This window comes from Pinus tabuliformis, chromosome 1_1 (genome assembly GCF_031772625.1).
Source record: "Pinus tabuliformis cultivar Carrire ecotype Pingquan chromosome 1_1, CPIR1, whole genome shotgun sequence".
NCBI classification, from domain to species: Eukaryota; Viridiplantae; Streptophyta; class Pinopsida; order Pinales; family Pinaceae; genus Pinus; species Pinus tabuliformis.
In genome coordinates this window covers 977,932,037-978,004,125 of record NC_142297.1, presented here as the reverse complement: position 1 = coordinate 978,004,125, position 72,089 = coordinate 977,932,037, and the positions used below count along the sequence as shown (strand labels likewise).

The 72,089-nt window shown below is 36.3% G+C and overlaps 1 protein-coding gene across 1 annotated transcript; it reads right to left on the bottom strand.

Moving 5' to 3' along the window:
* Positions 1–40,642: 40,642 nt before the first annotated feature.
* On the bottom strand, positions 40,643–68,925 carry LOC149217789 (uncharacterized). The gene is made up of 8 exons (XM_089390353.1): positions 68,785–68,925; positions 42,983–43,273; positions 42,787–42,880; positions 42,545–42,686; positions 42,039–42,158; positions 41,850–41,939; positions 41,286–41,749; positions 40,643–40,863 (listed from the first exon to the last, which is right to left on the bottom strand). The coding sequence occupies exons 1-8, from the start codon at positions 68,923–68,925 to the stop codon at positions 40,643–40,645; spliced, it is 1,563 nt and encodes a 520-aa protein (XP_089246479.1).
* Between the last annotated feature and the right edge of the window lie 3,164 nt (positions 68,926–72,089).

The window sequence follows — 72,089 nt, the reverse complement described above, 5'->3', positions numbered from 1 at the left end:
AAAACTGAAATGGTGCTAGGATAAGCTAATATACATGTAAAGGACAACAAGGATTCAAAGAAATCAAGCAAACAATGCTCATACAAGCAAAAACATGAAAAGTGATGGAAACGAAACACAAGGCATGGAAAGCGGGCTTATGCCAAAAAAACTGAGCTGAATGTGCCAATTGCTCCTAGATGTGATATGGGATGCCATAGTTGTAAGGTTGATGTGACGAATGAGCTCTGCACCATTCGGTTGATGAGTTTTGATAACATCGAGGTTGTGACACACATGCCACAAATCTAGGGAAAGTGACACATGGTGGGAGGTTTCTGAAATGATCCTTGCATGTAACCTCCAAATACTAAACATTGGTCCCTGAAACAAGGGATACCTTTGCATGCTTCCTTGGGAGAAGTAACCCATGCATGCAAGTTATTTTTGCTCGGTCCTGGAGGGAACTGATCAAATCAGCTGCACATGAAAGAGACTGCTCGACTGTTGGAGAAAAAATGCAAATTTTTGGCTAGGAGTTGGGTTGGTTGCCTAAGAGATTTGTGCAATTTCTGGCAAAGACAATTGACTGCTACCCATATTTGCATAAATTCTAGGCTGAGCAGCCCTATTGGGAAAAATTATGCAATTTTTGCTAGGAGTGTTGATCAGTAGAATTGCGCAATCTTGGAGCCCAGTAGGCTACCCAACAAGATAGCAGAATTTCTGGAGGGAAGGTTGGTTTCCCTCCAGAAATGTGCAATTTTCTTGGGGAAGCTACTCAGGCTCCAGTTGGACTAAGTCTGGGTGATCATCCTGTGAGGGGAGTGCATTAGGTTGTGATTGACACACCGCCTTTGTGGAAGAAAAACAGTAAATCTTGTGAACTTTACAAAGCAAGGCAAGCTACTATGAAGGTTGGAAGAGAGGCTCCAAAATGAAGCTAAGGAAAATTTTTGGAGGGTGGTTGTAGCTACTATAATAAGTCTTCAGTAATATAGAAAAAAAACATGTTCATACCTCAAATGCTAATTGAATACATCCAAAAGTAATGGAGGTATCTCAACAATAGAATCTGCATTAGGAATCAACGATTTTTTTTTTTTTTCAATCACATCATCAAATTCCTCAACTGGTTGTAGATAGAATCATGAGGCTTGAAGCATAGAAAATCCATCAAAACTTGTTGTTTTGTGCAACCCACTTAGTAAATCATACAACCTTAAATGCACATTAGACCAAACAAGGATAAGGAATTTTTCTCCAGATTTACTATTTATATCCAAAGTTATAGATTCAAGAGACAATCATCTGTGTCCCCAATCATCTTCAAAATATTCCAAAATTTTCTCTTTGGACAGTCGACCAAATTGAAAATTTTGTATCTATTCAAGTGACTAAACAGACGTGAGACCATTATTAACAACATAAACAAGCTAATTCTTGTATAACCCTAATGACATACATTTTATTTCAACAATATGAACAAACGAATGACCCCAATTGTTTTTGTTCAATTCCAACGAGTATATAGTGTAACCATAAGTAGGGTGATCTTCTTATTCTCTATCTAGATATACCCAACAAAAAATTTCTTTAAATATGATAGCCTCATTTGGTGAAGTTACACCATTGTATGGAATATTCGTCTCTTGCAAATGTTGTCAACACTATTGTAAATGAGAAAATGTGAGTTCATGTTTTTACAAACATGTTTTCCTCTTAAAAAAAATAATTATAAAACAATTTCATAGATATGGAGTGATTCTATATTGCTAAAAAGTTAGTTCCTGATTTGGTGTAGAGTGGTTATACACACACATATACAATAATAATAATAATAATAATAAGTTCATTCACATTAACGAACAAAAGCCAATAGTGATTGTCTTTATTATTCATTATTAACTAAATTATGATATCATTTTTCACCTTCCAAATATATGATAATTACACTCATTGTTAATTCAATTATTATGATAGGCTCCTCCTAAAAAGAACTATTATATAAAACCGTTTCATAGATATGGAGTGATTCTATATTGCTAAAAATTTAGCTTCTCATTTGGTGTAGAGTGGTTAACCTACTCTAATAGCGGATGATTATCCTACTCTATCAACCAAAAATTTTAACTTTACAAAAAAATTACTAGACAAAGGTACGAACATGGTTTTTCATTATAGGTATGTATCCTTAGGTCAACATAGAGCATAATGGATCTATTACAGATCCATTTGGGCACATCAATCCCATCATCCAAATTAGCGTTTTAGGGCCCATCAAACCCTAATTCCAGTTGCTACATGCCCTAAACAAGTAACCCCTTTGATTGGATCCTTCCCTAGACAGTTTCATGACTTGAAGACATCCAGAAAAGGCCTCTAGAGGGACCACCGCAAGTAGGCCCATGTCAGGGTGCGCTGCAAAGCAGTTGAGTCTATGCCAAGGTGCTTTGTAGAGCACCTAGGCTTCCTTTCACCTGCACTAGGCAAGTTTGAGCGAAATTCACATAGGGTTTGTGGAGTATTCCTATCTTTTGTAGTCATCTAGAAGGTTCCTCACTTATAAACTCCTATAATATTGGAAATGGATGAGGAATGAGTTAAGATGCACCCTATCCTCTCATCCCTTCCTCCATGGAACTAATTATAAGTATGGAAGGCCATTCAATACCATCATTTTTGACAAAAACTCCTTCATCTCCCTACAAATTGACCACTCATCTAAGTTATCAAGGGATGGAATATGTTGAATTGTAAGGAGATAACGTTGCTGTGAGAATTGGGTTTGAAGCAAGTATTGTAATGCTACAAGTTTGTCATGCTTTTGATGTGATGTGGATGGGATCCAAGCTGGAGGAATGAATTTGCATCAGACACAATGGTTGTAATTCCTTCTTCTGTTCAATAAAGTATTTTAACCTTTCTCCCATATGTTTGTATTTTCATATGATGCTTATATGTGTGAAATGTATCTGATTCCATTTACTTATATTTAATATATCTTTTTCTTCGATCGGTTCTTTGTCTTATGTTTTTGTTTACAGGTACTTATCAAGTGTGTTAAGTATGAGAAGGAGTGTCAGGATCGTCACAAAGGAGACAAGAGGAAAGTGGAACTACAAGTAGGTCTTCTCATCTTCTTTGTCTCATCTATTACTAATATGAAAAGGCTAAAGTGCTTTAAACTATTGTTATAGATATGACTACTTATCTAGGGAATTAGTATTTATTCGTAGATACCAAATTACCCAAAACAAATTGGCAACCATACTGGGGATAATCATCCTTCCTAGTAGCTTATCCACCTCCTAGGACATCATTGCAGACACTACTTGTGTTCATTGATTGTATTTCAATTCTTTTGCATTGAAATTTTGGTCAAAACTGTGTCAAATTGCCTTTTGAAATGGCTCACTGTCACCAGTGTAGGCCTGTGAGGGACACAGTGCACTATAGAGAACCCCTGGCTCAGGGATAGTGCTCTAAAACATACTGCCTCCCATTTAGGGCTGCGCTGATCCTCCTAGGGTTAAGTTCCCACCTCTGGAATGAGTTTTTGCCAAATTTTCTCTTTTTTTTTGTTTGCTGATTGATTAATGAATGTCATGTCTTAGAGAACAAGTTTCTATCTCCTGTTCTAGCCCTACTTTGAATTGATTTATTAATGTTTCTTAAATGTTTTCTTTTCATTATCGATCTATAGTCAAAGTTAGAATATAGTTGATTAATCTTTGTTCGAAAGAAAGTGTCGTAAAAGTCTTCTTTTCCTTCGAAATAGAATTGTCGTCAAGTCTTTGTTCTTGTTAAAGATTGATTGACTGTATGTGCATACTTTCCTTTTTGTTCACATTCACATTAAGGAAATCGAAAAGAAATACATGCATGTTGCATTCAAAAGGTTTGTGTTTGCTCATAGGAATAGTGTAGGGAAATTTCATTAGATTGTGCTCTTTGCTCTTTCATCGAAAGAAATCTGATTGATCTATCCCTAGTATCTAGGATTTTCATCGTTAAATTGAATGGAAAGAATGCTTGTCATGATATTTTCATTCCTAGGAATTTCAGAATAAATCACATGGTGAACTTGAAAGGAAAATTCCTAAGCAAGATCAACTTACAATTAACATCAATTTACCTAATGTAGCATTATCATTAACGAAAAATATTTAGTGGTTCTAGGCTAGAGACGTTTTCTTGCATCGTAAAACAAAGTAGTGGTCGCTAACTTGTCTGCAATACATCCCAAGTGTGATACCCCACTCCACATATGTGAGTATATCATAGTTTGTCCACGTACCTTCGGGTATATAGGGCGGTGTTACAGTACATAAAGTATATGGGAATGCTCTCATTGTGCAGTTTTGCATTAGACAACACTTATATGGATTGGTCCTCCACGTACCTTCGAGTATATATGGGAGGAAAAAATTAGGTTTCTATCCACCCTTAGGTAATCGAGTCAACTACCTTGTACATTGTGATACACCAAACACAACATTCAGGGAGATTCCCTACCCGTACTGCTTGGTTCACCAAGAGGTATTTTGCAGTTGACAATTTCTTGCTAAAACATTTTCCTAGCTTACCCGTTTTTGTTTATTTATTTTTGATAATAAAATTAATTAGAAATCATGGAGGAACATCAGCCCTTACCCCATTGTTCACAGAGAGCTGCGAGTAAACCAACTTTGCCATCTGAAGCTACATCTATTGAGTTAAAGTGGTCTTGCTTAACCGAGTCAAGTACATCAATAACTCCTAGTTCTTCATCTAAATTACCTAAATCATCTATTCTAGTATGTACTGAGACTAGTTACTCCAACTATTTCTGGTACATCTGTGTCTGAAGTACAAGTTTCAAAATTACCAAAGGAAATTATCACTGATCCTAGTGAAATAGTAATTGAAGTTGTTCAACAACAAGTTGATCCTCAACTTAAAGTTGCTCAATAAGAAATTACTTCTGAACTTGAATCAGTTCAAGAAGAAGTTAATCCAGAACCTATCATAGTTCAAACAGAAGTTACATCTGAACCTGAAGTTGTTAAGGAACCTCTCTCTGAAACTGTTGTTCTTTTACCCGAACATCAGGACTTCAAATTTGAACATTGAGAAGTTGTTAATTTACTGGAAGATGATCAACTGGTCACCCCTCAAACATTAGTAACTACTGAAACTTCCACTTTTTCAACAACAGAAGTCTTTTACACACTAGACGGTGAAGTTATTCCACATGGTTTAGTTGTTGTCGAGGAATAATTGGAAGAAGATTCCACACCTGAAACCCCATTCCACTTTGGAACTGGGCTTTATCTTTACCCTCATACTCCTCATTTTACTACTCCTTTTGATCCTACTTCTTTTCAAGTAACCATTGATTCGTTAGGACAACCTTTGGGTCACTGAACTATGGTTGAACAACCCTCGACATCCTAGATTGTATCATCTGATGCAGCTGCGGAAGAATCTTTTGTCACAACCTCTTTGATGTTTTCTACTACACCTGAGTCACACCTATATGGTGAACCATCCATCCTGGTTGGTTACCAATATTTATCTGGAACCCACTCAAGGGATGCTTCTACAACATGGTTGTCACCCATGTCCTCAACTAGAGTTCTACCCGGTTCTTCTTTAATGGGAACTCAATAGTTTCATCTGCATATAATATCAAACTAGGTAATCTAGTCAAAAAAGACCTATGTATCCATTACATATTGAATTTCCACCATATGGAGAGCAATATGCTTATTCACCTTACCCTTCTTATCATGGAGGACCATAAAATGCTAGTATCCCACAGTATTTAGGTCAGCCTGGAATCTGAGTTTGTCAATGGAAACCAATAGTGCCAGTTCAACCAAGGCTTGTGTATCTAACATAACTAATGAAAACTGTGTCATCTATTCCTACTACACCTATTGTTACCACAATACTTTAGTCACAAGTTCAAACTGTTGTATCTCAACCAGTACAAACTGGTCCTTTTACCTTACAACCACAAGTTTCGGGTCAAGAAGCTGAAGTTTCTCAAGATGTTATACAACAACCACCTGTGTCTGGGGTCCAACAACCATAGGTCAGTATACCTTTGTCTGGAGTGACTCAGGCTTACACCGGTATAGTGTATTCACAACTTGGCCAACCTTTCATTTCTGGGAAACAACAACTGTTAAATCAACAATAGTTGTACCGACAACAACAATCGTTGATTCAAAAACCATGGTAGCTGCAATATAAATAGCCTCAATTCCAGCAATTCTAACCCCAATTTGGGCCTGCCCAACATGCTCAACCTGACTTTGGACAATATCAAGATTACCAAGGTCCTGGTCAACAACGCTTTGCAAGTTATGGACAACCACAAATTTAACATGGTTACCAACAACCACCTTATGCTAGATTTATTCAACAACAACCTTATCGAGGTTACCAAATGCAGATGCCCTATGTTGGTATGAAAAGACCTATAGCTCAGGGAATTCCATCATATCTTGGGTATGCTCAACTTGACTTGAATCGAACGTTTTGATTTGTAGCAACTCTAGAATTACCATATTTAAATCGACTCACTAATGATCTAATCATATATGCACCTTCGTGGTTGGTGATTCTGCATAAGTTACCTTTTGGCATTCCAAAATTCAATGGAAATCCTGGAGAAGACCCATAAAATCATGTCATGACCTTTCATTTGTGGTGTTGATCAAACTCCTTAAATGATGACTCGATTAGACTCTGTGTTCTCCAAATAATGCTTATTGGTCTGGCTGCGAAGTGGTAAATTGAGTTACCATGATATTCTTTTGAAAACTTTACGACTTTAGCCACCAAATTTTTGACCCACTTCCAGTTACCTATCAGATATGATACTGGAATGAAACTCCTAACCAACTTTAAACAGACTACTACTACTCATATATTAGATCATATTCCTGAGTGGCAACATCGTCATCGAATGGTTAAGACATATGTTGTTGATCAAGTTTTGGCTGAGTGGTTCATCAAGTCCTTATTTCCATCAATCACCAAGGATGTAGCAAAAGGTGGAGTTTTCAAGAAGAGAAAGCAATTTCTCATGCCTAATATTTGGATTTTATTTACACAAAATCTGGCACGCTCTGCGACAAAATTCCCAATGCACCCCGACCAAATTTCATTGTTCCTCCTCCTCCATAATCGAGTAAGGACTCTCATGATAGTGACAATGTGATTGGTTCTTCGAGCGCACAAATAGAAGGAAGACCATCTGGTCAATTTTCATTACCAATCAAACTACTAATGCATCTGATCAGGAGGTCAGGACCAAGTGTCGTAAAATGGTCAAAAATGAAAGTGTTCAAAATTGGCTTGAATCTAAATGACCGGATAGAGCTCATATTCCTGATTCTGGCACCATGAACGGTTCGAAAAATGGTCGTCGTATGAGAAAGTTATGCCAAAAACAAAATCGCCCAATAACCCTCAATTTTTGAATATTTAAAAAAAAAATATATTAAAAAAGGAATATTCCATAGAATATTCTTTGGAATATTCCATCTCGGCAGCCAATCATAGGCCTCCATGTGGCAAGCCCAGAGGCTGCCACGTGGCCGAGGGTGACATCAGCAAGGGTATGTGCGTTGTTTAAAATTTTGGTGGCGGTGAGGTTCGATCCAATGACCTCCAGTCTAACACTCCCACATCTTACCGTTGGGCCAAACAAGTGGTTCGTGTTTGCATAGCAGACCAAACACTATTTAAATGTTAAAATGGTTTTGGGTGGGAAATGAAGGGGTCCAGCCCCTAAGCGCCAGCCCCCCATACCATGTGACCAACACCATTGAACCGTGGGTTCCTCCGTTAACCGCCGACACGAACTCCAATGCAAACCACCAGGTGAGATTCCCGGTCACATGCGCGTTGAATGCAGAGTTAACTAACAGTCAAGTTTGCAGATTTTTGGCAGAGCACCAAATTTTGGTGGTCCCACCATAATTGGTGGAGCTAACTGAACTTCCACTATAGTTAGCTAGAGTGATTCTAGGCCAAATTGGAGGAAATCTTCAATTAGCCATAACTTTGGCTAGGAAAGTCCTTTTTGGATGAATTTTTCTTTGATTTTGGGTATCTTTGACCTTCTGAATCCATTGGCATAGGTTTCATGGCCATATGAGGTCATTTGCATGTGTTTTAGCTTCATGGAAGTTCCAAGAGCCACTAGGGCCAAATCAATTTGGGAGCTGCATTGGGAATTGTGCAGCCAGTGAATGTGGAATGAAGGTCATTCCTAAAGTTTTTCAGCATTCTAAATCCATTTCTACAGCTCGTTTTTCCTGTTGAGGCATTCTTCTCACTATTTAGCTTCAGGTAAGCTTTCAGGGCCACTAGGGCCATTTCAGTGCTTGAGCTGTTTGGGGCTTTGTTCATCCATTTTTGGTGATTCAAAATCCTATGTCTACTATTTTTGACCTTCTGAGTCTAATGGCAGAGGTTTTAGAACCAATTGAGGTCATCTTCACCTCGAAATTCTCCATGCAAGTCTAAAGGGCCACTAGGGCCAATTGGGGAAAGTACTGTCTAAGGTACAATTTCGTTGTTTAGTGTTTGGGAAAGAGCATGTTTAGCTAATTCCTATCTTCTGATTTTGTATTTACAGCTAGATCTGTCTTTTGAGACACTCATATTCTTGTATTAGCCTTTGTATCATTTTTAATACGAGAGGATCAGCCTAGTTTGAGAGGCTTGGTCCAGCAGATGTAGCCCGGGAGAGGTGAACTGCTTCATCATTTTGATGTCTTTATTTGCTGAAGATGGTATGCTAAAAAAAAGTGATATAAAGTGTTAAACAACAAATATACATAACTTGCATACACACATAATCACCTATTCAGCTGCAGAAAGTTATTTGTCTTATTCCGCAAGACATCAAACTTCAAGCATGTGTATGTCAAATACTTCTAAGTGTTTACTTCATTATTTCTTTAGGAAGAGCCTGTAGAGGGAAAGATAGCATCTGGAACTCATCCTCTCTTTAGAGGTGACATGCCCGGTGAATGCCCCTACAGTCTATCTCTGTATAAGAAATAACAAGTTTTCACATTTTTAGAGGTCACTTGGAGAGTATAGCTCACATTTGAAATTATGGGAAACGGATACCTTGCACCCTTAAACAAGTACATTCTATTTTCAGATCAGATGGTATAAGAGAACTAGGTTTGCTTGACTAACAACACTAGCTTGATTGTGTAGCTTGAAAGGTGTCTGAAGCAGTGTTGAAGATTGACTGCTTTATTATTCTACAAACTACTTGTTGTTTGAGTTTGCTGAAGCTCTTTTGTTCATTTTTATAATGACAACTTCCATCAGTGAGTTCTCAAAATCGTCCTCCTTCACAAGATTCTTTGATGAAGGCTTGAGGCAAGAATTTTTCATCATGATGAATACGGTGAGAGAAATGTATGAGGATGAAAGAAAGAGCTCTAGACTTCAAGAGCAGTTGAATTCCATGAGGAAAGAGAAGTAGTTGCTTTCTGACCAATTGCAGGAAATGGAAGGCCAACTTCATATTGCAAACATGAATTTGGAAACGATGCATGAGTTGGAGACACAACTCCTTATTGCCAAAGAAGCCTTAGCCAAGTATCATCTTGAAGAAGAGGTAAACAATTCTAGTTTGTCTTCAAATTCTTATAAGAATGTTTATGTTGGTTCTTTTGAGAAACATACCAGAGGCATAGGGTCCAAGTTGACGTCCAAAATGGGATATGAAGGAAAAGGATTGGTCAGACATGCACAGGGTATAGTTGAGCTAATAATGGTTGAGGTAAGGCCTAAGAATTTGGGTCTTGGCTATGGACAATCTTATGGAGAATGTTCCAAAGCAGCCATGAAGGCAATTGAAACAGTTCCTAGAAAGAGTTTCATTTCAAGTTCTCTATCTCAAGGTTGTATCCTTGAGGAATGCAATAGTTTGAAACATGCTTTGCAAGAAGAAGGTGTGCATATGCATGCACTTGAGCAATAAAGTTGTGAAAGCTCTAAAACCATTGAAGGGATTGATGGTGTTCCAAAGGGAGCTTCTTCTTCATTTGATTCACCTCCTCATGAAGGTAGTGAAGGTGAAAGAGAAAGGTATAAATCTGATTTCAATCGTATTTCCTTTGATCATGTAAAGCATGGTAAATTTCCACATAAGCATTGGAAAAGAATTGCATGTTCTTTTTGTGGTTTGGTTAACCATAGTGTTTCTAGATGTTGGAAAAGAATGGCAACATACAAGAAACTTTTGAAGGAAAGGAGGCAAGAAGCCAAAGTTCCATTGAACAATGCAAATCATGCTGTCAAGAAGATGAACATGTGTTGCACTTATTGCCATAAGCAAGGACATACTGTTGAAAGGTGTTGGGCTCTGAATCCAACAATGCTTCCATGAAAATTAAAGAAATTGGAGAAAGAGTATGGCAAGAATGGGAAGGAAGTTTCCATCATTGATATGTGTTAGGATGATACACATGTTTATATCGATTTGTAGTTAAAGGAAGTGCCTTTGAAATGGATTGGTAAGAAATGGTTAGAATTCTTATCCAATTCAAGTTGCATGTCTTTTGATTGAATGCATTTCTTCGTAAAGGGAATGCAAGTTGCAGGATGGAAAAGCTGAGTATGAGACTCACTCTATCGCAATGAAAGTTATATTCATTTCAGATTTGGAAGTACATGTACATGTGATTGAGGATATTGTACTTATGATTGTACTTAAGAGAAAGTTGAAGGATAAACTGCATGCATGAGAATGATATGCATGAGCACAGGGATCATGATGATTTCCTTGTATTTTAAACATGTATCTGTGATTAACTTGAATGGTTGATTACTTTGTTTTTAGCCGTGCATGTAATGTAATATTGACTTGGAAAAAGTTAATTTGATCTCCAAGATTGTAAAGAGGAGAAATGATGAAGTGTTTCATCTTTGTAAAAGCCTTCTCATTTGGGAGGCAGCTCTTCTTCTGGAGCGGAGGTGCCATGGATGGGCATCATGACAGTTGGAAAGCCCACATGTTCAGAGAAAGATTTCAGCTCATATATCAGCAAGTTTCATTGCTGGTTCCTGCAATTTCAAATTTGTCTGGCGAAAGAACTTGGTCGGGATTTGACAAGCACTTGGCTTATGCAACAAAAAGTCGCCATGATGATAGTTGGCAAGGCAGGACATTTTGGCATCAGTATGCTCTTTTGGCTGAACGGAAGAGGATATTTTTGTTCCTCAAGTGCTGTACATTTCAGTTCATAGATTCAGTCAGCTTTTGGGGACCAAAAGCCCTCTCATTTGGGAGGTGTGATCAGGAGCTCAGGACCAAGTGTCGTAAAATGGTAAAAATGAAAGTGCTCAGAACTAGCTTGAATCTAAACAATCGGATAGAGCTCGTCTTCTTGATTCCGGCACCATGAACGGTTCGAAAAACGGTCACCGTATGAGAAAGTTATGCCAAAAACAAAATTGCCCAATAACCCTCAATTTTTGAATATTTTTCAAAAAAAAATATTAAAAAAGAAATATTCCACCTAAAATTCTTTGGAATATTCCATCTGGGCAGCCAATCACATGCCACCATGTGGTAGGCTTGGAGGCAGCCATGTGGCCCAGGGTGACATCAGCAAGGGTATGTGCGTTGTTTAAAATTTTGGTGGCGGTGAGGTTCGATCCAATGACCTCTAGTCTAACACTGCCACATCTTACCGTTGGGCCAAACAAGTGGTTCATGCTTGCATAGCAGACCAAACACTATTTAAATGTTAAAATGGTTTTGGGCAGGAAATGAAGGGGTCCAGCCCCTAAGCGCCAGCCCCCCATACCACATGACCAATGCCATTGAACCGTGGGTTCCTCCCTTAACCGCCAGCACGAACTCCAACGCAAACCACCAGCCGAGATTCCCGGTGACATGCGCGCTGAATGCAGAGTTAACTAATGGTAAAGTTGGCAGATTTTTGGCAAAGTGCCAAATTTGGGCGGTCCCGCAATAATTGGCAGAGCTAACTGAACTTCCACTACAGTTAGCTGGAGTGATTCTAGGCCAAATTGGGGGAAATCTTCAATGAGCCATAACTTTGGCTAGGAAAGTCCTTTTTGGAGGAATTTTTTATTTATTTTTATTTTGGGTATCTTCAACCTTCTAAATCCATTTTCATAGGTTTCACAGCCATCTGAGGTCGTTTTCAGTTGTTTTAGCTTCGTGGAAGTTCCAGGAGCCACTAGGGCCAAATCAATTTGGGAGCTGCATTGGGAATTGTGCAGCCAATGAATGTGGAACGAAGGTCATTCATGAAGTTTTTCATCATTCTAAATCCATTTCTATAGCTCATTTTTCTTGTTGAGGCATCCTTCTCACTGTTTTGCTTCAGGGAAGCTTTCAGGGCCACTGGGGCCATTTCAGTGCTTGAGATGTTTGGGGCTGTGTTCATCCATTTTTGGTGATTCAAAAGCCTATGTCTACTATTTTCAACCTTCTGAGTCTAATGGAAAAGGTTTTAGAACCAATTGAGGTCATCTTCACCTTGAAATTCTCCATGCAAGTCTAAAGTGCCACCAAGGCCAATTGGGGAAAGTACTGTCTAAGGTACAATTTCACTGTTTAGTGTTTGGGAAAGAGCATGTTTAGCTAATTCCTATCTTCTGATTCTGTATTTACAGTTAGATCTATCATTCAAGACACTCATATTCTTGTATTAGCCTTTGTAGCATTTTTAATACAAGAGGATCAGCCTAGTTTGAGAGGCCTGGTCCAGCAGATGTAGCCCAGGAGGGGCGAACTGCTTCATCATTTTGATGTCTTTATTTTCTGAAGATGGTATGCTAAAAAAAACTGATATAAAGTGTTAAACAACAAATATACATAACTTGCATACACACATAATCACCTATTCAGCTGCAGAAAGTTATTTGTCTTATTCCGCAAGACATCAAACTTCAAGTATTTGTATGTCAAAGACTTCTAAGTGTTTACTTCATTATTTCTTTAGGCAGAGCCTGTAGAGGGTCAGGTAGCCTCTGGAACTCATCCTCTCTTTAGAGGTGAAATGTCCGGTGAATTCCCCTACAGTCTATCTCTGTGTAAGAAATAAGAAGTTTTCACATTTTTAGAGGTCACTTGGATTGTATAGCTCACATTTGAAATTATGGGAAATGGATACCTTGCACCCTTAAACAAGTACATTCCATTTTCAGATCAACATCAGAAAACAGTCTTTCTTCAAAAGTCAATGTTGTGTCATATGACAAAGGAAAAAGTCAAAAGAAACCAGGAGGCAAGAAGAAGGGGAAAAACGAGAAGAAACAAGATAATTCCCCTCAAGAGAAATCATCTGATTCCTCTACTTTGGCAAGGAAACCTCATTATCCATATTTTATCTATAATGACAAGCATTTTACAAGAGATTGTCCACATAACTCAGAAGTCTCTAAGCTTCTAATGACTTCTAACACATCTGTAGTGTTGACTGATCTGTTTCCAAACCTGGAGACACATTTGGTTGCGAGAGACCATGTTTCCACATCCCAAGTACTTATGTTATCCATGAAAAGTAAACAAGAAATAAAGACTATGGAAAACCACCGTCATCGTCGAATAATCAGGCCACCGATTAATGTAATCCTTCAACTTCGACTTCATTTGAAAATATTCCACCACCTATTTCTCCATAATTGACAATAAAACCACCAAAGTGAGTTGTGCATAAATAGACATTTAACCGTTGGGCTCGAGCAGCTCAGAACTATAACATAGTGGAAGATCTTGCTCAATCACCTTCTGCTATGTCGACACTCGAGGTGTTACAAAACCCTCCCTCCCAGAAGCAGGCTTTACTATCAGCAATTGGTGGAAAATACCCTACGGATTCCAATCTTGAGGTTTTTAACCATGCAGGATATACACCATAGTTACTGGTGCAGTTAGCTTTCCTAATTCATGTAAAAGCTCTCAATAAGAATGTTCACTGGACTATTATTGATGAGGGGGCATCTACTTGCATTATGTCAATGAGCTGCTGGAAAACACTTGGTTCATCATCGTTGTCACGATCACCAACCATGTTAAAATCTTTTGACGGACAAACATATACTCCTTGTGGGATTTTGAGTGACTTGCAAATCAAACTAGGGGGAAAAACAGTTACTGTTGAAGTTGAGGTAGTTGATGGACCCCTTGACTACAAAATTTTACTGGGAAGGGCATGGGTATATGCAATGGCCTCTGTGGTTTCCACGTACTTTATTACTATTGCATTCCCTCATAAGGGTGGAATCATAGTTATCGATTAGCTTGCCTTCTTTTCTTCTAGCTCACAGGCTATAGGAAGCATTGTGTTGGTACACAAACCCATGTTGTCACTTCAAAGTGCTGGTGTAGGTCTCTTTAAAGATCCTTCCCTAATGGGTATTTTTATGCTACCTTCACCATCTGATTTGGCGGAAGTGGCAAGAGTAGAGACTTGCAACATGATTTCCTCCACCTCATCTGATTTAAGGAGGATTACCAATGATTCTAAAGTTGATAGTAATACTGAGGTTATGTTGCTAAGCCCCATTGAGCTAGCATAGCAGTAAATTTTATTGTCTTGTGCAGCAAAACCAAATCCACTTTCACCAATTGTATGGGTAGACCATTTGTTAGAATATGGTACTTCTTCAGACCCTTTTCACATATACATTCTACGGATGAAGGAATCATCCAAACAATGATGATAGGAGAACCTTGCGAGGATTATCGTCATCATTCCCATCTTCCAAATGACTTTGAAGATTATTCAAATGAACTAAGCCACCCTTCAGTTGTTGATTTCATGTCAAATTCAATTTTCATAGACGCGATAGATTCCGAGCGAAACCTGTCAAATATTGAAGAAACGATTTCTATTAATATTTAGACCAAGCCTAATTATGTAGAAAACATTCACGTCAAAAAATCTTGTTCTTCATGGGAACTTGATAATTACCATACTCTCTTTCATGAATTTCGAGATATATTTGAATGGTCATATGAGGAGATGTCAGGAATTCACTCTAGTCTTGTTGAAAACAAAATCAAAATATACCCTGATGTTAAACCCGTACGACAATGACTTTGACCTGTTCATCCAAGGAAAGTTACTTCCATCAAAGCAAAATTTGAAAAGCTATTGCATGCTAGTTTCATTTACCCCGTGCCTCTTATTGACTGGGTTTCCAACATTGTTCCTGTCATGAAGAAAAAGGGACAATTCCAATGTGCATCGATTATAGGGATGTAAATCAGGCATGTCCAAAGGAAAGTTATCCTACTTCTTTTATCGACCAGATTATTGATGAATGTGCCAGATGTGAAATATTCTCATTTACGGATGCTTTTTTTGGCTACAATCAAATCAATATCCACCCATAGGACCAATCAAAAACCACTTTTATTTGTGCTTAGGGCACATTCGCATATAGGAAACTCCCATTCGGTTTGAAAAATGTAGGGTCTACATTTCAGAGGGCAATGAATTACGCCTTCGATGACATCAAGCACATTTCTCAACCTTACCTTGACGATTTACCTGCTCATTCACGAAAGCAGACTCATCACCCGCAACATTTGAGAGCAATATTTTTACGATTTCGACACTACAAGATACGACTCAATCCAAACAAATGTGTGTTTTGTGTTGTTTCTGGCCAATTGCTTGGAATTTTAGTGTCTAAAGATGGAATTCAACTTGATCCATTAAAGGTTCAGGGAATCCTTAACTTGCCTCCACCTTCAAATCATTTACAGTTACAAAGACTCCAAGGGAAGGCTAAATTTCTAAGGAGGTTCATTCCTAATTACGTTGAGATGGCTAAAGGTTTTACACGTCTTTCGAAAAAGGAGATACGCTTCCATTAGGATCAAGTTGCACAAGCTTCCTTTGATGCTCTTAAAGATACCTTGATTAGAGCATCATTATTATGTTCTCCAAATTATCAAAACGACTATTACATGTATCTTGTTGCTACAGATACAACCATTGGCATGGTTTTAGTCCTAGAGGAAAATGGGATTGAAAATTCGATTTATTATTTGAGTCACAATATCAATGATAAAAAAGTTAAGTACTCTTATGTCGAGAAACTAGCTTTGGTAGCTGTGCAAGCTATTCAGATATTTCCCGATTACTTCTGGCTCCGAAAGAGCACTCTCATTTTGGATTGCAACCCTATGACATAAATTTTGTCATGTCAATTTCTAGGGGAAGAATACTCAGGATGGATAGTAATTTTGCAGGAGTTTGATCTGGAATTCATTATGTCCAAATCAAAGAAATCTATAGTTTTCGCTAAGTTACTTTGCAACCTTCCATCGACCTCCATTGATTCGACATCTGAACCATCGATCTTGGATGAGTCTCTATTTCTAATATCATCATCTAAATTTTGGTATGGAGATATACTGATCTATCTCTAGACGCAAACTTTCTGGCTTGATACCTCTCGCTCACAACAATGACGTATTTGATATCAAGCCAAAGATTATTTGATCATTGGCAACACTCTTTACTATCATGGTGCCGATATAATTTTACGGAGGTACCTCACACATGAGAAAGTCACGAAAGCATTGAATGATTGCCATTCAAGTGCTTGTGGTGAACACTTGTCTGGATATGCTACCACACAAAGAATTCTCTGTGCCAGTTACTTCTGGCCAACTATATTCAAATATTGTATTATTTTTGTTAGAAGTTGTCATGAATGCCAGATATATGATCGAAAAATTAGATTACCACCTGCACCATTGCGTCTAGTCATTTTTTTGTACTATTTGCAAATGGGGCATTGACTTCATGACATGTAACCCCACCTCGCCCACGGGGCATGGGTATATTATAGCAGTCATTAACTATTTTACCAAATGGGTCGAGGTGATGCCAGCATTAAACAACAATGGCTACTCATTTCTTTTTTAACCATGTGGTTGTCGGGTTTGGTGTAACACAAGCCATAGTTTCAAATCCTGAGTCTCATTTTCTCAATCACATGATGGCTAAGTTGACTGCTAAGTTAGCATTATAACATGATAGTTCTACCCCTTATTACCCGCAAGAGAATGGACAAGTTGAGGCTATCAAAAAAGTCTCGAAGAAGATGTTTCAAAGAATGATAGTGGTTCATAAAAAAGCCTGGCATTTAATCCTGTACTCTGCCTTGTGGGCATATCGAACCTCAATGAGAACGAAATTGGATTCACACCCTTTCAGTTGGTGTATGGTTTGGAAGAAGTCTTACCAATACAATGTGAAATTTCATCTCTCAAACTTGCAATTGACCTGTTACTCGACACTTTTGATGAGGAAGAATGTTGCTTGGAACTAATCCATCTATATGAAACCCGTCATGATACCGAATTAGCTAATGAGCACATAGGAAATGAATCAAGGTGCAATATGATAGAAATGTGAAGCCTCGTATCTTCTTAGAAGGAGACCTGGTCTTGCTTTACGATCAAGAAGCTGATAAACTTAGAGCAGGAAATTTGAACCAATGTGGATGGGCCCTTATATTGTCAAGTGTGTTCTGGCAAAAGGTGCCTACGAGTTAGTAGATTATGATGGGATTCCATTATCGCAACCCCGAAATGGGTTGTACCTCAAATGTTACTATGCTTAATTGAGTGTAGTAAAACTCATTGAATATATTATTTCATTACATGTGTGTGTGTGCCTTTTAGATTTTTTGATCTGGTTAGTAATCTGCTTTTCATTTGTTGCATATGTCAGAGTCTTCGGAACCATTTGTTAGTTACGCCAAAGGTGCTAGTTTTAGTATGCAGAATCTATCTTCTTCATCATGGACTATTTTTACTCCAAGTGGAGAGTTAGTGAGTTTTCAAGGGAGTTGTATCAGTCATTCGACGAACAACATCACTAAGTATAGCGCATTGATTGAACTTCTCTTTGATGCTATTTCACTTGGCATTCGTTGAATCATTGTTAGGCTAAACTCAGAACTCGTACTAAAACTAACAAACATTTATATTGTCTGAAATCCAACAATTTTTCATATGTTCCTTAGAGTTCTTATTTTGGAAAGGTATTTTGAACACATTTGATATCAACATATTTCCAAAAAATTTAACACATTAACTGATTCTCTAGCTTATGATGTGATAAATAGACATTTGCGACACATGTAAAAGTAATACATCATCAGTTGAATAGGATTGCACATAATCATAGAAATCTCTCGAAGTAAAGTAGATAAGTGTTTTAAAAGTTTTTACAAGATTTTTTTCCAAGACACGTTTGCTCATCTGACCTAAAAAACTCAAAATGCATGAAAAAAATCCTAAGTAGATCTAGTGGCGCTCTTGATAACAGGTCACAACCTATGCTATCATGCGTAAAAGCCTTGCCCAATAGTTAGGAACACCAACAGTTTGGCGCTGCAACCTCATATGTAACTCCTCAATTCGTACATCCTGAATACCAAGGGTTAATCCCTCTATGTGATCGTGAAACTCTGCCAAGGTCTCGGCCAAATCTAAGTCCTGGAGAACTTCTCTCCCAATGTTTCTCTGCACTAGCCCACTTGTACTCTGTTGGTGCCCCACAGGTCGAATAGTACCCACATCTGCATGCATGAGAATGATTTTAGTTTTAGTCTTGGAGAAATTAAAAGCACAGAAACGATGTATAAAATTAAGAAATCAGAAAACACTTTGGTCAAACAATTTACCCATAGCACCCCATTGTGCTCCAACTGGTAGAATCAAATCTGGATCTCCATGGAAATCCATCCCTGAGTGTGGATGCTCCTCGATGACAAGGTGTTGTCACTTGACCCAATTGAAAAATGAAGTGGAAAAAATGATTGTTGACTGACCCACATGTCAAGCCATCAATTCGATCCACCTCTACATACGTGGATCTCTAGGACCAGCTACACCTAGTGATACATGTTTTGGTTGAATCAATAGGATTCTATCTAAGGTAAAAGTGATTAATATCGAATCATAGCATAAATTCTTCGTCTTACCACATTTTTACCTTGGTCAGTTGTTCTTTTAGTGAAGAAAGCACGACCTCGCACTAGCTGAAAACTTTTAGCTCTAGACACTCTAGTGCATATTGAATATATGATATGTTCGCTAGATGTAGTGTCACACTGCAAACCAATTTTGCGATTGTGAAGTGGATCCTTCTCAAAGGCAAATCACCTACATTCCTGATGTTTATTTTCCCATCCCTTCCAGGCTGTGTACCTGGCCAAAAAAATTGTTTAATATAATCTCTCATCGATTCACCTCCATGGGCAAGTCCAGAAAATGGTATGGGGACACCTCGTCTCGACATTCTGGTAAGAAAGTAAATATCATCAATGGTAATAGGGACCATCTTGTCCCTAATGTGAAAAGTTTGATCTGTCAGATCCCATGCCTGAACAAGGAATTGCAATAGTTTTATTTGTTGCCTCATTACAACTTGAAGTATTTGAGTAACCCATAGTTCTTAAGGGCCTGTACCTGGACTTTTTAGGTTAACCATATATTGTTCTTCATGCTCTCTTTTTCTCCATGTAATAAAAATTTTGATCCAATGAAAGGTTCAAACATCATAAGCTTAGTTAGGATGTTTTCCATGCAAAAAATAGGACAAATTTTGGACCCAACAGCTAAATTATACTTGGGAAACTCACCCAGCGTAGCCAAGGCTAAAAGAGAGTGTGTTGTAGAGTATGCAACCTTATATCTGGGTGCTCTTCAATGTAGTTTTCAATGTGAAATCCTGTGTTGATCCGAAGGCGAGAAAATGAAACCATAGGGGCCCCAAAGAACCCTAAAATTTGCACGTAATGACAAAAGAATGACTTGAAAATAAAGAGGAGAGGTAAAGCTCCTACCTGGTCTGGATGGCACAAGAAATGGTCCACAGAATCTCTTGCAATCTATTGTTGAATTTTGAGTTAAAAAACTAGCCCAGAGCAAAAAACTGCATGGTAAGTTTCAAATGGTAAAATTTCATGGTAAAAACTTGTTTTATGTTTATAATTTCATGTTCATTAATCAAGTAAACATTAGCATTTGACTATTTTTACCTACGAAACAGGTATTTTTAATCCATTTGGTGTTGTTTTGAGAAGGTTTTACAACTGACTTACATAATCTAACGTGCTTGATTGTAAATTGTACCTTTGACCATAGAGCACACTTTTATCTCTTTTACGAGCTCTATTAAAAATGAAAAAGGAACCCCCTTGGAGTCCTCTTTAAGCTCCTTTCGAACTTTCTAGACATGAAAATATTGTCGAGCGCTTTTCCTTTTCAGCTCGTTAACGGATTGGAAATGACCTCTCTCTCATATTATTTTATGTTTTCTCAGGCTTGAGAGATTAATCTACAAAAAAGAACTTGTGAAGTTTTCTTTTTGTCCCTTTTCAAACTCTCTAAATATGAGAAGGACTGTGTTACCTTTATCTTTAAACTTGTTAAAACATCAAATAGCGACAAACTTGTCCATCTAGGCAAGACTGAGTTTCACCTTTGCTAGACTCATTAAAACATCAAATAACGATGGATTCACCCGAAGGGTGGAATTATACAACAAGCATATGTTATCTTCCTCAAGCTTGATAAAAATAAAGAGGTTCTAGTCAGCAATGACTGGGGAAAATGGGAAAAAAGGGGAAAAAACTTTATGGTAGTAGGTTGCTCTTGGACATGACACTTTCACTCCATCACCGTGACTATTTGGGTTGGATTATAAGCTTAATGGTTATCATACCATTGGTCTATCATACCATCCATCACTTTGTTTTGGGTCAATGCTACCAATTCATTTTAGTGTCGCCAGTATGTTTAAGAGAAGTCATTCAATCAAAATTCATCCTTTTCAATACCATAGACCTTCAATTTCATGACCGCCATTCCTTAACCTTCCATCAATCAGTAAAATTCCATCTCTAAAATCACTACACTCATTTCATGTCGTTGATGTGGGATACATCAAGACCCTCCTATGATGAGTCACTTCTTGTCAGCATCAACAGAGTATCCAAGAAGTTGACATAGAAATATCCTTCCAGTACCTTGAGGCTTGCATGCATCAATGATAGGTTTCTTGCTTCCAGCGATAGGTTGACATGAATAGTGTTGGAGAGGTAAATCCCCTCTACGGATGGAGGCGATCCCTACTAGCCCAGAACGGGTCTAGCAACAATCAGTCAATGCTACCATGCAAGTTCCTAATTGAAAATAAAAGGTAGGCAATGAAAACCTACTTGGATTCCAATGATAATGTTTGATGAAGAGACGTCACTCTCGCTCCTTCGCTTTGGCTGGTCACAATCCTCCACGATCCTCGTGAATAGACACCTGCACACACAAAGAGAAACACAAACACAAGCGTGAAATCTAATAAATGCAATCATACATCAGCTAGAAAGGACATAACTCACATTAACCATTACAAAGACAAATGAGAGTGGAACCATAATAGTAGTCATCTATTATTAATCAATAACAGAGAAGAGTACAACCAAAGTTCTGACGTCGAATCCTTCTCAAGAGGGTCCAGCCAGCAAGTCTCTTAAGAATTCACCCTTGGAGGTCGATATCCCAAGACAAAAACTCTCTCTCACACAAGTTCACACAAAAAAGCAACACTTCAAAACCTTCCTTAAGCTCTCTAGCAATCCCACACTTGTCACACCAACTACCTACTAGCAGCAGCTCTCTAAGCACTATCAATTCCACACTGTCAAAAACTAGCTGCTCATGGAAATGCTAGAGGCTTAAATAGGAGAAGGAGTCTCCATAAATGGTCGGAGGATGATCTTATCTCCAAGGAAGGTGGCTCAAATGACGAAACAGACATACCAGAGAAGGGAGGGCGACATTTACAAGGCCAACAACCAGGTCTGGAGTCATCTGGAAGGCCGGCTGTTAGAACAAACTCGCCCAAACAAGATCAGCGCGGGTGTATAACTGCACTGGAGCGCTGACATCGCATCTGAATAACAGGGAAGGTCATGTCAGCGCGACCCAATATGAATAGAAGATGCGCTGGTTCATGAAATTTGACCAGCGCGGGAAACACGTGTGCTTCCGTGCTGGAAGCGCATTCGTTGTATTATGAGGCGCCAGTCAACGCGGTTATTTTAATAGCAGTCGCGATGATGGGAAAAACTTTGGAAAAGTGGGTCATTTGGCAACATTAGAGAGCATGAGCATGATTAATTTAAACTCATGACATAGTAGGGAGACTGACAGGGAGACAGTGACAAATTACTGTGTAACAGATGCCCCCTAAAGCATGAAGCCCGAGAGAGTGGGAGGGGTGAAATGCTTTACTAAACTCACTGAACTGGAACACCACCAGGAAGAATCTGCACATATGTACAACTGATATCTCTGAGAATCTATTACATGTAGTCTAGGCATGGGCGCAGCCATCCAAAAGACATACGAAGAAGGTCTGTGGTATGGACGTAGCCACCCAGCTGAAGAGACCATGATGATAATAAGGTATGGTCGCAGCAATCCAAAAGACTCAGGTATGGGCGCAGCCATCCATCAAAGAGTCATGTAATAATAATCCACAAAATCCAAACCTGGATTGCAACAGACAAAAATCCAGGGTCTTGCACTCCATCCCGACCCGAAAAAAGTACAAGTCCAAGCATGTGAATACATGAGCTGAAGTCGAACACGCATGAACATCGTCCGATTACCAGTCAATAATGAAAACTGTTAACAGACGCGAGAGGTACCACCAATAATGAAAATGGTCCTCAAGGTACTTATAGGTACAATCTGTGGCGTGTGAATCAATGAGCTGGTGTCGAACACCCGCAGAATCATTCGATCGGAGGCTAATGATGAAAACCTCACGTCGAACACGAAGAACCTGCCATTGAGGCATGCAGGATCTAAGGCACCTGAAGGGAGTCTCTAAGTCACCTTCCTGGATAATGAGCTGGAGTCAACGGGAAGTAACCTTGATCGAAGGTGGGCCATAATGCTTCCCACATCATCGACACGAGACAGAGAAGGATAAGATATTTCACGTGAGGTATCAGAGGGAGGTTGTAATTTTGCAGAGGTTAACTTCTCTTGAACATATCGGCGACACGACAGTGGATTTGGCAGTATCTGACATCAAATGAGCAGAGGTCACGGTGACAAGGCAATGAGCAGATGAGAGGTCAAATAGGATAACCCAAACCCACGGAGGCTAGTGTAAAACAAGATGAGAAATCCCCACCCAGACACGAATGCAGACTAGTGCCATGTTCAAGAGCGACATACTGCCGACACGACAATTATTACAGTTCCATTTTCCCCACCATTTCTGGCAGGTACCCTGATTACTTTTGGACGACAAGCTTGACAGGGATAGCATATGCTTGGAAAGCGTCATTCCGACGGTGTCCGATGTCATTAAGTTTTAACGAGTCTGACAAAGGAAGAACTCGACTTCTTTTCCTGTTTAGAGAGTCTGAAAAGACAGTGGAAAAGAAAACTCCAGGGGGGTCCTTTTTCGTAAAGTTGTGTCTCTCGAGCCCGAAAAAGTATAAAACAATGCTCGAAAGAACCGCCCGACCAGTATGATTGAGGAGTACCTTTCGTAAGTAGTGACTTCGACCCGAAAAAGTAGAAAAGCGGTCAGAAGTACGTCGTTTTGGAGCCAATAACGACTTCGAAATGACAAACACCCGACAATCTTTTTAGTTTAAACGGTCGAAAAAAGAGCTTTAAAGGCGACCACCTCTCGTTCTTTTTAACGAGCCGAGAGGGGGGCTCGGCCATCTTTTCTTGCTTTACGTCAAAAAAGAGCTTAAAGATGACGTTGCAGGACCAAGTGTGTATAGGACCGTCATGACCCCACCGGTATGAGAATCTGCACAAGAAACACCGCACGTGTGAACCTATTCGAGATAATATGTACCACATGCATAAAAAACATAGTAAAATGACATTGGCACCAAGAATATGTAAAAAAACATCACAAAACCTCACATTTATAAAAAATGATAGTTAATTATAATTTTTTTACCATAAATAGGGGGTAAAAGGAGGTTTTTACCATTGTTACCATTTTGAGCCGTGGAGGACGTTGTGGAGCTGCGAGGTTGACGAACCCAATTCCATACCGTGCAGACATCAACCACCCTGCAATCTGTTCCAGGTAGGTTCTCCTTCTCCTGCGCTCCATTTTGAATCATTTTAGCTGCATTTTCACAGTGGGAAGTGCTAGTTTGGGCGAATTTTTTGGACTTCAATTCGCTTTCGGTCAGCGCAGATTTCCTCATCGGTTCCGCGCTGATCGAATAATATTTACACATACCACCCCTGGATCAGCGCGGAAAACACGTGTGCTTCCGCATTGACCCGAGGAAAAAAACAAGGGGCGCCATTATCAGTGCGACTGTTTTAAAAACAGTCGCGCTGACGCCGCGAAACTAAATTTTTAACAATTTGAATGTGTAAATTTTAACGGTCAGGGCTCTAATGATTTTTTGTGGCCATGTAGGACAAAATGGAATTTGTTTGGCAAGAGCGAGCTCATGATAATGAGGATATAGCGGCATTCGCCGATGCTGGGTGCCGTAATGCAATGCGGGCATGCGGGTTACTCAAATTCTTCCTCACTCCGTGCCTGCGAGCACAGCCTGATCTTCTCGAGTTCCTAATCAGAGCCTGGAATCCTGTTGATGGGAAGTTTGTGATTCGAGGCCGAGATATCGAGTTCGATTATACGAATATCTATTTTTTAACCGGGTTATCACGTCGAGGTGAGATGCCCATTCTGGAGGGGCAACGACCCAGTGGTGAAACCCTAGATATGCTGATGGCTCGGGTGTGCCCACGGGCACGCAAAATGCGGAGTGGGAAGGTAGTTAATCCTATGGTGGAGGACATCGTCCTTCGAACCATACTCTTCATGGTGACCCGGGCAGCGGGCTCCTTGGCCAATCACGAGGCTTCGAAGACCCATCTCCTATTAGCTCTCGAGTGTTTGCATCCCACCATATTCAACTGGGCAGCAACAGTAACAACTAGTATGAAAAGACAGCTGAGCAACTGCCGACGTGGTGAGTCGAAGCAGTTTGGCTATGGGTCGCTTTTACTCCCGCTCATGTTGGAGCGGGTACCGGCATTACAGCTACAAGACATGGTCGTGGATCCACCCAGAGGCCCCCGGGAGACGAGGGCTAGTCGATGGGGCCATGTCATGCCGCGAGGAGGTGGCGGCCGACCAGTGGCATGGGGTGTGTATTTCCGAGAGTGGCTGGATCGGCAGGTTATTTTTGTGGAGGATTGGCCATATGCTGGCATAGACTTCCGTGGAGATCCACACATGCCCCTGCCTGCGGGAGAGCATTGGGACGATGGTGGTAAGCCACTTGATCTCCTTTTAATTTTTTGTTTTTTGTAATGTTTTTAATTTTTCATGTACATGTCTTTACAATAAATGCTATGGTATGCAGATGTAGGACCAACGAGACCACTTGGTCTGGCCCCAGAGGCGCGGAGGAAGGCACAAGGCGCTAGAGCCCTGGCCCTAGCTCCTCGAGGAGTCGATACGATGGTGACTGTGATACAGAACCTTGAGGGCTTACTGGCGGGGATTCCAGATTACCAGGGGATAGAGGAGGTCCCCATAGCAACTCAGATCCATACAGTGGGGGTAGAACCCAGGATGCACCGCCTTTTGAGGCGGGTGGCACGGGCGGCTATAGTATACAGAGAGCATAACCCACCACAGTAGACATCTAGGTCTTATTTCCTACTGATTTTTTTTGGAGACATGCGTCTCAGATGTATTGAGAACACAGGCCTTATCTAGACATATACACTTATTTTTTAGCGCCTTGGTGCGCCACATGATATATATATATATATATATATATATATATATATATATATATATATATATATATATATATATATATATATATATATATATATATATATATATATCGATTTTGGATGAATATTTTACATGTGATGATGTTTTAATATGCTATGCAAATGTCTAACACAAATGTAATCTAATGTATCAGTTGCATAACATATGACCCACATACTTTGATTTTTATGCAAGCTTAAAAGCACACATGACAACACACATGCAAACTATGCTTGGAAAAGGATTTTATTTATGCAAGCTTAAAAACACACATGACCACACATATGCAAACTATGCTTGAAGACCAGGGAAAATGGGCATGCCCCCCAGCATGATGTCTCAATTCGAGGTACATGCCCCCCAAGCTTTAGTCCATTAAAAATGGAGTGAAGGTTGACAATATTATGACCGCAATCGAATTACACGAGCTTATGTTTCATTATTTTTGCGAGGTTGACACATTGAAAAGAACTATCCTCGTGACACCTAGTTTCATTTTTTAAGGAGCTTGACACAGGATAAGAACTATGCTCCGACCAGACCCAATTTAATTTTTTAGGGAGCTTGACATAGGAAAGTGAACTATGCTCTGACCGAACTGCATCATAATGAACAGGAAGTCGGGGCTTCCAAGAGTGTTACTCCCGGTGAAAGGACCACATCTTGGAAGTCAGGACCTAATGCCCCCAGGACACTATGCACGACGGTGTCATCACTAGATACAGGCACGAGGTAGGTGGCCACGTAGTTTATCTACGGTGGGGCAGATACAACTGCTGGATAAAAACTAGGAGGGGACGACAACTGCGCAGGAGGCATTGGGGGACTAACGAACGACAATTGATCGATAGTCACAATTCTTCCATCGTGTGGAAATCAAACCACACGGAAAAGTGAAGAAACGAGGGCCCCCATGGCGTAAACATAGTCGCGACCAAGGAGAAGACTAAAGTCTAAAACACCTTGGGTAACCAAGACGTCTATATAGACGGTTTTGCCTCCCAAAGTAATAGGGAACTTCGGGAGAACTCCTAGAGATGGACAGGCTCCTTCGTCGAAGGCCAAGAGATTCTGAGTGACTGGCCCAAGCTGCGGGGAACCTAAGGCTTGCCAAGTAGTGTACGGCATAAGACTAACAGACGCCCCTTCATCCAAGACAGTGCCAGGTACTGACTTAGCATAGGCATGTACTGTGATCTGGAAAGGCATATGGGATGGAAGGCGACCGGCGATCAGGTGATTCCAATCAAAAGAAGCGACCAGACTACTTGGTGGGGGAATCGTATGATTGCCCCCATGTGCTAAAGGAACCGAAGGAGAACCTTCAGTAGCATCTGGGTTAAGAGAGTCATTTCAGGACTCAGGAGAATCTGAAGAGACGAGAAGAACATGGGCGTGATTCTCTTCCGAAACAGAGTGAGCGAGCGGCGGACTCGAGTCGACACTCTTCCCGACGAATGGTTGGTCTGGAACAGGTTGGGCACAGCCGGGTTTGGGAAGAGGGGCCTGGACAAGAGAAGAATATGAACCAATCTCATTGTCGGGAGGCGGATGATCTGCAGCTGTAGAAAGACGTTGATATCCAACAGGGAGTTGGGGTGAGGGAGCTGGGAGACTTTCCAAGACACTAGAGGCTTTATCCATGAGTGGACAAAGGTGAAGGGGATGATTGCCTTCACAAAGTCTACAGGGGATTCGAATCTTCCCTTTTCCCTTACCATTCCCAACTGATAAGGTAGCATCACCGTGAGCTTCAGAGGACGATGAGGGGTGGGCCGGATCGCGAGACCATACTTCTAGTACCATGGGAATGCCAGGACAATCGCGAAGAAGATGGTCCTCCTTGCATAATCGACAAGGAAACTTAACCTTCCACGGAGGAGCGGAAGGTGGCCCGACTTCAGGGGAACTCGAAGGAGTAAGAGTTATACTTGTAGCCTCTCCCTTAGGAGACTTCTTCTTCTTGGTCTTCTTCTTCTTCTTCTTAGCCACCTGGTTATTCGAATCGAGACTTTCACCAGGCGAAGTACAAGAGGAAGACGTAGAAGTAGGCGTCGAAGGGGAGAGATCCACCTTAGGATCAACATGATGTTGTTCAAGTGGAGGGACTGATGAACTAGCAACCGATACGGCAGGGACCAAAGAGGTGGAAAACAACCAAACATGCAACCCGACAGTTAACCCCGGAAGGAATAACGTTGCCATATAAGGAGCACCAACATTCCCTAGAGGAGGGAAATGACCAAGATTCCCGTCAGGAGGGGAACTTGGGTTGGTGAACCCTGGAAAAGTTGCCATGGCAAACAAAAGAAAGCCTACTCAAGCTAACGCACACAAGATCTAACCAGGTGAGGTTAACGTGGCTGAATAAATGTTTAAGACACAGGAACTAAACTTGACCTTTTCATGTTTTAAGAGTCAAGAAAAGGACGAAAAGATGACTCTGGTCTCCTTCAAATGTTTAATGAGCACGAAGTGACAAGACGCTCACTGGCACCTTTTCTTTTAAGGAGTCTGAAAAGGATCAAAAGTGACTACTCTGGAGATTCTAGGCAAAGGGTTTACCAAGCAATCCGTAAAACTGCTTATACACCTTGGCAATCGTATGAGAACCAAGGACTTTCCATACTGCAGTCAATCTTCCTGAATGCCGTGTTCGGTGCGTTATGGCTCGCAAGGCGGTAGACTCGGCTTCCTATGGATCAAGGATAAAAGCCTAGTGGGGTCTCCCTATATATGCGACGGTACGTGGGAGCACAATCCGTGTTAGACCACTATCGAGTCACAGAAGGAGGAATCACCCAACCGTAATGTGAAATAATAGTGACTATGTTTAAAGACGTTGGAACACGTCTCTAGCCTAGACCTCTAAATGTTTACGTTAAGTTCCAATGTGTTTTTAGGTTTATTCAGTTTATTTTATGGTTGATCTTGAATTAAGTTTCGGTTTCAGGACCTACCGTGTGATCTCTCACAAATGCCTAGATGCAAACTACATGCCAAAGAATACCATTTCGTTCAATGAATTCTAACTATGAGAGGGTTAAGAATTTTCGATCAAACAAAATGAACACAATCAATCAAACCATCTAATGCAGCTAATGGCAAGGAAATGAAACTATTTCTTTTGAGAACACAAATCAATGAAACGTTATTTTTCCCATTAACTATTGAATGCAAAAGATATTAGTTCGATTTCTTTTCAAATGGCACAATGCACTTAAAATGAATTTTGAGAGACAACAACATCAAGTAAAGAGAAATAATCAAACAAATGTGAAAAGAGCCGGTTGACCCCAAACAACTGTAATCCGTGTCCGGGTAGTGAGAAGTAATCGAAACAATACGAAGACTGGTTCAATAACAATCACCCAAACAACCAAGCAAAGCAAGCAAAGAGGAAGGTTTTCGCAAAAGCAAAAGGCAAGTAGTAAACGAATCTTTGTGAACGAGTAATAAAACGAAGCCAATCCAACGAAATCGGGATGATAACACCAGGTCACAAGGCACAAAAACAAGATCCGCCCAACAAGACTTCCCAAGCAAGTGCTTCAATGTTCAGGCAATAGAAATCAAGTCATAAACGAGGTGGAAAGAGCAGGGGATAGTCAAACCAACAGGCTCAGGAGGCAGAATTGAAAAAAATTCAATTCTACAAGGTCAGCGCGGGTTATACACAGCAACAAAGCACTGATCAGAAACCACGTGTAGCAACAAAGCGCTGTCAGCACGGAAGTACACGGCTTAACCGCGCTGGTTCGATTTTCAGAACCATCGCGACTGTTAAATGTACAAACACGATGACCACGAAGTCAAAGAAACAGCTATGGGATGTCAGCGCGACTGTTTTGTTATAAACCGCGCTGAGGCTAAAAAACAGGCACAATCAAGCCAAAAGCTCCCAAACCAAGGCAATAACTCTTTAAACAATCAAGGCACCTCCCAGACTGAACCAGGAAATCCAAAAGCAGAGAACTAATCCCAATCTTTGAAAAGAGAGCAACAATCAAACTCAAAGCAAGAATGAACAAAAAGGGACAAAGGCCAGCTCCCCAGCGAAGTCACCAAATTTTTGGAGAGGTAAATCCCCTCTACGGATAGAGGCGATCCCTACTAGCCTAGAACGGGTCTAGCAACAATCAGTCAATGCTACTATGCAAGTTCCTAATTGCAAATAAAAGGTAGGAAATGAAAACCTACTTGGATTCCAACGCTAATGTTTGATGAAGAGACGTCACTCTCGCTCCTTCGCTTTGGCCGGTCACAATCCTCCACGATCCTCATGAATAGACACCTGCACACACAAAGAGAAACACAAACACAAGCGTGAAATCTAATAAATGCAATCATACATCAGTCAGAAAGGACATAACTCACATTAACCATTACAAAGACAAATGAGAGTGGAACCATAATAGTAGTCATCTATTATTAATCAATAACAGAGAAGAGTACAACCAAAGTTCTGACGTCGAATCCTTCTCAAGAGGGTCCAGCCAGCAAGTCTCTTAAGCATTCACCCTTGGAGGTCAATCTCCCAAGACAAAAACTCTCTCTCACACAATTTCACACAAAAAAGCAACACTTCACAACCTTCCTTAAGCTCTCTAGCAATCCCACACTTGTCACACCAACTACCTACTAGCAGCAGCTCTCTAAGCACTATCAATTCCACACTCTCAAAAACTAGCTGCTCATGCCAATGGTAGAGGCTTAAATAGGAGAAGGAGTCTCCATAAATGGTGGGAAGATGAGCTTATCTCCAAGGAAGGTGGCTCAAATGACGAAACAAACATGCCAGAGAAGGGAGGGTGACATTTACAAGGCCAACAACCAGGTCTGGAGTCATCTAGAAGGCCGGCTATTAGAACAAACTCGTCCAAACAAGATCAGCGTGGGTGTATAACTACACTGGAGCGCTGACATCGCATCTGAATAACAGGGAAGGTCATGTCAGCACGACCCAATATGAATAGAAGATGCGCTAGTTCATGAAATTTGACCAGCGCGGGAAACACGTGTGCTTCCCATGTTCAATATTAGATCACATATTCACATGGTTAGACTCGTACTTGAGCGAACGATTGAACGAGATAGAATACCCCAGATCTAGTTTCATCCATCCAGGCTATGATTCCGGGATTACTAAATCATATGTACAATGGCTTTACATTGAAGGTCATTCTGCTCATGGGTCTATATTTGTAGACGACTGTTTATGTACATGTAATGGAAGTTTATAAGTTGAGCATGAGTATGCCCTCCCTCAACATTTCATGTAAAAATCAAAATATCATGATATATGTATTGTAATTGATGCAGGTCACCTTCCACTTCGATACCTCCTTATCACATCGTAAAACATTTCATTCGACATTTGCATTTTTCCGACTTCATGCTTTAGGGGGCAGCCATTACATATCCATTTCGGCACATCAATCCCATCATCTAGATCAGGGTTTTAGGGCCCATAAAACCCTAATTCCAGTTGATACATGCCCTAAACAATTCACCCCTTTGAATGCCTCCTTCCCAGATAGTTTCATGACTTGAAGACATCTAGAAAAGGCCTCTAGAGGGACCAACACAGGTAGGCCCATGTAAGGGTGCACTGCAGAGTAGTTGAGTCCATGCGAAGGTGCTCTGCAGAGCACTTAGGCTTCCTTTCACCTGCGCTAGGCGAGTTTGAGTGAAATTAACATAGGGTTTGGGAAATATTATTATCTTTTGGAGTTGTCTAGAAGGTTCCCTCACTTATCAACTCCTATGAGGTCACAAATCGATGAGGAATGATTTAAGATGCATCCTATCCTCTCATCCCTTCCTCCATAGAACTAATTCTAAGTATGGAAGGCCATTCAACACCACCATCTATGACAAAACCTCCTTCATCTCCCTATAAATTGACCACTCATCTAAGTGATAAGGGGTTGGAATATGTTGAATTGTAGGGAGATAATGTTGTTATGAGAATTGGCTTTGAAGCAAGTATTGTAATGTTACAAGTTTTTCATGCTTTTGATGTGATGTGGATGGGACCAAATTTGGAGAAATTACCTTCAATCAGACATAATGGTTGTAATTCCTTCTTCTATTCAATAAAGTATTTGAACCTTTCTCCCATGTGTTTGTATTGTCACACAATGCTTATATGTGTGAAATGTATCTGATTCCATTTACTTATATTCAATAGATCTTTTTCTTTGATTGGTTCTTTGTCTTTTGTTTGTGTTTATAAGTACTTCTCAAGTGTGTTACGTACCGGAAGGAGCGACAGGATCGATACAAAGGAGACAAGAGAAAAGCAGAACTACAAGGTGTTCTCATCTTTTTTTTCTTATCTATTTCTTATAGGAAAAGGCTAAAGTGCTTTAAACTATTGTTCTAGATATGGCTACTTATTTAGGGAATTAGTATTTATTCATAGATACCAAATTCTCCAAAACAGGATCAGTGACATAGGCCTTTGGTGGTGTATGTAAATGAATGGTTAGCGAGCCATACACTACGTTTATTCCATAATATTGCATATCACTTGCCTTAAACTTTTTTTTGAATTGACATTGATCCACGTAATATGTCCTATCAAATCCAATTTCCACATGAAAAAAACTGATCATTTGTCTTTATTATCATTTCCCCAAACATATACATCAAGTTTGACTTGAGAATTTATAATCACATCTACGTGTCATATATTATAAGATCGTAAAAGAAAAAATAATAACCTCACATAAATATACCTTCGTACTAAAACATTAATTCACAAAATTTAGTAAAGGAAACCCAAACCTTTGTGACATAGCATGGAGCTTTACTATATATATTAATTAAAATAGGAATTAGCAACATTGTGGTACTTGATATTCAAATGTTACATAACTATGTCTTGTTTTCACTAATGGGTGGTTGTCTAACCCCAACCTTTAGAACTTTCTTGGGTGCCACTTGGAAACATCACGAGCATTGATCTAGTTGTTCTTTGATTGCATGGTCAGCATCGATCTAGGGTTCCTTTTGGTAACCACCGGACCCAACCCCGCCATTAGTCTTCCATTCTCATTGTTCTTCCAAAGAGGTTTTCAATATGCAAGTTATTCCAATGATGGAATCTCCTTGACTCTTCCAGCATCTGATATCATTGATAATACTAGACTTTGAGCACCCATTTTGATTTCTCTCCTATAGAAGATATGTACAGGTCGAGAAACCTATCCACAGATATGTCACTAACATAATCAATTTATTTTACTTCCTATACTACTCTAGTTTTCAGTTCATGTGGCTATGTATATGAAATTAATATTTGATGTGGTTATTTATAGTTGGTGATATGTCGGCCAAATTATTTACCTTGTTCACAGGCTTGGTGCAAAGGGGACTCATCATGATGGGTAATTTCTTGTGAAAATTGTGTTTATTTTCTTTTCTGCTGATTCTATTTTCCAAATTGGTTAATTTTGTGTTTTTTGGCTCCCTTGGCAAGTTACCCTATGACTCCACATGGAGTTCAGTGGACTGCAACCACTTGTTCCACCTTCACAGCTCCAGGGATGACATCACATGTGCACTTCTGGTTGTTGGGGTGTAGTTTAATAACCATGATTATCGTTTTATTGAACAATCAATGGTTCTTGTTGTTATTATGAATACTTAGATTATCATATCGTAGCTTACGTTATTTCCCTTAGGTGTGAACAATCTCTATTTTCTTTTAAGGAAGGTGACAACTTCCCAACTCTATTTTTTATAATTCCATTAAGCTCTTGCCCAGTTTGTTGTTTTCTATTTGTTAACTATGAAGGTTCAACCTTGATGGGCTCTTGATATATTGAAAGTTTTGAGCTTGATGGGCTCTTGATGTATTGAAAGTTTATGATTCTTGTGAACATGTGATTTCTTTAGATTTGATATTCAAAATTATGGTAATATTATAGTGGCTAAGATTGGAATTGAATTCTATGGTTATCTGCCTTGTATCCTTGTTATAGTCTTTTAGTTCTTGTATTGATTTGATTATTAAATTTGTATAAAATGGTCACCTATGCAAGTCACGGTTTAGTTTTCCTCCTTTCCCATTTGTTTAAATTGCATTTGGTTATCCAATCTAGACTTGTCAACACCAGTCACTATTAAATTAGCTTGTTTCTTTAGAGTTTCACTCCTTGGAGACAACCTCTCTAATACCCTTTAGGTGTTTCGAGAGGGAAATCTAAGGGTTTCTCACTTTCCATCTAGTTCTCTTCTAAAAGTAAAAGATTGAAGATTAAATGTAGGGTTTGTTATGCTTATATCAGTTCTGTTCATTTGAATAGTTAATATATTTGAATCCTAACTTCTGCAAGTTCTCATAGTGTAACACAAAATTATTCAAATTGTATCTAGCTAACTTTTGTTAAGAAATTTTTCCAATTATTTGCATGGCTCAAAATCTTAGGAGTGATGATTTGATATGAATATTTGTTAATGTGATAATAACCAAACACACAGTGCACACATGGTTATTTTCTTCTACATTTTCCTGCTATTTCAATTATCTTCGATTAAAAATGGTTTTACTGTGCATTCTTTCTTTCCACTTACAAAATCACTATGCTCTCGTGTTTATTCTTCTTTTAATATATTCACATTTTCTTGTTTCATTTTCTTAAAAACAAAAAAAATTATGTGGATTCTTTGCCGGAAAAGACATTATTCTTTGAAGCAAATAGTGCTATTTTCAATATGACGGTTTCCTTTTGTTAAAAAAAATTATAATCTATAAAATGTTTGGCAAAAAATTATATTTTCTTGTAAGCAAACAATCTCTTTTAAGAGGAAATTAAAAAAAAATTCTATGGATTTCTTTTGAAAAAAAAAAAAAAAAATTCAAGTAAATGTTTCAATTTCCATGTTTGAATGATGTAAATTTATGTTTCTTATAGGCAAACAATATCTTTTGAGAGGAATTTTTTTCTTTTGTTAAGTTTCAATTTCTATGCTCGAATGATGTAAATTTCTATTTTTATGTCGGATTTGTTGTTTTCTCTGTAATCGAGTGTTTTTTATTCTCTGGAAAAAGAATGTTTCTTTATAATTTTTAGGGAAAATGTTTGAGTGTGTCACAATTTCTATAAATTTTCCGAGAAAAATATTGTCTGATCAAATATTTGTGTCCATGCCTTCAAAAGATCCAAATAATCTATAAGAAAGAGCCAATCATCTATAATGTTTCAAAAAATAATAATTATTTTTATTTACTTAAATATTCAAACATTGTTATAAAAAAAAATTGTATATTGAAAAAATTAATATAGCCTTACTAAATTTTTTAATTAATTATAAATTTTTATATTGTAAATGGTGATTATATATATATATTTTTAATTCATTTCCTTTTCGCATTCAATTTCTTAACATTTTAGTGTCATTCTATTCGTAATTGATGGTAAGGACGACATTGATGGAGGGACTAGGACAACTGAACTGGGGAAAGTAAATGGGTAGTCTTCCTTCCATTGTAAGAATTTCCTATATAATAATTGATGCCCACACTCACTTTAGCTTCGAAAGTGTATTAAATTTTAAGATTCAATTCTCGGGGACTAGAATTCTATTTTTATTGTACACCATGTTCCCAAAGGATGGACTTCCTCCCTATAGGGCCCAATTTCCTGATTTTGTTTGTAATTTAAGTTTTTGGGTTGCTACACCGCAAACCCTTATATGGTTTTCAATCTGCTATAGTTTTTTGTGTCTGCAAGATTTTTGTTGATATTAAAATTTAGTTTTGTATCTCCCTAGGAACTAATACATATGGAAATACTTGTATTCCAAGGTTTCTTCTTAATTTTGACACTTTGTGTTTAGAAAAATGTTTTAAGGTTTTTTTATGAAAGCTATGACTATATCACCTCATAGTTAATACTATCATTTGGGGGGTATCTTTGTTTACCTATAACCATATCACCTCGTAGTTAATATTATCATTGCGATTTAGTTTAATGTTATTAGTTACATCACTTTTTATAATTAGTTAAAGTATTCAACTATTTCTGGATTGAAGCTTCTATTATCAACAAAACAAGAGTTTACTTTTATTGCATGGTCTTAGATGAGCGTGTCAAGTCATCTTATGCTTAGTGGGTAGGTGTTAGGTTAGGAGCCTCAAAGGTTTAGTTTTTATTTTATGTCCAAATAAAGTCTAACATCCCTTTCTTATGTTTCATGAATCCCACAACCCTGTTTAGAAACTCATAGCTCAAGGAAAACTTGAAAATTTTGAAATTAGTTCTAAAACTATGATTCCGTAGTGTAGACAATGTTGTGCTATGAAAACACTGCTCTTTTCACAGTGCTTTTTTGTAGCGCGCTATGAAAACGTAGATTCGTAAAAACAGTCTTGTCAAACATCAATTTGGTAAAAACCCATTAGAATTTTCATGATTAGGTGTCAACGACAAGTCATTCCACGAGTATGCCACCGCTCCAAACTCATCATTTTGAATTTAGGGGTCATTATGAATGATAATTTCAAAATTCAAAGAAGCTGGCCAGTCTCATCATCTTAGTTTGCATGCACACCCTTGAAACAAAGTTGTGTTCCACAAAAATCTTTGGAAATTATTCACAAGGATTTATTCATCCATCATTCAAGCATGGTTGATCAATTGAATTTCAAAACAAGTTGGTTTTGTTACAGGGACTCTAAAGAAAAGATGATGGAGGAAAAGAAACACCACAGGTCTGGCCATTGTTTGAGAACTGAGCCAGAAAACACTGAGGTCCTAAGTAGAGACAAAGCAGTTGTATAGGCCTTCAAGAAAGTAGGGTGCTGGAATTTTTGTAAACAATTACAAGGAGGGAATACCCAAGTAACCAAGGAATTTGCTCTTCATTTTGATGGTTTAAAGACAAAGGTCGGAATGCTTGATATGAAAGTTTCTCCAGAGGTTATAGCGTTGGTGACTGAAATTCCTAGGGGACAAGAGCCTTGGTTCAAGAACTTTAGATTCAACATGGAACCATGAAAGGTGTTCCTAAAGCCACAATTTTCAGAAACAACTTAACCAAAGAAATTCCTAAAGACTACATCAAGGACAGCTACACCAACCTGCTCTTCAACATTCAGCTTTATTTCACTTGTGAAGGTAGATACCAGAAGGTCTATTCATATCATTTTAAACTTCTTTTACATTTTACTGGTATGATTTCTCTAGATTTTCCTTACTTCCTATTTTGAAGTATAGCAAAGATGGCAAATAAAGTTTAGCTAATGTCCCAAGGGTGTGAGACTTCCATGTTTCATCATGGCCTAATTAAATTGATAGTGTTACATGAACTCAAAAGGGTAAAAAAAGATGGGTCTTTGTTTTGGTTTGTATGTGACTTTGTAACAGAAAAACAAGGTGAAGGTAGTAGCTCTGGGGTCAAAGAAACTTCATCAGTAGAAGTTAGCAGGTATGCAATGACCAAGGCAAAAAGGTTTGCTAAATTAAAGCCAAGAAAGCAGGTGAAGGAAGAAGCAAGCAAAACCTCAACAGTTAAAAGTCTAGCAGCCATTCTTAAAACTCCTAAGTCTACCAAGGGAAAGATATCTGAGCTTAAAGGAGAAAAATTAGAATAGTCATCCAGTAAACCAGTTCGAAGGAGACTTACTAAGAACCAGATTGCAAAGGAAAAGGGGAAAATAGTTATTTCAGGAGAAGGTTCAAGCTTGAAGGGTAACATATGTGATATTTTAAGGGCCATTGACATTACAAAATCCCCTTTGGTGTAGGTAGATGTGAAAGAAGTTGATCAAAGGAAGTGAAAGAAAGTGAAATCCTCCAAAAAACTGGAATTTAAGGATGAGGTTGCAGCTTTTGTTTTCAAACCCAGAAAACCCTTAACCTGGCAATCCAAGAAGCTACAGGAGTCCAATGTTGAATTGGAGAGAAGAGAAGAAGCCTTTGTTGTTCAGGAAGAGTTAGAATTACATCTTCAAGTACTGAAGGAGACAAAAACATGGTTCCTTCTACTCAAACATGAAAGGCTAGTTATGAAGTCATTGAAAGGAGGGTAGAAGCTGCCAACAATGAGATTGCTAAACTAAGGGCGAAAGCAAGAGAACATGCTATTGAAAAGACAAACTTCAAAAGGATGAAGGCTCTCTGTGAGACTGAAAGAGTGCCCAAAACAGAAATAGTTAGCAGTGAACATCAATACTTTACCTTGATTGTTTTTAGAACTAAAGAAGCCAAATTTGTGAGAAAAATCAATTCTGAGCTCAAAGCTACAAACAAGGGATTGAAGAGGAAAATTGAAGATCTAGAAATACAATTAACCACTAGAAAAGGGTCTACAACAATGTTGAAACAAGGCATTGAAGAATGGCAGTGAAGGTATTAAAACAATTGTTGACACATAAAAGAATTTTGGCATAGAAAGGAAGAGAAGCTGCAAAGAAGAACATCTATGAAGGGATGTGATTTCTATTTTTGGTTAATACATCAATCTTCTCAAAATTTTGGAAAAAGCTCCCAAACCATTGATTTTTGTAGGCTGTGTTGGAAAAGAACACACACAGCAGTTTCGTAGCACGCTACAAAACTGCTGAAGATGATCATTTGGCTCTTATAGATGCATTGTGGAGGAAATGCTGGATCAATTCCAAATTTTAAACTTTCTAATGGATATAGGTTCATGTGTGAACTCTCAGATGGCAGGGGTGTAGGTAGCAAAGCTTCAAGGAATACTCCATAGGTAAAATGAAGGTTGTGCTATGAAACAAAGTATTTTCGTAAGCATAGTAATGTTGTCATCAGCATGGTCAACTTTCCCTTTTGCACAGGTGGAAAAGAATGTTTCAACAAATCATTAATGCTTGACACCTATACACCAGAATAAAAATATTTGAAGATAAGCACAAAGGGTTAAGGACCTAAAAAAGAGGAACTCTGTCTCCTGATTTTTAGGGCAGTTAAGGCATAATATAACAGGTTTTGTAACAATATCATGGTCATCATCAAACTCAAGGACAAGGTTGGAAATTTCATTAGTAAAGGAAAGATTGTGTTATTCTAAGAAACTGTGGTTTTCATACTTAATATAGAGATTAGTTTGACTACTCACGATTCACAAAGAGTTTATGTGTTTGATGTTCTTATGGCGTTGTTCAATTACTTACTTGCAGTGGTATGAGCTTGTGATAAATAGAATTGATTGGAAAATGCTCTAACTTCCTTCACATGCTTGTAAACGGTGTTGATTCACTATGTTGCTATTTTATTCATAAACATAAACTCTAAGTGCCTTGACTTCCATGTTTTGATGATCATGTTGTTCTGTTGAAGACCATTTTGACTCCATAGGCCAATAGATATTTTCTAATCATACTTTTGACCAGTCAACCAGTTATACTTTGTTCATGTTGTTCCTAGAGTTATCCATCTAATCATTAATCAAAAACCCTAAACCTAGTGATAGAACCCTCTCAAGTTGATGAGGCTAAGCCTCAACCAAAAGATTGGTTTTAAAGAGTTACTCAAAGTCTACTTGATCAACAGCCTATCAAGGTCAGATTTTGTGATAACAACTTCTATAATTCCTATATATTTAATTAATACTTTACATAAGAATTACATGGTAATTCATACTTCAATACAAAATATCCTTCAATTTTTTTACTCTTTTGAAGAGAGACGACCGCTTTAGAATTCTTCTGCAACCCCAAGCTTAAGAAGCAAACCTCACCCCCACACAATTCTATTGTAGCAACAAAGTCCAAGAAATAACAACACAACAAGCCAAGCTTCCATAAAATATGAAATTCAGCAAGCATGCAAGTAGTCTTACAATGCACCACCACCCCACCTGTTTTAGCATCCACTTCTAGAAACAATAATCAATGGTACAAGTAGTTATCTCAATCTAGCAACGCGTAACACAAAATTTTTCTTTCAAATTATCGATTCTAGCAATAACCTTTCCTCTCATTAACTCTTGCGATTTTTTAATAACTTTTACAGAATATAATTATTTTAGTGATTTTATAATTAGTTTTCCTACACAGTTAAACAAATTAAAATATCTACAAGTAAGATTTTTTTATTCATAATCATATTTTTTATTTATTATAAATTAACATTCAATTTTTAAACCAATTTTCAATTTGGACCATGGTGAATCCTAATGAAATTTATAGACTATTGTAATATGGGGAATTTATTTTATTTTCTGACAATGATCGTGCTTCATTTCTGACCTAGTAAATATTTTCTTTTAACGCCTAGTTTAGATTGAATGCTTCATAAGAGATATTCAGGTTTATTCCAACTAGGTAATAACAAAAACATTGCTTATTCAACTTTGGTCATGAAATTTATGGAAACCAAATATAATAAAATTATAAAACTGAAATTAATTTTTAGAAAATATTCATCCAATAATGTTAACCCTCCTTATAAATTACAAAATGAAATTAACAGTTACTAAATATTCATCAACTAATATTAACACTCTTTATAAATTATAAAAGGGAAATTTACCTTTACCATATATTCACCGACTATGGTTAACACTCCTTATAAATTATAAAAGTAAAATTAATTACTAAGTATTTATTAACTTATTTTTATAACATATTAGTACGCGGCCAATACTTCCAAAATCAATGTTGTCATGTGTTTCTTCCCTTGCTTTTTTAATAAATTAAACACTCACACTAAAGATATACTTGACATATTAAAAAAATAAAAAACAACCAATCCTCTTCCAAAGAAAATTCACATAATACCCTTATGGGCCAATTATTTGTTAGACCATATTCCAAGTTGGTTCTCGCCGCCTCCTGTAATGGTGAAAATTTGACAGGTTTTTGGATCGTAATTGATATCATATATCTGTAACAGAGTCGCCCTTCTATTGCGTTTGCGTCGTTCTTCTGCATCAGAGACATTTGGATCATCGGCATATATAGCTCCCAACAATTTTCCATTTACAATGTCATAGGCCTTTATACACCTAGGTCCTGTAAAATTGTCAAAACCAAATAAATTGTAAGCTTACCATTTGTGATCAATTCATTTCCCTGTTAAGACCAGTTTTAATTTGAATGAACGCTAGTGTGTAGTGAAGTTATTTCTTTACGTAGATATGAGTTTTTAAAATTAATCACATAGTTAAGATTTGGTTAAAGTTTAAAATTAACTAATATGGTTTGTGGTCAAAATAAAGTTAGAAAAATGGACCACATTAATTGGTTGAAAAAATCTATCAAATCCTAACTATGTAATTAATAAAAAAACACTTATATTGATCATTATTATTAATCAGATTCCAAAATAATTCAAAAAATTTCTGTTTCTTATTACTCTAATGGATTGTAATTATTTATACTCAACAATAATCATATAAATTAAATACCTAATTAAAAAATGAATGCATTATTACCTCCCTTCCTTTCACGACCAGGATGATCAAATTTTCTCATGTCTTCGCAAGCCAGAATTAAAAGGTTTTGCGATAAACAGGTAATTGCACAGGAGACTGTCTCAGAAATCTTGAATAGGGACATGCCATGAAAAGTTATTATCTCGTATGTTTGGTGAAGGGTGGGGACTACAACTTGTCTACTCTTGGGCACAACTATGGGCTCCCGCAACGCCATAACATTTGTTTGCCTAACCTGGTGATTGGAGGGGGAATTAATGTCTACGCTAACCATTTTATGATCTTTGTCATGTAATAAGATTTCTGTGTCACTGCAAATAGTAACAAAATTTGGTATGGTAATACTATGAATGGGTGATGCTGTCACGTTGTTAATAAAGTGGCCATCCTCTTTGGAAAATAATATCAGACGTATTTCACGAGTAATCTCTCGATGGTACAGCGCAATCGTAGAGTTCTCTGACCTGCAGGAATCAACCTTAAACTTAACAAGTGAGGAAAAGCAAACTTAATAATGAGGAGTTAAGCTTAAACTTAAATTATGAATCAGTAGGATGTGGAAACCTGTGAAATCCGTGGACCATTGGCCCTTCAAATTCGCATTGTATTGTATAGAGAACGTTGTAATTTTTCAATTCAAAGACCTTAAATTGCCTGACAAGCAAAAGGAGCATAGTTATAATGGATTCTATAGTTCCAGTTTTAAGTATAGAGATATGGAAGCTATGCAAATATAAAGAGTTCTCCTTTTACCCTTCGGCACGTGTATAGAAAATACCCTTGCAGTTGGGAATGTCAAAGTCAAAACGTGATTTCGCCATATCTGCTTGTAAATGGCGTGTTAACTGTACGAGTTCCTGTTGATAGAATGATCTGAAATACATCATGCATAGCATAACAGTTTTTAGAAAGTGGTCTAAAGAGAACAGAAGTTAAATAATCAATTGAAATCAAGTGTTCACCTAATTAGATTGTAGAATAAAAAACTTTCTAAAATCTAATAGACAGATTTGGAAGAGTGAAAACAATGGTTTAACCTAGATTTTGTTAATGAATTCTTAAAATCTGCGCTCTAAGTTATAAACTAAAGGGATCTTCACCATAGTTGCGTTGATTTTTTAGGTTTTTCAAAATATATTTTTCAATCTTTAAATAGATTTAACCCTAAAAATTTCATATATAATTTTAATTTTATAAATTAAACCATTTCAACTCACTTTTTTTTTTTAAATTCATAGTTAAAATTTAAAGTTACTTACTCAATTGGAACTGTTTCCAATAAATTTTCCCCGTCTGGAGCTACGTTAACCATTACCAAGGAATCGTCGTGCTCATTGTAGCAGAACGTTAAGCAAAATGTTCCATTTGTGCAATTCACCCTGTTTATAACTCTGGTCGTTTCTGTGGAGAACAATAATGGTACAAGATTAAATCAAAGTTTAAAAGGGCTTTTGGTATTTCTAGGAACTCCACATTTGATGGTAGATTTAAAGAAATATACCTCGATCGAATATGAGTACAGATGTTGAGTTGTCAGATTTCATAAACAGATTGCGATCGCTGATACAAACTTTGATGATGCCAGTATCAAATTGCTGCAGTTTCATATCATACAAATGTTAAGTGGGACAATAACATATATCTGATAAAACTAGATGGACTATATATATATATATATATAGTAGATATGGCCAAACCTGTAGGTGAAAGTCACGAAATAAATCCATCTGTTTGCATTTATTCGAAACTGTAGGGTTTGAGCTGATTTCTCTCAGATGTAGTTTTTTCCAGCGGTGGTTGGACTTTTCAATCATTGTGGGACGATGTGGAACAACCGTGACCTGCGGTGTTAAGTTTGCACTTTCCAAATTGATACAAAGTTGAGTAATGAATTCGTGCGACTGAGTACGCCTGATTTCACCTTCGTCTTCTTCAGTTTGTATTACTATATCGTACCTTGTTCTTTTATTCCTATGTCCTGAATCCATCTGTTAAACACACATGGGAAACATAGAATAGGAATTCCATCTGTTAAACACACATGGGAAACATAGAATAGGAAAGATAAATTATGTGAGTACATTTTTTTTTATTAACAGGGGATATACATTTATAGTACATTATGTGACAGTTGGGATTCACATCCCAAAGTCTCTTGGACTTCTTTTGTCCATTAGACTTCCACACTGACCCATTGAGGATTAGGTGTCCAACATTGCCCCCTAATCCGAAGGGTTATGTATGAGTCCAAGAAAAGAGCTGTAATACAAAATGTGCAAAAAATGCATGGCAGCACTAGGCTGAATGTGCTCTATGAAATGTTGGTAAAAAGGGCGGTGGTAAGTTTGCACTTTCCAAACTCAGTACGCCTGATTTCACCTTCGTCTTCTTCACTTTGTATTACTATATCGTACGTTGCCCTTTTATTCCTATGTCCTGAATCCATCTGGTTCTTGTTCCAGAGACAATTTACACGATGTTGCTTTGGAGACAAGGATCTTGCTTCGGAGACAATTTACTTGAGTACTGAAAGATTATAGAGAAGATTTTTGGGGAAAATCACATATAGAAGATGTTTGAACCAACTAGTGTGATTCATGGTCATGACGAGTTGAAGAGTCAGATCATGGCTGCCAATTATATTATATAGGGAGAGCAGATCATCCAAACAACTAGGTTGACAGGATTGACCATCAACGGCTCTCTAAAAAGGCTAGAAAAAATAATATTAAAATATTAATAAGTCAAATATTAAAATATTAATATTATTATAGTAATAACTACTGTAATAATATTAATATTTTAATATTTGACTTATTAATATTTTAATACTATTTTTTCTAGCCATTTTAGAAAGTCGTTGATGGTCAACCCTCTCAACCTAGGTGTTTGGATGATTTGCTCTCCTTATATAATATAATTGGCAGCCATGATCTCACTCCTCAACTTGTCCTCATGATGAACCACACTAGTTGGTTCCAAAGGCGTCACAAAGGTCTTCTACATGTGATTTTCGCTGAAAATCTTCTCTATAATTGTTAAGGATCATAGAAGCCTCAATTCAACTACTAAAAGAATGTTTGTTTGTTAAGGATCACAGAAGCCTCAATTCAACTACTAAAAGAATGTTTGCTTGCGTTCTTTTACCCATCTTTCCAATTTAGAGGATGCAAATGTTGAAATTTTTATTTTTTTATTATTTTTTTAATTAAGTATCCATATTGTTAGGTTTAATTTAAAATTTTCTAAAATTTATAAAATATTTTGATTTTGAAATGAATTATAATTTATGGGTATATGGTATTGTGAGAAGTCATGATATTGACCCATGGTATTATAACAAATCTTATTTTAAATTAATAATATGTATGGTAAAATTTGGTAAAATTTGAACGCATAAAAATCTTTTCATATTAAATTTATTATGATATTTATATTATGAATTTGGTTGGCCAAAAAATTTTGTGATGTGATTTCTATTAAAAGACATTTAGTAACTTTATTATCAATTGAGCCCACACTCAAATAAAATATCTATAAAATATTTTAATTTTGAAAAGAGTTATGGTTTTGGGGCATTGGTAATGACCCATGACATTATAACAAATGTTATTTACAATTTAATAATATTTTAATATTAAGTTTATTGTGTATCTATATTATGATTTTTGGGTCGGCCAAAAATTTTTGTTATGTCATTTCTTCCAAAAGACTTGGTCATTTTATTTTCAATTGAGACCACATTCAAATAAAATATTTATAAAATATTTTGATTTTGAAACAAGTTATGGTTTTGGGGCATGTGGTATTCTTAAGTCTTGGTATTGACCCATTACATTTAACAAATATTATTTACAATTTAATAATCTTCTTATATTAAGTTTATTGCGATATCTATATTATGATTTTTGTGTCGACCAAAAAATTGTGCTATGGGATTTCTACACAAAACTTTTTCATAATTTTATTTGAGGCCACACTCAAATAAAATATTTATAAAATATTTTGATTTTGAAATAAGTTACGGTTTTGGGGCATGTGGTATTGATAAATCTTTGTATTGAACCATGACATTATAACAAATATTATTTACAATTTAATAATTTCGATGGTAAAGTAAGGGTGAATATTGTCGATTATATAACTTAATTAGGGTGAAAATGAGAATGTTTCACATCATTAGGATTTGGTCTGCGTTTAGAATCAACTAATGTGGTTCAATGTTTAATTTATAATACTTAAAAAATATTATAAATTATTCCTACCTTCAAAAAATTATTACTACCACATACTATGGATTACCTAATACTTTGAATCTATAAACAATAAATTGTATTATATCAAAATTATATAAATATTGTAATATTTCTTAATATTTGACTCTATAAACAATAAATTGTATTGTATTAAAATTATCAAAATATTGTTATATTTTAAGATAATAAAAAAAATTCTTAATCTTTTGAGTAAACAGTAAATTGTAGTGTATTAAAATAATCCAATTATTGTAATATTTTAAGATAATATAAAATATAATATATTTAAATAATATAAAACATTATTGAACTTAAATGGTTATTATTTAATACCATGGGTTACTCAATACCATGACCCTATAAATAATTAAACATTAATGTTAACTCTTGATCTACCAAGTTCCTAGAAGGATAAAATAGAGTGGAAAACCATTTGATCCCCATTTCTGACCAACCAATATGGTTCAACTTCAAAAAATTCAAAACAACCCATAATTTTGTAAGAACATAATATATTAATAAAAAATAAGAGAAACTAAAAACTAAAATATTAATAAAAATTATTTAAAAAGGTAAATAATAGTATTTATGTTTAATAATAAAAGTAATTTATGAATAGATAAATATAAAATAAGAAAAAGAGAAAAAAAATAATAATAAAGATAGGAGTAATATTTAGATGAGGCTTTTTGGAGTTGCCAACATATTTCAGGCCAATGAAAAAGTAATGTTCAAATCTTGATTTGTATTATTTAAAATGGTTTTTTTCATGTTTATATGCATTTAGCACCCTCAAAAACTGCTACTAGAGTTCCATTGTGAAGAGTTCACCCATCAAACTTGTGATTTCAATGAATCCTCGATTCTAGACAAATTAGATGAGAAAATAAAATAAATCAGAAAACTTTTCAGAAAGTCTCACTTAAAGAATACTCTATAAGATAAAGTGTCAATAAATAATAAATTTATAGTAAATCAAAGTTAAAAATAAAATGAAATAAATAAAAATGTAAAAATAGTTAATTAAAACTAATTAATTAAATAATAAGGTATTTTTGTAATAATATAATAATATTAATAAAAATTAAAATCAAATATAAAAGTCTAAAATATTAATATTAATATAAATTATTTTAAAAGGTTAATAATGAGATTTATCATTGGTAATGTTAATAATAACAAATTCTATTAATAAAAAAACTAATTCGGGAGTAGTATTTGTTTATGAGTATATAGTATTGTGATAAATCATGGTATTATAGCAAATCTTATTTACAAGCGAATAATATCTATGGTAAAATTTGAACACCTAACAATCTTCTTATATTAAGTTTATCGTGATATCTATATTATGATTTTTGGTCAGCCAAATTTTTTTATGTGATTTCTAGCAAAAGAGTTTTCATAATTTTATTATCAATTGAGCACACACTAAAATAAAAAAATTTGACTTTGAAATAAGTTATGGTTTTGGGGCATGTGGTATTGCTATGTCTTAGTATTGACCCATGACATTATAAAAGATATTATTTACAATTTAATAATCTTCTTATATTAAGTTTATTGCTATATCTATGTTATGATTTTAGCTTCGGCCAAAAAATTGTGTTATGTGATTTCTCGCAAAAGCTTTTTGTAATTTTATTATCAATTGAGGCCACACTCAAATAAAATATTTATAAAATATTTTGATATTGAAAGAAGTTATAATTTTGGGGCATGTGGTATTGATCTCGGTATTGACCCATGACATTATAACAAATATTATTTACAATTTAATAATTTCCATGGTAAAGTAAGGGTGAATATTGTTGATTATAAAACTTGTTAAGTCTTGGTATTGACACATAATATTATAACAAATATTATTTACAATTTAATAATTTCCATGGTAAAGTAAACTTGAATATTGTCGATTATAAAACTTGTTAGACTGAAAAAATATTTTCTGGGTTATTTGGTCCCTTTCAGGACCAACTAATGTGGTTCAATGTTGAGTTTATAACACGTAAAACATATTATAAATTATTACCTACCTTTAAAAAATTATTACCACATACTATGGGTTACCTAATACCTTGAGTCCCTAAAAAATAAATTGTATTGTATTAAAGTTATCTAAATATTGTCACATTTCTTAATATTTTGTGTCGATAAACAATAACTTGTATTGTGTTAAAATTATCCAAATATTGTGATATTTTAACATAATATAAAATATAGTATATTTAAATAATATAAAATATTATTTTATATTAAATAGTTATTATCTAATACCCTGAGTTACTTAATACCATGACCCCATAAATAGTGAAATGTAAATGTAAATTTTTGATCTACCAAGTTCCTAGAAGGATAAAAATAGAGTGGAAAGCCATTCAATCCCTATTTCTAACCAATCTTCAGCATATCAAAGATTTCAGCATGTACTTAGGGGGAGCATAACCCTTTGCCCTTGATGTCAAAGGGGAGAATGACTTGGGGTTGCCATCAAGGCCAAAGGGGGAGATTGTTGGCATTATGACACAGGTTTTGTGCTATGACACAGGTGTTGTCCTTGATGGCAACTCACTCAGATGATAGATCACAGTTTAGGCTCACAAAATGAAATAAAAAGAGGTATACACAGTTTCCCCTTGACCAAGTTGTGTATACATGCGCGTTCACAGACCAAAAGGTGCATATGCGTATACTCGCACCTTCTTGCAAGGAAAAGTGTGTACATGGTGGAAAACTTGGTTTTGGTTTGTGGTATTTTGTACTTGGTATTTTGAGCCATGGTATTGGTCCAAGGTATCTTGTCCAAAGTGTTGACCCCAGGTATTTGGTCCAAGGTGTTGATTCTAAGTGGTTTTGGACCATGGTATTGAGTAAGGCCTAAGACTATAAAAGGAGGAGGAGATCATTAGGAAAATGTACTTAAGGATTGAATATCTAATGAAGAGCGAGATCTAAAATACTGGTCATTGGGTTATGGTGCATAGCTGGATCTGAATCAAGGAGGAACCTGAGTGCTTAAATAAGGATAAGTTCTATTGATGGGTCAATATCTTAAGGCTTGAAGAGAAGTATCTTTGTGTGGTTTTGATATTTTATAATTGGCGCATGTCATAATCTGTAAATTTGATGACCCGGGTATAACTGGTGTCTGAATAGTTGTAAAGGTTAAATCATCTTTTACAGATCTGTACGTAAGTTCAATATAGCAAAGGCACGTATACACACTGGTTCAGCATTTCAAAAGTGTGTATACAGAGGTTTTCCTTAATACAAGTGCATATGCACGCAGGTTGCCTGTATTGAAGTAGCGTATATAGTAAGAAATTGTAAAGAGATTATTGAATTTTCTAATACTAATTCACTTCCCCCCCCCCCCCTCTCAGTATTATTTCCAACAAAGAGGTGATAGACGCAAGTACTGTTCTAATTCTAGCTCTAACAGGCATCATCATCGTCATATTTATCACCCTTATAGGTGGAATGATAGGACATACTTTCCGAATGGGTTTAAGAAGGAAAAGCCACCTACCTTTGATGGAGAGATGAAGAAATCACAAGATTTAGAGGCATGGTTTCTTGGTATGAGGAAATTCTTTTGATTGCATTATTATACATAAAACATGAAAGAAAATATTGTCACTTTCAGTCTCAAAGTAAAGTAGATATTCGGTGGGGAGGCGTGAAGAATGTCAAAGGTATACATCAAGATTATTTGTTTTGGAATGAGTTTGAAAGGCTCTTAAAGAAGACGTATTTGTTGGAAAGATACTCTGATTACAGAGCTAAGGAGTTTTATGACTTGTGGATGGGTTCCATGATAGATGATGAGTATACTAGCAGGTCCTTGGAGTTGTTGAGAGATGTTCCTTACCTTAGGGAGGAGATGGCCAAGGTTCAGAGGTTCATCAGTGGACTAATAGTAGAATACAGAGACCGGATTGAGTTTGATGAGCCTAGATCATTGGAGGAGACCATCCAAAAGTTGAAACATTTTTACGAGCAGTTGAAGCGCAAAGCTAAGTCTAAGCATGACTTGAAGGGAAATGTGAAAGCTAAAGGAAAATGGCCACCAAACAGAGGAAGGCCTCAAGATGCAAGTGATAAATAAAATGTAGCTCCTTACAAGAGGTTCAATACAACTGAGAAGGGACATGGAGAGCAACAGGCTAGAGGTGGTAGTAGGGAACCATTACAGTGTTGGACATGTGGTAAGGATCCTCATAAGAGGGATTTTCTGCAGTATTAGAGTGGTGGTAGAACCCAAATCTATATTTCTCGGGAGGTGCATACATTTTGTGATGTTGGTCATAACATTCCTCTAATCTATGCAACTATGGAAAATAGGCAAGCGATCATAAGGAATTGATCATTGATATGGATGGTAAGCTTTGTGATTTATTTATTTCTATTTTCATTGATCCTTGGTGTAACTATGTTATATTAATCTCGTCCTAGTGGATAAGTGTGGTTTGAGAAAAGAAATGCATGTAGAATCTTTGTTGGTATAGTTGGCTACATGTACAAAGAAGAGAGTTCACCATTGGGTAAGATCTTGCGCATTTGAGTTAAATGGCATGCCTACAATAGTACACTTGAATGTATTCATATTGGGATCATATATTATTCTTTTGGGTATTAACTGGCTATACCTTCATAGGACCAAAGTGGATTTCTTCGACAAGGCCATTGAGTGTGTGGATGATAGTGGGGAAACTATGAAATTGAAGGGAAAGAAGAAGCCTACATCAATGAGGATCGTTACTGCTATGTAGGCTAAGAATAGTTGCAGAAAAGGTTATGGGATGTTTGCAGTGAACATTTCTAGCAATAAAGGTAAGGAAGTTGAGGATGCAGATGTGTTGAGAAGGTACCCAGTTATACATCAATTTAAAGATGTATTTCTTGAGGACATTACAGAGTTTCCACCTCACAGGGAGGTAGAAGTTTCTATTGAGTTAGTGTTAAGGTTAGCTTCCACATCAAAAGCACCTTACAGGATGAGCACACCTAAGTTGGTAGATTTGAAGTTGTAGTTGAAGGAAATGTTGGAAAAAGGTTACATCAGACCTAGTGTATCACCTTTGGGTGCACCAGTGTTATTCTTAAAGAAGAAAGATGGGACTCTAATATTATGCATTGATTATAGGCAACTAAACAAGGTAACGATCAAGAACTTCTACCCATTTCCAAGGATTGATGATTTGTTTGATTAGTTGAATGGAGCAACAATGTTATCTAAGATGGACTTGATATCGACATACCATCAGGTACGCATCAAGGAAGAGGATATCTTCAAGGTTGCCTTCAGGACCAGGTATGTGCATTATGAGTTTTTTGTTGTTCCATTCAGTTCAACTAATGTTACAACTACATGTATGTGTTTGATGAATAATGTGTTGTGTCCTTATCTAGACAATTGTTTTATTGTATTCATTAATGACATACTAGTATATCCTAAGAATGAGGAAGAACATGTTGAGCATTAACCAGAACTGTTGAGATTGCTAAGAGAGCATCAATTTTATGCTAAACTTAACAAGTGAATCTTATTTTAGATCGAGTTTCATTACTTGAGGCATGTTGTCCCCAAGGATGGCATAATAGTAGATCCAAAAAAGATAAGGGCCATCATCGAGTGGGTAGCTCGTAAGAATGTGGATGAGGTGTTATCTTTTATGGGATTGGTAGGTTACTACATGAGGTTCAACCAGAACATCTCATGCATTGCATATCCTATCACATCATTGCAGAGGAAAGGTATGAAGTTCGGATGGACAGAAGAATGTGAGGCTAGTTTTGAGTAGCTTAAGAAGTTGTTGACACATGCACCAGTACTAAATATTCCAGATCTGGACAAGGAGTTGTAGTGCGTTCAGATGCTTGCAAGAGAGGACTTGGTGGAGTTCTCATGCAAGAAGGATAGGTAGTGTGCTATGAGTCATGGAAACTGAATGAGCACGAGTAGAACTATCTACCACATGATCTTGAGCTAGCAACGATTATACATGCATTGAAGATATGCAGACAATATCTTCTAGGCATGAGGTTTACATTCATGAGTGATCACAGTGGGTTGAGGTATTTATTCGACAATCTGAATCTAAATGTGCCCGAGTACCAGGCTCCACATAAAATGGTTAGATCATTAAATGATACACTTGTAGATTCAGAAATGTGGGAGGACACTAAAGGTAACACAACGACCAGCTCAAATGAAGGGAATGTCACTGTGTTATGTTGAAATAAGACGAATAACATGGGCTCCAGAAAAAACTTAGCCAAACTACAAGACAAAAATAATATATAGGAAACAACAAAATTAATACTAATGTTGAAGCCTAAATAATTTTGGTATAACAACGGAACTTCACCAAGTTTGTGAATGACAACACTAGTGAGTTGAAGTGTAGAATCACATAGAAAAGGTCGATAGAACTAGAGATGTTGTGAAAAAATTTCCACCCTAGGACGAGTTCCCTATCTTTATAGAGAAATGTAATGACTTGAGGATGAAATTGTCTGAAGGGGATGTTTGAGGAATCAAGCGAGATATAGGTACAAGTTTGCATGATGGGATGTATGTTAACACCCTCATTAAACACCATATTCATGTGTGTTGCATCCATGATCAGTTTGGAAAGCCGAATATTATTAACCTGAGGAATGTTAGATAGAGTCCTCCTCCCACCACTTGCCCATATTTAATGTGATTTGACAAAATAGGGTGTGGTTGAATGTGTAGAGGGTATTTCTACCATGCATGGGTGGTGTTCGGATGGTTGTTGATGTATGCACAAATCTTAGTAAGAAGCTTCCTCTTTGTCACTTCTTTTCCTCGCATGGTCATCATTTTGGCTGATGACGATGGAAACAGTAAAGGTACCCCCATCAAGGATGGTTTCTTGTGATAGGGTCCACACCAGTTGCGACCTCAGGCTTTGATTGCCCTGACATATGTGCTCAGTTTCATATTTCTGATCCTATTTAAGGAATCGTTGGATTTCCTGGATCTCCATAATAGGGTCATTATTTGACCATGGATCATTGTAGATTAATCCTCTAATGTGACTGCTCTAGTCAACCAAAATGTCCACCACCTTATTACTTTCTCGCCTTGTATTATGTGGGATAATATAGTGGAATGAATACAACAGTCGTTTAATATTAGTAATTACCTCATATAATCTCCAACTATGATCCAACTAATCTTCCAGTTGATCCTGCATTAATTTTTCTAGACATTATATGATGATTTTTGAATTCCCGTAGACTTGGAGGAATGTATATGCTTCACATATTGCTATTTTAAGACAATTTTCTAGACAAAGGAATTTTTCCATGTTATTTATTGTGATATCATAGTAGCATGTGTAAACACACCATGGCAAGGATTTCACATGTTAAAATATACCATCGTGTCATGCTAGCCCAATATTCCCTTTCGATACACCATCAAAGCTTAATTTTTTAAAATCTTGTGGAGGAGGAGAGAATATTTTAGAGGCATCATGCCTTAAATCAATTGACTGAGAGGGATGAGAGGTGGAAATTGTTGGATGTATATCCAAGGTTTTTAACATTTATTCCTCTATCTTATTATTTGACCAATATTATTATTCAAAAGAGGATGCTACTAATGTTTTTCAGGTATTCCTGACAATGATTTCTTGTAACCTAGCAACATCTCATTTTGTTGTATCAAAAACTCTAAGGTTTTGTTATTTCCACAGAATCCATATTAAAAAGCCACAGATCAAGCACAATGCTTGTAGAGCTATGAGATTTTAAAACTTATTTTCATAGCATTGCAATAAGAGATATGTGATGAGGATGGACAATGGTGGTGAACATAAAAATATTGACAATGTTAAGTCGCAAGTGTTGCGCACAAAGATGCATTTCCTGAAAATATGTTGAGGTGTTTCTTCTTCTTTAAGCAACAAACTAGTGGTCCCTCATAACCCTTTCTCCTTAATTGATCCCATGTGAGGGTATGTTAAAGTCCAAGTAACCAAAAAAAAGTAATAACTTTTGTCCAACTCTTATTATCCCATATTTTCTTGCGTAGCCCTATGTTGTCCTTTGTATGATTACCTGCGAGTATTTGATATGATTCTTTTAATAAAATGAGTCATTGATTGGTGTCCCCACTTAAGGATATCTCGAATCTGTGAGACTCTGAAGTGTCTATTATCCAGGAATCCTTTAAACTCAATCCAGGGGTAAGTATCATCATTTTCTATTCAATCCTCTATTTCTTTCCAAACCCTCCATTCTTGATTCTCCTTATGGGTTTTTCAATAGTCAGCTAATTTATGAGCTCCAAGACATTTGGAGAGGTTTTGTATTGATTGAAACTACTGAGACTCTTGTAAGCGCGAGAACCATTTCCAAGAATCTTCCCAAAATGTCATTATTTTCCCATCTTTGATATCCTAGAATTCATGATGATGAATTAGATATTTGTTGTTTATAGCCTAGTTCCAAATGGTTGATCCTTTAATGGTTCTATTAAAACATAATATCTCCTCTTGATTAAGTAGGGATAGGTATTTTCCTTGCCAAATTGTTTCCAGAGTTGCAACCCACCTTGTAGACAAAGCCACCATAATTGCATTGCATAATCCTGACTCATTAATTGTGGATCTATGAGACCCAATTCTCCTCAAAGTTTAGGTGCATTCAATTTGTCGCAACCAATCAAGGCCCGATTTCATGCTTTGGAAGTGCCTTTCCAAAATAAGCCATTCCATAGTGATTGGAAGCAAAGTGTGACTTCCAAGAGGATACGCATGGCTTCCAGTTGATAATTTCGTATTTCCTATAGAACTGATTTCAACGACATGAGATAGCTTGGATAATTCAATGTAATGAACGTCCAATGTTGATTTTATACCTTTTATTTTTGAGGAGGTCTTCTCAATATGCAACCCTATTAGAGTGGATGACCTGCAAAACTCAAGTATTTGGAAGGAAGAGATCCTTTCTAAAATCCCAATATTTGGGTTACCTACTTTTGGACATCCTTTGAATAATTAAAAAATAATATACTTGTCTTTTCATTGTTAACTAATGTAGCAGATGATTCCATGAAAAGTTGTAGAACCTTAGAGATTCCACACCCCTCTCTCATTGTCAACAACCCATAGAGTACACATCATCCACATATTGTTGGTGCAAAATAGGGATTTTTACACCAAATAATCTCAACCCATGGAGATGCCCTGATAAGTAGGATTTCTGAATAACTTTCCCAGGACCCTCCATTGCTAAGATGAATGAAAAGCGAGATAAAGGATATCCTTGTCTTAGATCTCTAGAGGAAGTGAATGTGTTTGAGGGTGAACCACTGATGAGGATAGAAAAAAACGTTGTTGATATCAGGGAGGACACCCACCATATTCTTTGATTAGAAAAATTGTCGGAATTAAGTACCTAAAAAAAATAACTCCGCCTGATTCGATCATATTCTTTAGGAAAATATAGTTTAATAAACATACCTACATTTTTTCTTGACCTGAGGGACTGAATGATTTCTTGTGCCACAATTGTACCATCAACATTCTAACGACCCTTCACAAATCTAGTTTGAGTGGTAATTATAAGAGATGGTAGAGTTGGTTTCAATTGATTGACAATCACTAATGAGATGATTTTTTATATGAAATTATAGAGTTCTATTGGGCAAAAACCATGGGGACTCTTTAAATGACTAGTTTTGGGAATGAGGGTGAGAAAAATAGCATTGAGTGCATGATGTAAAGACATTGTTTGGCATGATTCTTCTACAAGTTCATGGATTTATTTTCTCATAAAGATCCAAAAATATTAGAAAAAATATGAGGTATATCCATATGGCCTTTGTGCTTTATTGGTTCGCATGTTCATGACTACCCTCTCCATCTCTTGGAAATAAATTGGTCTTATCATAGCAATGTTATGGTAATTGCTAACTAATCTTGGGATATGTTGAATTACATTGTTGATGGAAAGTTTCCTTTGATATGAGCACTCTGCTAGGAGATCCTTATAATAGGTCATCAATTCCAGCTCAATATCTGTTGAAAATGCAACAAGATGATGGAGCTTAGTGGAAACGAGTCGCCTTCACTAAGTGGGCCCGCAGGATATTTTTTGCGCAAAGTCTATTTTTAGACATATGGATCATGGTCTATGAGTTGCAGGATGCTATTTGTGGATGATTGGTCATGTTGGTAAAAATAAATGGACTTCTATTTTTAGACATATGGGCAGAGTCTATTTTTAGACTGCCAGGCTAAAAATAAAACAGTCGAATATTATTAGCTCTTAATAATATTTGGACTACAAACATTATCTTATCCTCTTGGAGCACTTCAGTTCAAGCTACGAATGTGGCACATGCAACTGTCAGAAGGAAATAAGCTTTTCTTATGGGTCAGTTGAGCTATTGCATGATGGACTTTAGTTAGAACTCAAGTGATTGAGTTTGGTGGAGTTGATTGAGGAGTTGATGGAGTTGTGTTCAGTTTGACTTGGTTGAACTAGTTGTATTCAATCTAACTACAGAATACACTAATGATGAGTGAAGTGAATTAATTGTTAATGAATTCACTAATTATTAACTCATAAAGCAACTAAAGAATACATCATTTAACTCAGTGCATGGACAATTCAGTGGAGACAGGTGTTAGAGGTTGAGATTGCTGTCAGTTGTGACTATAGTTGTGCATGAGATTTGCACAATCAATGGATTGAGTATTGTCAATGAGGATTGTGTGGTTCAGCCAAGGGAAATACGAGTTTGGATCAGCCATTCTCATCTATTCTCATGCAGGATTGTGCAGTGGAGGTAGGCAAGCAGCGGAGGAGATTTGAACCTGTGATTTATTCAGATCTGAGCTAGTTTGTGTGTAACAGGTGGAGATAGTACTGAGTACTTGTGAGGAGTATTGTACTATGTATTGTTACATGTTCTCAATCATTATAATATACAGATAGTGTGGGGTTTTCAGCTGTATGCTTTTCCCGGTTACATACTGTGTTGATATGTGTTTCAATGTGCGCATGCGAATGTTTTGATTCTACAAATTGATGATCAATGTAGAGGAGGTTATGTATTATGCATGCATTCCGCAATAGTGTATAATCACGAGAATAATATCTGTGAATAAGTTTCATATTATTCAAAATTTATACATGGTATCGGAGCAGAGTTGATCATCAGATCTATTATTCAGAAAGTGTTTACATTTTATTTCTTCAGGGTAGAGTCTATAATCGGGCCAGGTAGCCTCTGGATTCATCCTTCTTTTGGAAGGTGAGATATCCAATAAAAGCCCATACAATCAATCTATGTACGAGAAATAATTTGTTCTCACGAATTTTAGATCAGAAGCAGTTGAGTTTTGAGCTGGTGGAATTCGAATTTGCAGCAGTGTTTTCTTGGTGTCAACGTTGAAATGTCTTTCAACGATTTGCGATTGGAGTATGCTCTTGAAGGTAGCTTGAATTATATTGCATGGAAAGACAAGATGGAGGCAGTGTTAGATGAAAATGGGTTGAAGGATTTCATAGATGCTGAATCCCTAAAACCTACTGATGCTGCTGAAGCTATGGCTTGGCAAAAGAAGACAGAAAAGTGTTGAACGATTCTGTTGGAGGGCGTGAAGGATCAAATTGTATCCAGCCTGCATGGAAAGGCTTCTCTATACTTGATGTGGAAAGCATTGATAGATTTATTCCAAAGAAAGAGTGACCAGAGGAAGTTGGTGCTCAAGGATAAACTCAAAAACATTAAGTGTGAGAATGGAGACAGTATGCCCAAGTATCTCATGAAGTTCACCCAATGTCGGGATGAGCTGGGAAGTGTGGGGGTGACTGTCGATGATGAGGACTTGGTGAGCTTGGCTCTCCTTGGTCTTCTGAAGAGTTGGCATTCCTATCAGGACTCTGTCAATGGTCGGGAGAAATTTCCAGGATGGGAGAGACTTTGGTTAGATCTTGTGCAAGAGGAGATCAGGTGAAATACCAGGGACAGATCTTCATCAAAGGCATCTGATGAAGAAAATTGTGCTTTGGCTGCCAAAGCAAAGAAGGGAAAGGAGAAAGGTTCTCTTTCCAAATATAGTTCTTCCAATGATGGGAAGAAGGTCGACAAATCAAAAGTGTGATGCTTTCGTTGTCATGAGGTGGGCCATTATTCTGCAAATTGTCCATGGAGGAAATCCAAGAAGGGATCGGGGAAGGATCTGAAGGTGAGGCACTTGCTTCACAGTTTGAGTTGGATTTCACTCTCCGCATGCATGGTTTCATCCATGGTGGGAAGTGGTTGGTTTCTTGACAGTGGAGCTTCTTTCCACATGACCGGTGACAAGAGTTTGTTCAGTAATTTGGAGGAGAACGATCTCCAGATACTCATAGTGATGGGTAATGATGAGAATATAGTGTCTCAGGTGTAAGCATGGTTATTTTTCAGAGGGAGCATGGAGCTCGTATTACCTTGACCATGTCAAGTATGTACCAGGACTGAAGAGAAACTTGGTGTCGATCACGATGCTGGAAGACAGAGGCTATGATGTAGCCTTCAGTAAGGGAAAGGTTTTCCTTAGACACATCATCAGTAGACAGGTGAAGTAGATTGGTTCACGGGTTAAGAACCTGTATGCTCTTGAGGTTCAAGATGCATGCAAAGCCTTGAGCAGTGAAGCAACTGATGGAGACTTGGCGGTTGAGAGGGAGCGTATATTACCTCTCAAGGTGCACAGCTAGAAGAAGTCTCAGATGATTGTGGAGTATCCACGATTGGTGCAGCAGCTTCAGGAGGTTGTGGAGTAGCCACAATAGGGGAGGCTGATAAGAGATCGAGTAGAGACATCTACCCATGCAAAGACCTCCAGTAGGGGAAACTTCGAGCCAGGTGGTCTGAGGGATCGCATGCAGCCATACCTCCAAGTAGGAGGTGGGGTGATGTGGATTGGTCGTCCCAAGGAGGAGGGGCAGGATCCTTGAGGTACCTAACCTCTTGGATGAGACCTTGCTATGGGATCCATGATGTGGAGTAGCAGGAACTGACTGATTGGGTAGAGACAGATGTGGATGGAGCGATAGAGAGAGCAACAGTGTAGGGAATCCCAGGACAACGCATAGCTAGCAGGCTGCAGCAATTTGAGAGGCACAAGTGTTTTCCACAATGCTAGGTGGCACAGAGAAGTGTGCAATGGTGCGAGATGCATGGAGATGTTGCAGTAGCGCAGATGTCAGAGAGGGAGAACTTGTCAGCAACAGGTAGGGCTTCAGCATCAGAGTATGTTCCTAGCCCAATAGAGCGGTCAGTTGAGAGTGTTTTTGTTCCAAGTGTTGTTGGAGCAAGTGGACCGGGCAAATGTGTTGCATGCAGAACATTCTAGAGTTGAAGGATAGGGGTTGCAGATAATTCATATCTTGTTGAGAGGGAGTGTTGAAAATGCAACAAGATGATGGAACTTAGTGGAAAGGAGTCGCCTTCACTAAGTGGGCCCATAGGATATTTTTGGCGCAAAGTCTATTTTTAGACATATGGATCATGGTCTATGAGTTGCAGGATTCTATATGTGGATGATTGGTCATGTTGGTAAAAATAGATGGACTTCTATTTTTAGACATATGGGCGGAGTCTAGTTTTAGACTGCCAGACTAAAAATAGAACAATCGAATATTATTAGCTCTTAATAATATTTGGACTATAAACATTATCTTATCCTCTTGGAGCACTTCAGTTCGAGCTACGAATGTGGCACCTGCAACTGTCAGAAGGAAATATTCTTTTCTTATGGGTTAGTTGAGCTATTGCATGATGGAATTTAGTTAGAACTCAAGTGATTGAGTTTGGTGGAGTTGATTGAGGAGTTGATGGAGTTGTGTTCAGTTTGACTTGGTTGAACTAGTTATATTCAGTCTAACTGCAAAATACACTAGTGATGAGTGATGTGAATTAATTGTTAATTAATTCACTAATTATTAACTCATAAAGCAACTAAAGAATACATCAGTTAACTCAGTGCATGGACAGTTCAATGGAGACAGGTGTTAAAGGTTGAGATTGCTGTCAGTTGTGACTATAGTTGTGCATGAGATTTGCACAATCAATGGATTGAGTATTTCCAATGAGGATTGCGTGGTTCATCCAAGGGAAATACGAGTTTGGATCAGCCATTCTCATCTATTCTCATGCAGGATTGCGCAGTGGAGGCAGGAAAGCAGCGAAGGAGATTTGAACCTGTGATTGATTTAGATCTGAGCTAGTTTGTGTGTAACAGGTGGAGATAGTACTGAGTACTTGTGAGGAGTATTGCACTATGTATTGTTACATGTTCTCAATCATTATAATATACATATGGTGTGGGGTTTTCAGTTGTATGCTTTCTCCGGTTACATACTGTGTTGATATGTGTTATTGATGTGTTTCAATGTGCGCATGCGAATGTTTTGATTCTGCAAATTGATGATAAACATGGAGGAGGTCATGTATTATGCATGCATTCTGCAATAGTGTATAATCAGGATAACCTCTGTGAATAAGTGTCATATTATTCAAAATTTCTACAATATCCTGGTGTTGCATCTTCCTATCTCCATATTTATATATAATAGAAAAAAATCATATTTGTATGTCGACGGTGAATCACGGAATTGTGAAAGAATTTTGAATTCTATTCACCTTCTTTTATCCATTATATCCTTGATTTCTACCTCCACAATTCTTCTTCCTATTTATGACATTGTTCCAGTTTGATGAGAGTGGTTCCTTCTTCTACTACGAACTCCGGGGATTGGCCTTCAAGGATCATTGTCTATTGTATTCCTACCATTTTCTATTCAAGATGTATCTTTTCCTTCAATATATTACCGACTACCTGCCTATTCCATTGTTTTATTCAAGTCTTTAAAGCCTTCATCTTGAGTTGGAATGTTTTCATTTTGTATGTACCATTTATTTACATCTCATCCCACTATTTTTTAAGGAGATGTACAAATGAAGGTTGTTGGATCCAAAAGCATTTGAATCGAAAGGGACTGTTGGTTTCTCTCTCTTTAGGGTCAATTTACAATCTAATCAACCAATGATCTGATTCCATGCAAGGAAAATAGAGGCCTCGAAGAAGATATCCTTTTGAAGTATTCCTTCAGATAGGAGGAATCTATCAAGTCAGCTAGATATCTAATGATAGCCTCCTCATCAGTTATTCCATGTGAACAAGTCATTAACTTTGTATCTCCACAAGATTCAACTGTTGCAAGTAACCATCAAAAGAAATTGATGTTCGGTTTATTCTTCTCATCCCTCCCTTTTTCTCCTGCAACAATTTGATAAGGTTGAAATCCCCTCCTACAATTTGCATGGAATCCACGATTACTCCTTTGATATGAACAAGTTGCTGCAAAAATTTCAGCTTGTCCCTCACAAAAGAGTGACCATATATAGTTGTTAGAAAGATAGACTCCTTAATACCTATATAACAGAACTAACTTGCCATAGCTTTTGGGGTGGCCATCTAGTCCTAAAATTATACCTCTTGAGGGTTCCCCAGATTGCTAGACCCCCAAAATTTCCATTCTCTTCTAGTGCCATAGATTTGAATCCTGACCAATAGTAGGATTCAACTAGTGCCAACTTATCCTCAAATATTTTGATTTCCTGTAAAATGACAATCGTCAGCTTCTCCTTTCTTATTCTATCACGGGGATGTCTTTGCTTACCCTTACTATTGAGCCCTCAAATATTCCATGAGAGCATTTTCATTATGGAAGGGTGGAAATTTTGCGAAGAGTATCGGGCAGGGTTGTCCCTTAGCCGATATTTCCTAACACTTGGTCCGTAGCTTGCACTATCTCCTTACAGTTCTTAAGCTTTGAGGAATTTTTCATTTCCCTTCTCTTGGGAAAGTTATATATATATATATATATATTACAATTGGCAAATAGAACAAGTAGTTGAAAGTAAAAAAAGTTCAATTACTTCCAAATATAAATAAAATTTTTGATGTTGGGTTAAATTATATCAACATGTAATTTAACCCACGGGGGTAGCTCAACTAGTGATGACAATGTTATGAATTACTATGTAAATCATGTGATTCAAATAAAATAAAATATTTCATTACCCATGTTAAGTATTTTTTTTAATCCATTAAATATTTGTTGCAATTGCAAGTTTAAGCTATGTAGTCTACATAATCTAAATCCCCAAGGGGATTTTCAAGGCATTAAATCCATTTTTACATTAAAAAAATGCAATTTAAACAATGAAGAATTTTATAGTGTGTGTGTGAGAGAGACCACAAATCTATACTAGTAAAACTTGCTACATTTGTGGTTTAGATGGATCTATACTGGTAAAGATTAAAGTTATGGCCAAGTGATGCAAACATTTTCATTGCACCTCAAAAGATTCTAGATGCTTGCCACATATGTGGTTAAGATGGATCTATACTAGTAAAACTTTCTACGTCCATGGTTTAGATGGATCTATATTGGTAAAGATTAAAGTTATGGCCAAGTTAGATAGTAAAGTGGTCTGGTTTATGAAACCTTATATTTGTGGGATAAGAAACTGACCTTAATGCCTATTAAAGTTTATGAAAGTGTACATACTCTACCTACCTCTTAATTAAAACTCTAAAATGGTGAACTTTTATGACAAAACTTATGTTCTTAACCATTAAGCCCACTCAAGTCATATTACACAATAATATATATATATATATATATCATCTACTTATAACATTGATTTTATGAACTACTTCATTTTTAGCTCATAGTTAACTTGAGTATACAAAATTCCTAGAATTTTAATACATATCAAATAGAGTAGTATAATGAGGCCACAATTTTTCCGAGAAAAATAATGAAAAATCTAGTAGAAATTGTGGGACATCTAGGTTATAGTTGTCAAGCTTGAGAATTTTGGATGCCCCAAGGGTTTTTATGATGTTGAATCCATTTCCACCAACAAAAACAAATTCAAACAATCCAATGATCATATTTAAAAAAAAACAACGATTCAAGAAAAAAAATCCAAAAAAAATTGTGACCTCAATAGACAACACCTATATCAAATTCTCAACTTCTTAAAAAAATGTAAATTTAATTAAATAAATAAAATATACATGATTAAAAATAAATAGATAAATAGAAATTTACTTTTAAAATATATATTCTCCATAACCCAGATATATATTTTAAAATATATAATTATTGTTTTTAAATATAAATAAATTTACAATGCCTATAGAATCTGAAATTTTTTAATAAGGTTGAAATTTACCCACTTAAATTTATGCAATAATAAAATAAGGAATTCTTAATAAGCTATTTTAACTTTTAAAAATAAATAAAAAAATTAAAGAAAATATTTAAGTTTTTTCTATATTATTTTTAATTTATTTATTAACTAGCAATTGCACTAGATGTTGCAAAGGAAACGCCATAAGGGATAACATATAACGCTAATTAACGCTTGTTTGAAAAATCTTGAAGGACGGGAAAAATATCAACAAAAGAGAGGACCATGCTACAATACAAAAGGCAGGGACCATGCTACAATGATCCTTACAAATCATGAGACCTGTGTTCAATTTAAAGACATTGTTTGATTATGCCAACATGAATATCTCGTAAATAAAGTAATATATTATGATTTGCTACTTTTTGAAATCATAGATTGTTTTGGTACAATTCTTCCATATTTGATATTGTAATGGGTGATTATGCTCTAGATTTCCTTGCTGCGAGTTGGTATAAAAAATAAAACAAACAATTTTATCAATTACTTAAATAATAACAAATTTTAACATATTTCATAATAAAAATGTCCATGGAAACATGTTTTTTTATGGAATTACAATTAAAATATGCATGATGTGAGGGTGTCCTTAAATCTCCAATACAAAAAAAAAAAAAAAAAAAAAAAATCTAATTGTTTCAAACATTACTTAACTTTCGCTAATCTTTTGTCCATGCATGAGTTTGTTCATTCGTTTGATCTTTTTGTTGTATTCCATAAACTATGACTATGAATTACATTTGTTGTAGGTTGCACGTGCTTCATTGAACCCCTGATATGAAAATGCATTATTCACAACCTTAAGATTTGTTGCAACTCTTGTGCGATCTTTAAATATAAGTAATGCATTATTGTTATTCAACTATAGTAGCTCACACTCACCTCCAAAACTGAATATCAATGAATTCACATTTGCATGTTATTGTAAATCAAATAGGAAAATGAAAAGCCTTAGATGCATATCTACAAATGATTTGAAAGGTAGAGGATGCACCTGCCCTGATGCAAGAATTGAACCCTTGGAATTTATGTGACGACGTAGAGGGGCTTTTGAGTTTTATGTAACTTGTATAATTGAAACCCATGTTAGGTCCATTCTTGCAAAATATACAGAGAGGTTACATCTTTATACAAGAAGCAATGTATCCATTTTCTACTTGGGCATTGCACAAAAAAAATGCAAAAAAATGCATTTTGTTATAGACGAAACCAAGAATCTAAAACTTTCCTCAACATTTGAGACCCATTATGGCTCCAATAAGAACTCTTCTTGAATGTGATTGCAATGGTTTAAGAGGAGAAAGGAAATTTGTATAGAAAGGCTTCAAAAACTAGATCAGTTCTCGTATTGTTGCCTCCAGTGTCACATGGCACTTGTGTTGTTAATCTACCACAAGAACATGTTATTAGTACTAGATATTTGCATCTTGTATCGGGGCATGAAGTATATGGGTGACATGGAGTTGTACAAGTGTGTTTGCAATGTCTCCTTGGAGCTCCACAATTTTTCCAACATGCTCTAACACATGATGATGAGATCAGTCACATGGAGGTAAATGGAAGGTCTTAGTACAAACATCGATTCCACATTGCCTTATTTTACCATAAAGCATGTTGCACAAAATATACTGAGAACCACATGGGAAATTCTTCGCAAATGTTTACACAAGTATTTTTACACAAATTTTTTCCACAAGGAAGACCCTTTTCACATCTCTTAGTAGGTTGGCACATGATCCATGCAACTATTCCTCTGGTTATTTTACAGCCGGGTTTTAGCACATGGACAAGACTTAATCTTCTTAGATAACATTTAACATTCTCCACACTCTCCAAGATGGAATCTCTAGCTACATTTGCGATTTTGACATGAAAGCATCTTCATACGCACATTCTCACAATGAAACGCGCCATTCCTTCAATCTAATTAACCCGGGATGCCCACATCTCCACATATTATCTTATCCTATTTTTTCCCATAAAATAATGAGGCATCATTTATCAAAATATTGCAAGGATCACAAGGAATTTCATGGAAACTATTTTCACATTAATGGTGTTGACATTTGAGAGGTGTCTCACACTTCTTTCCATAAGATGATTAAATAGAATTATGATTGTTGGATCTCCTTATCGTCATTGTTTTACCACATAGGTAGGCATGAGGGAGGGTCATCATTGTGGAAGTTGGGTGTGGATCTAGATGGCATTGAAGAGTACATTTATGTGGGCAAGGATCCTCTAGTGTCTTGTTCCCTTTGTCAAGTGGCTTCCTACATGCTTCCTGCATGGTCCTCAACATGAATGTGGAGTGATATATCTAGTCATTATGAGAAGGATTATAGAAATGAAGTATGAATTTTCTCATGCAAAGTGTAAATCCAAGGTCAATCATGTAGCCTCTCTTTCAAATCCCAACAATGTTAATCAAAAGAGTCTTCATAAGGTAGTTTGGAGAATTAATAAAAAATGTAGACAACAAGTCTTGAAGAGGTGATTCTAGAGAACTATGTTAATTCACACAAATGGAAGACCCCTCACTTCATTACGAAAGACCCTTTATGAAATGAAGAAATCGTAATTCGACGAATCAAAATAGTCTTAATCTGATACGAAATTGGAGAGAATTCGTCAAAATAGTCTTAATCTGGTAAGAAATGGAGAGACTCGAATGGAGAGAGACTAGAACTCTCGACTCCTTAAAGTGTTTGTCAGCCCTTGATACTACTTCCAATCTCCAAAAAAAAGATATATACATGGGTTTTCAACTAGCACAAAGGTACCCAATTATTCTTTCCTACTTATTCTTTCCTACTTAACCACCCTTGTAAAATAAAATAAAGATAATTCTCTATTGTAAATACATCAAAAATTAAAATAAAATTTAAAAAACAATATAATATACTCCTAAAAACAAGTACAAAGCGAGATCATTTAAGTCAAAATCTAAAATACAATATAATATACTTCCTAAAAACAAGTACAACGCGAGAGCATTTTGCATAGGGTTTTGAAGGGGATGAATTTAATTGATAGGGTTTTGAGGGATGAATTTAATTGAAATTTACATCTTTATTTTGTTTGATTTTTTTAATTAAGTGGATATTATATTTTGTTATTATTATTTTTTAATTTAGTATATCATTACCATATATATTTTTTTGGATGTTGTTCAAAACTAGTAGAAATTTTTATTTGAATTAAGTAGATATTATATTTTGTTGTTATTATTTTTTAATATAACATATCACTACAACATATATATAAAATGGTTTTTTAGTGTTGTTCAAAACAAGTAGAAACATATTTTAACTTATTTACCAAAGGCAGAAATAATCGAATCTCTCAAAATACAAACCTTTACTTAAATTTTAAATAAAAAATCTTTAATTTTGAAAAATTTAATTCTTCAAACCCATTAATAAATCTAAAATTATAATAAACTTACCCTACTTATAATATATATATAACCAAAATTATAAAAATAGCTTTCAAATACTAAATAATATCTCTCTTGTAAATTATATAACCAAATTTATAAAAAAAGAATTTCAAATACCAAAGCGAGAGCATTTTGCAGAGGGTTTTGAAGGGGATGAATTTAATTGAGATCTCATGTTTATATTTGTTTGACTTTTTTAATTAAGTGGATATTATATTTTAGTATTATCATTTTTTAATATAGCATATCACTACAACATATATATAAAAAGGTTTTTGAGCGTTGTTTAAAACTAGTAGAGACGGAGAGTTTTGAAGGGGATAAATTTAGTTGAGATGTGATATGCTTATATTTTTGTTAGATTTAAGAATTTTTTTATTTATAATGTAGAAGAAAGTTTTTCAGATTAATCAGATTGATAGGATTTGGTCCACGTTTTGAACCAACTAATGTCGTTTATCCTCAGGAATAAATAGTAAGGATGCAACATTCTCCAGAAATAGTCGCTAAAAATAGGCATCCTTAAGTATTCTCTGAGATTAGATGGACATCCGTGCTCATGTCTGTCTAGGTCAATTTTTTGACATGCCCATGTTGGTACAATTCCCAAATATTCGGGGAATGCAATTGACTTAAGCTCAGGGGTTAAAAACTAGTTGTTGATGAATTAGTTAATAGGTAAAGAAATTAATTATTAGGGAGTTAGTGGTAAGGAGTTATTTCATTAAAATATTCTATGTTTAGTTAAAAATAGTTGTTAAGGAATAGTTAAAAATAAAATATTGAATTTTAATATTATTGAATTGATGTAAAGAAGTTATTTATTGATAAAGCATATCATCTGATTTGATAGAGATTGAATAATTAGAAAACTAGTTGTTACGATTCTAGAAATTTTATCCCAATGTAATCAAATAATTATTAATTTATTAAAATTAAGTTTATATTATTTGAATTAAAGAATAGCAAGAAAAATAATACTAGAAATTTTACATTGTTATGCCAAAATAATAATAATAATAATAATAAATGAGAAAAAAAAATAAAATAACAATGATAAAAAATAAAATAGGTGATATGTAGAAAACAAAAGAAAAAAAACAAAAAGAGAAAAAGAAGGAGAGGGATAAGAATGCAATGATGAGAGAGGTGGAATCCATCTCTTACTCAATTTCCAACCATCATCCCTATTAAGATTTTTGGCACGCCTTTCGATCTCAATCATCGCTCAATTGCCTCTCTAAGCTTCCTCTGGTGGAAGTGGTCTTTGGATTCTTCAATGCAGCCATGGTGCTTTGATTTTTGTGCATGTTCAACTACTTGTTTTGTGCATGCTCAGGGACTTGTTTCTCCAATGTCTGCAGTATGCTCATTGATTCTTTGCTTAATAGATCTACTTGTTTCTCCAATGTAGGGGATACCGTAGGAGCAGGGAACAAGGTAGACCTCTTTCGAGTCTTAATAGATCTACTTGTTTCTCCAATGTAGGGGATACTATAGGAGCAGGGAACAAGGTAGACCCCTTTCGAGTCCTTAGGATCAATAGGGTCTTTAACATATCTAAGAGAATTCTTAACGATATTGAGAGGTTTGAATGAAGAAGCAACACTAATCTTCTTGAGGATATGGGCAATGACGATATGGGATATGAACCTTAGAGATGGGATCATCACTACTAGGTTTAACTCTAGGCTCTTTGCAGGCTTTGTGAAAGGCCTTGAGGCTTTGAGATCTGTTATACCCATTATTTTTAAACACTTCAAGAAAATGAGATTTCTCCTTTTCAAAGTGGCTATCATCAGAGATTCTTGAGCATGGGTAGCAAGAGTGCCAAGAACCCTAAATGTCTAACCAAGAAATGATGAGCACTGGCATGGAAATACTGTTTTGTGTGAGTCTTTTTCCAATAGACTTGCTGACAAATGACAAATGGAACCGCCACTCATCCTCCAAAGGAGAATGTCGAGAAAGGGAAAGCGACCTCAACTTCCATCTTGAACTTTCTCAACTTCCATCGTGAACTTGATAGAGTCAAGATTGAGAGTTAAGGTGGTTAAGGAATGAGTCTGAATTTATATTTGTTTGATTTTTTATTTTTATTTTAATTAAGTAGACACTATATTTTGCTATTATTATTTTTTAATCTAGACTACAACATATATATATATATATATATATATATATAACAGTTTTTTAGTGAAAACAAGTAGAGACTTATCTTAACTCATTTACCTAGAGCAAAGAAAAACCAAATCTCTCAACATACAAATTTTACTGAAGTTTTGGATACCTAAAACAAAAATATGAAATTATATATATAAAAAAAAAACAATATGAAATTATATATATAAAAAAAAAAAAAAAAAACAAAAGCAAAAATGCCAAATTATATAGATCCAGTAGAATGCGAAATTGTATATTGACCGTGGGGTAATAAATATGATTAATATTGGAACGAATATGATCTGCACACAATAGGATTTATGACTGCTCTCTTACCAAATTCCTAAATCTGAGATTCCTGATCTGCATATTCCAGATAATGTGGGAGATATCTACAGAAACATATTTTCGGTTCTTTGCGTAACATATACACATTAAGTATATACTACCAGCTGCTTCCTGCAAAACCCCTGTCATCATTGCTTGTGCAGCCCCCCATTCAACCTCCTGACCATATAACTAGACCTTGCAACCAAGAGAACAAAAATTTGAGTACCAGTCTGTGAGTGCATGCATCGCCCGAACTTGCATCTGAAGACTCGATATTGTCCGTCGTCTCTTGGAAGAAAATAGGCAGCTCTAATCCGCGGCTTTCGGGTACACTGAGCACAAGCTCCCTAAGGGTTTGCACACGAGCAGCTACAATGCGTCTCGCTTTGCTACCATGTGATCGTACGGTAGGGGAAGGCGCTCAAAACACTCGCTTGACGAATTTCTTGCCAGCAAAGGCCATTTTGTGGGGTCTGGAAATTTTGGCACTACAATGTGATCGTACGGTAGGGCAAGGTGTTTAAAACAGTCGCTTGACGAATTTTTTGCTGGCAAACTCTGTTTTGTGGGGTTTGAAATTTTTGGCAGGCACAAATCTCGCAGAATTCATTCTGGACTTAAGTTCTGATAAGGAATTGTTGAGTTTGAAAAGGCATTTATGGAGAATGCCCTAGCTCCACGCGGTTCGACCCCTAGCCATCATTGCAAGTGACAGATCTGCAGCGAATTTCCTGGTTCGACCCCTAGCCACCATTGCAAGTGACAGATCTGCAACGAATTTCCTGGTTCGACTTCGAGCTAAGCCGCTAGTCACACCAACCATCTTCTTGAATTCCCAACACCACTGCCAACCATCTTCTTGAATTCCCAATACCGCTTGTAGAATTGTTGCTTCCCATTGAGAGAGAATGTGTGAAGGGGACAAATATTGTAAGAGAGAGAATGTGTGAAGGGGACAAATATTGTAAGGCAAAATCTGGTTACACATTTTAACCCATTAATATCGGTTTTTAATTTCCAATTTCATAGTAGATAAAATATTTCAATCATCTTGTATGTTTGGCTTCGATGTAACTGTTATCAGTGTTGTGTGATACATATACAATGTAATAAAAAGAGGACCCTATAATGCACAATGTAATAAAAAGAGGACCCTATAATGCTTCTACTTGGGAACTAGCCCTCCCTTCTTAAAAAAAAATTTCAATCATCTAACACCAAAATTAACTGTTCAAAATGAGACATGTAGCATAAGAGAGTTGTTCGGAGAGAGAAATTTATCAATATGTTTTATTAGATTTATTAAATTAAAGGTCACACCATAATTTTTAATCACTTATAAATTCTTTAAAAGAACAAAATTATTGATTATAGAAAAAGAAAAATGAATATATATATATATATATATATATATAGATATATAAATATATAAATAAATATATGGTTGATTTAATTAAAATCATAATGAAACATCTATAATTACATTTTTACCTACTCTTTAATTTAAGTGAAGTGAAAATATTTCACAGTTATCCTGATTTGTTTTATATTAATTATAATAAAAGCAAATATATATATATATATATATATATATATATATATAGTTAGTTAGTTTTAATTAAAATTATAATGAAACATCCATAATCACATTCTCACTTACATCTTTCGTAAACTTAGATGTGGTGAAAATATTTCACTATTACCCTCTTTCATAAATAAATACTTTAAAATACATATTTATTAATATAATTTTATATAAAATTTAAAAATAAAAAATAATTTTTTTTATTTGAATATTATTATTATTGTTATGTTTCTTCACCATATTAATAACATTTTAATACCTACCTAAAATTATATTAATAACTATATATATATATATGAAAGAGTATTTGACTCTGAGATGCATTAATATTCTCTAAATAAAAATATGAAGTCACATATAATACAAAATAATAATGACAATAGCCCAAAGAGTTAGTTCAATCGATCACATCAAGTACCCTCCCAATGGGAGGTCACAGGGTCGAATTAGGTCATTTTATAACAAATTTATTTAGAGAAAAAAAGTAATTTAAAATAAAAACAAAAATCTTATATTTTCTCTAATATAGGAAAAGAGAAGAACGATTAAAAGTAAAAAGAGTTCAATTACTTAATAATAAAAAAGGGGTGTAGTTCATTCAAATTTTTAAAATAAAATTAATATGTTGTATTTAATAATGTAAGTTATAAACAAAAAAATTTAGGATGTAGAGTTAAATAATATCGACATGTATTTATTTTATGGGGTAGTGTTGTGAATACTATGTAAAGGAGAGTTGTCTTTAGTGGGACTTTTTGGAGTTTTTATTGTCGAAATTCTGTGGAAAAATTTGAGGTGAAATCTTTATTTGTGTTATTTAAACTAGTTTTTTTCACTGTATATATGGATTTTATTGTGGAGAGGTTACCCATCAAACTTATGATTTTAATAAATTCCTTTGAGATTTTAGAGAAATTATATAGGAAAAATCACACTAAAGACAATTTTATATTTTTTAAATCCATCAAATATTTATTGTGTTAAATTGAATAGTTTGCATAAACAAATTAATGTTTTATTCTGAGCGATGTAAAAGTCCATTTTTTTTAATTAATTTTTTATAAAGCAGTGTGTAATTGATTCATGTATTTGACATTGTGGGTCCTACAAACATACAGGTATTCAACATGATAAAGTGAAAAACTTGTGAGTGCTAACATCTTTATACCAACGAAGTCATTGATTTTTTATAAAGCAGTGTGTAATTGATTCATGTATTTGACATTGTGGGTACTACAAACATACAGGTATTCAACATGATAAAGTGAAAAATTTGTGAGTGCTAACATCTTTATACCAACGAAGTAATTGACAGAGCGACTCCATTATCTATGGGAATTCTTATTTCCTACCCTATTGCAAAATAAATGCCCCTGACATGGGCCCAATATAACACCATACAACACCCTGCGCGTTTTTTTCTCTCTCATCACCACACGGCGTGTTATATGGTGTTATATCGAACCCATATCAAAAAGCATTTATTTTACAATAAAGTCGAAAATAAGAATACCCATCTATCTATAAGTACATGTACTGAAAATGAAAAATAAAGGAGATGATCTTAATCGTACCATCTTTATTATTTTGCCGTCCGTGACTTGAAATTGTAAAAAGAATCTAATAATCCGGTAGTTGCCATCACAGTAGAAATTTGGGCAAATTTGCCACTCGAATTCATCCGCGATCTTAAAGTCACCCAATAGTTCTAAAGGGTTTTAGGGGA

Bases quoted from the DNA above. Each gene is read 5' to 3' on its own strand.
- LOC149217789 (XM_089390353.1), bottom strand. From the start codon at position 68,925: ATGACAGGGGTTTTGCAGGAAGCAGCTGGTAGTATATACTTAATGTGT. The intron at 42,687-42,786 runs GTATATTTCTTT...TGTTCTCCACAG, and splicing joins TGTACTCATATTCGATCGAG to AAACGACCAGAGTTATAAAC. The intron at 42,159-42,544 runs GTAAGTAACTTT...GATGTATTTCAG, and splicing joins TTGGAAACAGTTCCAATTGA to ATCATTCTATCAACAGGAAC.